The sequence below is a fragment of the Camellia sinensis genome, chromosome 13 (genome assembly GCF_055761805.1).
Source record: "Camellia sinensis isolate YWXY chromosome 13, ASM5576180v1, whole genome shotgun sequence".
In the NCBI taxonomy this organism is placed as follows: Eukaryota; Viridiplantae; Streptophyta; class Magnoliopsida; order Ericales; family Theaceae; genus Camellia; species Camellia sinensis.
In genome coordinates this window covers 20,328,090-20,384,209 of record NC_138973.1, presented here as the reverse complement: position 1 = coordinate 20,384,209, position 56,120 = coordinate 20,328,090, and the positions used below count along the sequence as shown (strand labels likewise).

General features: G+C 32.5%; 3 protein-coding genes and 1 long non-coding RNA gene across 5 annotated transcripts; 1 reads left to right on the top strand and 3 right to left on the bottom strand.

Moving 5' to 3' along the window:
• Positions 1 to 9,512: 9,512 nt before the first annotated feature.
• On the top strand, positions 9,513 to 17,087 carry EMF1 (embryonic flower 1 (EMF1)). Of its 2 annotated transcripts, none has more exons than XM_028269018.2 (6): positions 9,513 to 9,793; positions 10,834 to 11,009; positions 11,693 to 12,096; positions 12,230 to 12,340; positions 12,468 to 13,918; positions 14,962 to 17,087. In XM_028269018.2, the coding sequence occupies exons 2-6, from the start codon at positions 10,846 to 10,848 to the stop codon at positions 16,522 to 16,524; spliced, it is 3,693 nt and encodes a 1,230-aa protein (XP_028124819.2). In that variant the 5' UTR covers positions 9,513 to 9,793; positions 10,834 to 10,845; the 3' UTR covers positions 16,525 to 17,087. The 2 variants fall into 2 exon arrangements, with proteins under 2 accessions (XP_028124819.2, XP_028124818.2); XM_028269017.2 differs by having other exon boundaries at positions 11,693 to 12,123.
• Positions 17,088 to 25,990: 8,903 nt separating this feature from the next.
• Positions 25,991 to 29,436, bottom strand: GULLO3 (D-arabinono-1,4-lactone oxidase family protein). Its single transcript, XM_028269016.2, has 3 exons — positions 28,587 to 29,436; positions 27,531 to 27,786; positions 25,991 to 26,942 (listed from the first exon to the last, which is right to left on the bottom strand). Exons 1-3 carry the CDS (start codon positions 29,253 to 29,255, stop codon positions 26,128 to 26,130), a joined length of 1,740 nt encoding a protein of 579 aa, XP_028124817.2. The 5' UTR covers positions 29,256 to 29,436; the 3' UTR covers positions 25,991 to 26,127.
• Positions 29,437 to 33,472: 4,036 nt separating this feature from the next.
• LOC145806047 (uncharacterized) lies at positions 33,473 to 41,938 on the bottom strand. Its single transcript, XR_014348476.1, has 2 exons — positions 40,894 to 41,938; positions 33,473 to 33,981 (listed from the first exon to the last, which is right to left on the bottom strand). It is a non-coding gene; the product is annotated as an uncharacterized LOC145806047 (long non-coding RNA).
• A 513-nt stretch (positions 41,939 to 42,451) lies between these two features.
• Positions 42,452 to 55,205, bottom strand: LOC114321780 (TOM1-like protein 9). Its single transcript, XM_082901686.1, has 10 exons — positions 54,629 to 55,205; positions 52,292 to 52,370; positions 51,243 to 51,341; positions 51,015 to 51,128; positions 50,663 to 50,823; positions 49,814 to 49,895; positions 49,374 to 49,459; positions 45,232 to 45,420; positions 44,129 to 44,592; positions 42,452 to 43,252 (listed from the first exon to the last, which is right to left on the bottom strand). Exons 1-10 carry the CDS (start codon positions 54,727 to 54,729, stop codon positions 42,654 to 42,656), a joined length of 1,974 nt encoding a protein of 657 aa, XP_082757812.1. The 5' UTR covers positions 54,730 to 55,205; the 3' UTR covers positions 42,452 to 42,653.
• Positions 55,206 to 56,120: the final 915 nt, after the last annotated feature.

Sequence of the window (56,120 nt, the reverse complement as noted above, 5' to 3'; positions counted from 1 at the left end):
CAGAGGAAAATTTGTATTTTTACCAAATCTCGAGAGGAGTGTTTGTAATTTGCCTAAAAAAAAAATTACTCAAACATACAGTGTAAGTGTGTCTGTAATGGATTGTAATGAGTGTAATTAGAAAGTTGTGAAATATAAGTGCCGCTTTATACTTTTCACATAAAATATAAATGTATTTGTGGTGAGGTATAATTGAAAGATCATGAGATATAAGTATCATTTACATTTGTCGTGTAGGTTATTTTTTCCTCTTCTCTTACTTGTCTGTAATTTTCCATGATGAATACTATAATTTAAACCAATAATTATTAAAATTTGCTCATACAACATTGAATAATTTCTCAATATGACTTGAGTGAACATTGGAGTACGAAATTTACAATTATTTGAGTAAATAAATTTATAATTAATTGATGCTAAAAAAGTTATAAATTCTTAATTAGTTATATAGGGGTAAATTACAAACACATCCCTTAAGGTTTTATTAAAATACAAATCGCCTCCTGTGGTTTTAAAAATTATATTTTATCCCCTGAGATTTCTAATTTCATAATAAATTGTCCCTTTTATTAATAAATCATCAAGTCAATTAATAGTTTTTAATAATGTTAAAAGTATATTTCAATTAATAATTTAGGTAATTTTATTATATAGGAGAACAATTAGGAATTTTATTTTTTCAATTAATTTTGTTAAATAAAAATTCTAATAAATGGATATTTATAATTTTTCAAACTACAAGAGTCAATTTGTATTTTAAGTAAACTTCAGAGAATGTATTTGTAATTTACCCTAGATATGGGTTAATAGGATTGGAATTTTTTAAATTTAGGATTAAATTTAAATTTGATAGTCATGTACGGTTTTAAGATATTTATCACAAATCTTATTTTGATAATTTGAATAATTTATTTTATAAATGTCATTTTTGTTATAGACAAATATAACAAAATAAAAATATTATTTTTATCGAATCAATTTAATTTTTTTTCATAAATAATATACATAAAAGACTTTAGAAAAAAAAAAAAAATATATATATATATATATATATATATATATTTAGAGTATCATAATAGGACCCTGTAGTGAATTTCTTGAGTCCCAATATAATGATTAAATTTTTTAAAAAAAATTATTAGCAGAAAAGAAATAACTTTATTGATAGTAACAATCATATAAAATATAGATTACATCAATAAAATTAAGGAAAAAAACAAAGAGTATCACAGTGCTACCTTTGGGAGTTATTTCCCTCTAGATTTTGTACTTGTTAGTGGAACACAACAAATTTGTTGGACGAGATGCTTGGTGGTCACCTTTCATAGGTATTTGAGAGGTAATTATTTTCGTTGATTTTTAAATTTTTTCGTAAGAAGTCGTATAAAAAAACAAAGATAGCAGTGTGATTCGTTTAATTTAGTTTTGTAATTATGATTTGAGTGTGAATTTGTAATTCAAGTGTAAAACTATGAGTTGAGTTTTGAAATAATAAAATATTTGTTTGGTTATGAGTTTCGAATATTTTTTTTTGAATTTTGAAAAGAATTTAATTTTTGAAAAAAATTTTAAGTTGTATTTTAAAATTTGAATTTTGAGTTGTATTTTGAAATTTTTTATATTTATTTTTTTAAATATTGAAAAATGTTTTTAAAAAAATTATTTTTTATTTAATTTTTTTTATTTTATTTTGCATATATTTTAATTTTTATAATTTTAATATTTTAAACTCAAAACATAACTCCACACTCAAATCGTAACCAAACACATAACTTAAAACTCAATTCAAAAACTTTTTAACACATAAATCAAAATTCATAACCAAACATATAATTCAAAACTCCACACTACTCTAAAAACTAGTTTTGAAAATAATTTTTGAATTGGGTTTTAAATAGTTTTAAGTTGCGTGTTTAGTTATGAGTTTAGAAAACAAAATTAAAATTTTCCAATTGGAATCATAATTTCAAAAGAGAACCAAACGCAATGTTTTTATTTTTGATTATTTTAACAAAAAAATCAACACCTCAAAATGGGGCCTGAATATACATTGATTAACAACACTTTTAAAATAAGCTATAAAAAAATAAAACAATACTAGTAATAATTTCTTTGGTAAATTATATAAATAGTCCTCATAGTTTACACGATGTGTTAATTTGGTTCCCGTTATTTTAATTTGCTCAATATGGCCCCTTATTTAACGAATTATGTCAATTTAATCCAATAAATAACGGTTAATAAGTTTGGTGGTCAAAAAGTCAAACTATGTGTTAATTTGGTTATTGTAGTTTACACAATGTGTAAAATTGACACATTATGTAGACTTTCCGTCCACCAAACTTAACAATCATTATTTATTGGACTAAAATGACACAATCTGTTAAATTAAGGGACAAAATCGAGTAAATTGAAATAACAAGAATCAAATTGATATATCATGTAAACTACAGGACCATTTGCATAATTTACTCTAATTTATTTATCAAAGGACTTTCAAGAGAATTAACAACAACAACATCAAAACCCTAACAGGTGCTGCAGAAGAAGAAGAAGTACAGCTAGTTCTCTTTCTCTCTTTCACTAGTACTACAGGGTCTCCTCTCAATGCCCACAACGATGGGATTTTCTATAATCATTTGTTCAAACACAATTCTAAGATTTTTAAGAAGTATTTAGTTCATTCAAATAAAATTATTATTATGTGAGAATGTTTGCTTTCATGATTTGATTAGCTAAAAATGTGATAAAAAAAATATTTTAAATAGAATCATTTACTACAATATATAAGAGTTGAGACAAGTTTTTTTTTTTTTTTTTTATTTCTAAAAATAAAAATTTTGTTGTAAAAAACGTTTAGGGACTAAATTTAGTTGCCTCTAGGACAGCCACTAAAAATCATTCTGAAATGTAAAAAAAAGTCTTTGCGGGACAAAATTTTAAAAATATCGCTAATAAATGTACTTTTAGGGACAAAATAACTAGGTCCTTAAAAAAGTTTTTTTTTAGACAACTTTTGTTCTCAAAAGGTTAGTAATTCATCATTAAATGTTTAATTTTGTTGCTAAAAATAAAATAATAATACTTTTGGTGATAAAAATATTTTGTCCTTAAAAAATAATTTCGTCCATAAATTTTTGTCTCTAAAATCTTAATTTTTTGTAGTGATTGCTTACCATCATAAGTAAATTACATTTTATAGTAAGATTAATGTTTGGCTTTATTTTCAAAATTAATTTCTTAATTTTTAGAAAAAATAAAAATCAGTTTGATAAATAATACTAAAAAACTTATAAAATAATATAGAGATATATAATAGGGAAAATAACCGTACACTGGGATAATAATAAAAATTACAAAATCTTAAAACGCATAACATTTTAATTATTAAATTATATAAATTTTACCATTGATTTATATTTATTTTTTTTTGCCACCACTTTGCTGTAATTGCCCCCATATGATAAGATATAACCCTCTCCCAACCCATTAATCCTGCCCCTATCCAAGTCCAAATTAAAGGCTTCTAGCTTTTCTTTTTTCTGTTTTATTTATTTATTAAAAATGATAATTGGATTCTCCTTCTTTTTCTGAGTAAAGAGACATATGATATGTGGTTACCTTTTAAAAAGTTAAAATGTGTTAGAGATGTCACCTACTTATGTGCATGAAAGAGAGTGGTGGTTATTTGTAGTTTCATTGCAGCTATATATAGCTTAGAATAACTACCATTCAAGGGAAGAATCATAACAATTATAATGCCTTTGACAGTAGTAAAAAAAAAAAAAAAAATCAGAAAGTGTGTCAAAACTTTACCAAAAATATGTCAAGAATTTCAAGTTTATGGGTAGATATTCCAAGTTGATGTTATGGAATCCCACGTTAAATGAATTTGACCATGGATAATAATTTTTAATTTTTTTCTTTTTTAATTTTTTTCTTAAATCATAGTATTATTGTAAAAAAATAAATAAATAATTGATTTTAAAACAGCTTGTCCTTGTAAGTTATAATTGATAGGAGAGAAAATTGAATCTCAAAAGAAAAGGTTACAATTTTAACAATCAGTCACATATTTATATAAATATTTTAATATACTTTTTACACACACATATATATATATATATATATATATATATATAAATATTAACTACTACTCGATAAGTGGTAATTAACATTTTTGAAAATTTTATATGTAGGATCATAGTCTCCATTTTATTAAAAATATTTTATTTTTGTTTGTGTAAATTAGGTAAAATTATTATAAAATCCCCTCTCAAATCCTTATAATTCCTGTTCTTTCCGTACAATTTTGATATTTATACAAAAACTACAACATATAAAATGTTGCTGATGAAATGAGAGTGCCAATAACATTCTCTCTCTCTAACTACAGAATTTAGCCTTTTTGCAAACCAACAATGGGTTAATTTGTTCAGTCAGAACCCTTACATCTTTCCTAAAAGGTCAATTATTTGAATTCTGTTATCTACTTGTTGGTAAAAAAAAAAAAATTAGCCTCGTTATGCGTTTTGCACGTGCCTTTCTTTATTAATATAATTTATTCTCGTATCTTATATTATGTTATTTCATCAATAAAACTTCTCTTTTGCTGATAATAAAAAAAAAATAGCCTCTTCCCACACTCAATGCATGTGCTAATAATGCTAAGAATGTGAAATGTTTAGATATTATTTCTCTTTCATTAATTTTAACCAATTGTGGAGAACAATTTTGAAATTTTTTTTTACACAGTATTGTTCACACCAATCTTTGAATATCTAATATTTTTTTCAAAAAATTAAAACTATCAACACGAATATACAAGTTATATGTAAGAAATGAGTTTACATGGTTACACAACAGACAAAAGGATGCACCAAACTCTTAAGTAGAGGAGAGAAGTTTCTCTCTCTCTCTCTCTCTCTGTCTCTCTCTCTCTCTAACTTGTTCCTAGATGGTAAAAGGAGAGGAGAGAAGTGTACAATGGCATAGATTTTGAGGCTCCACAAATCTTTACTAGAAGCTGAAGCTTATACCAAACAATATTCATTACTTTTGCTTTCAGTCTGCCAAGATTTTTTACACATACAAAATAATGAAAATGCATTGTTTTACATACATATATATATATATATATATATGATTTTCTTGTTTAATCTTCTACTGGTCATGCATATATTTATTTATTGGTGATAATAAGCAACACCATTTGAGTAAATTCAATATTTTCAAAATATCACGTGACATCAGTTATTTGGTGTTTCTAATCAATAATGAATAAAAATTTTATGAGCGGAATAATGTTAATTAACTCACCTATATTAGGTAGTTTTTTTTTTTTTTTTGAAAAACCTATATTAGGTAGTTGGAAAGGAGACAGATAATTCATTAATTTGTTTTGCAATTCTTATTTGTTGGAAATACATGTAGATACTATCACATGATTGTACTAGCAAATGATTGTACTTCCTTTGCGGTGCCAATCTAGTTTTGATTATTGAGGTTAGCTATGATGCTCAATGCACTTTCCTCCTTTGTTGATGTTTAAGTCTTGCATGTATCTTACTATTTTCATCAATGAAGCTTTAAGATTTGCTAATAAAAAAAAAGTTTCTATCATTTCCACCCCTTAGCATTAAATCTATATATATCTATAATGTTAGATTGGTGTTGATACTTTTTTTGAAAATTGTATAACACGCTTTTAAAATTGTCCAATAAAAATCCTTTTTTCACTGTTTGAAATTTTTTCTGTTTGTTTTAATTGTCAGTAAAATTATAAAATACACGATTTAAATTGCTACAGTCCATGTGATACCACTTTTGATATATATAATTATGTATGTATGTATGTATGAATGGCAATATAAATGAGAGTAGGGGCCCTCTTCCATGAGATGGTGAGCTCTCCCTTTCAGCCATTATAGACATTCTTGGATTCTTGTGAGTTATCAGATTTTGATAATGTTAAAACCTAAGTTAGATATTCATCCTTAATGACCACAATCATGGAGGATGAATATGTAAGATTCTCTACTTTGTCAATTAGTGAAGAGTCCAATCTATATGTAATTCACAACCTATGTGATCCATCCTGCTGGCTGGTTTTATATTTTTTCATTCTATTATTTTTAGAAAAATATTATACAAATTAACACATTCTATAAATTTTTCCTGCTTGTTGATATGACACCTATCACATTCTTACAGGGGGTCACATTTTAGATTTTAATTTTTTTTATTGTGTGACATTTTAGTAAGTAACAAAATTTTAAAATTTATTAATTTATAAAATATTACTCTTTTAATGCATTGAAAAGGAATCAGGGCAAAAATGTTATATTATAGATACTAAAAATTCTTACAGTTTTTTTTATCAGCAAAAAAGAACCCTTTATTAATGATAATGAAAGTACAAAGTACAAGAATAAAATTATCAATAAAGAGAGGGAAATGCAAAAACATCAGGCTGAGTAAGATCATCCCAACAAAGTTGGCGCTAAAATGCACACCTTATCATTTGCTAGCACACCACACAATTATGAGGAACTAACTAAAACAGTACAAAACCAAAAAAAAAAAGAAAAAAACAAAACAAAACAAACACCCTAAGAATTCTTATATACCTGTAAATATTTGATTATAGTATTTTTTTGGTACCACACAAAAAACATTTCATAAAATCTTTCACGATAAAACCAGACTTTTAGTAAGAGGAGCCCAACTAACCTGTAATATACGTAATGTTATATGAATAAAAAAATTATAACTAATGATGTAGTAAATTTTGATTTTATTATTTTAAAACACAAGATCGATCAAATTGACTTATATTTTTAAAAATGTCATTGTTCCATTATTTTAGTCAATTTTTATATAAAAATTCTGTAAATATATGATTTTCTTTGCAATATACACGAATTTATTTGTGGTGAGAATTTTATATATTTATCATATTCATGTTAAGAATTATGGGAAGGATCAACAAAAGTAGTGCATTAATCATTCAATCTCAGTTAGATACACTAAAAGTAAAATATATTTTGATTGGACCAAGGCAATGGTGGAGTTGTATAGGCTCTAATGGGGCCAACTCATCCTCTAAAGTTTTACAAAATTGTATTGGATTGATGCACATCATGCATTCCAAAAAAACTTTTGGCCTTTTTATGTAAAATAAAATGATAATTTGCCAATTTCATAAGAAATAAATGCTGTGATTATGTATTACATGAAAGTGATGCACTCTTCTTATATATTCTTAGACTCCATTTTGTTTTTATTCATCAAATTTACAATAAAATCCTTCAATGTGCCTTTTTGTTTTTGTTGAGTTTGTGAGCCAAGGGTATTACTGCCCCTTCATTATATGAGTCAAGAGTAAACTGGTATTTTCATCATATAAAGGAAAAAGATGGAGTGCAAGAGGATTAAAATTAAGAGTGTGCCAATGTAAAATTTTGGTTTCTATAAATTTAGCTCAACTAGCCCTAAATCTTTTCATCATATAGTTTAAACATTTATTTTCAACTTTAAATGCTTTAATTTCTTGCATTGTTTTTTTTTTTATCAGCAAATTGCAACTTTATTGAATAATAAGAGAAGTACAATTTCCTGCATTGTTTACTAGAGATGTTGAGAAGAATTGAAGTCAAGAGGGTGAGTGATTATTTAATCAAAGCCACATTGTACTAAGTTTTTTCACAAGCAAAAAACACTATAGCACCCATGACATGTTTACAAATGCCCCAAGTACCAATTCTTGATTTAGCCAATAAATTCAAACCACATATGAGATCCTAGCTAAATTGCACACCTTGAATAGTCAATGTTACTCTTTCCTCACACAAGTATCAAGGGGTTACCTTACATGTCTACCAACACATTCCTCCTGCACATGATGCCATCCACTACCTAAGGCATTGTATGTCCATAGTGTTGCATCAATGTACTACTTAAGTAATGCAAAATTTTGTATGTAACCCTTAAGTGCCATTACACCAAACATAAGATACTTTACACATAAGACATGATTCAGTGCCATCTCATATAAATTTATTAGTGTGTGATGTTGCCTTCTTATCTCATACCTTCATCCACGAGATCCTATAAGTCAAGTTCAAACTAAAATCAATACATATAGATTGAAAAATATAAGGGTTTTGTTTGGGTATGGCACACGAAAGCTACACTCTTAGTAACATCTCAAGCCGAGTGAGCTATTGGGACCCTATAAAAATTAATCACTTTGCTTGTTTTTGGTTTTTTAAAAACATTTTTCAAAAAATTTTACTTTTTTTTTTTTTGTGTTTTTTTGTTTTTACTGAATTTTTTTTAATATTTTAAGCAATTTTTATTTTTATTTTTAGACACACTTAACATAAATATACATAAAAAGTATAATTTTTGTGAAAAAAAAATCTTTTAAAAATTCACTAAATACCAAAAATATAAAAAAAAAATACGAGAATTCAATATATTTTTCGTATTTATATGTATTCATTAATTTTTTAAAATATTTTTTCATAAAGTTTTTACTTTTTAAATACATCTTAGTAAAATGCATCTAAAAAAGTAAAAAAAAAATACTTGAAATTTTAAAAATATTCACTAAAAAAATAAAAAAAATAAAAAAAATTAATTTTCAAAAAATTTAGCCCAAAAAACTAGAATCAAACACAGACAATATGATTTATTTGAATCTGATTTATACTCTTTATATTCTAATCACTTTTTAATATTCAAATACATACAAAAAGAGGTGTTAAAATTATTAAAAATCTTAGAAAAGGTAGTGTAATTTTTTTAGAACCAAAGGCTCCTTTCAATGGCTAGGTGTCGTCATCGTGGAATTAGTATATTAATTTTCTCTTTTTGATGGTAATATTTTTTTGTAAACCTTTGATAGCACTTAAAAAAAAATTAAAGATTTAAAATCTTAAATTTATCTACAATGACATAATGGATCATAAATTAGAAATTAACACATCAAATATATCACTCATTAGAAATCAAATCAAATTAAGTGAAACTTTTTAGGCATAAAAAATATTATTCTATTTTTTATTTTTTATTTTTTACTTTCACTTATTACCGCAGTTACAGGGTTAGGGTTATCCACATATCCCAAGTGACCTTTTGTCTGTTTATTACCACACAAATTTAGGGTTTTCACGAATGTCACTCCCACGCTCATAAACAGAGCGTGATTACACGCACCAATCACAACCCTTGTCAGTGCAGAAAAGCACTTTCACCAAACCTGACAAGACAGCAACGACTAAGCTAATCGCCAAAACAAAGCGTGAAGACAACGCGCGAGAATAGCATTTGACTAGGGTTTCCAAGGAATATTTAAGTGTGACAGCAGGTGCTGATAAGATCCGTACTAAATGCCTCGCTGGCACTATTCCATTGGTTGAAATAACGGCATCATTACAGATGAATAGCATACGATAGATCCCAAATGACACAGATGTCTTTTTTTATTACAAAAAAAAAAAAAAAACACAATACAATACAATACAACACACCCTCTCTCTCTGTCTCTCTCTCTATCTTCAACGCAAAGCTCTTTTTCTCTCTCTCTTCTCTCTAACCTAGAGCTAGGGTTTTCGAAGATTTCGCACTCAAATTCTGCTCCAACAGCTCTGAATCTGCTCATGAGGTTCGCATCCATAGCTTCGTCTTCAGATTCTGCAACTGTTGATGCTGTTTTTAGGGTGTGCCGCGAAGTATCGGAGCGAAGCTAGTGAGTGGTCCATTTGATCGGTGTTTCGATAGAACCAAGGTACGTTTCTGGGTTTCTGATTTCTGTATGTGGGTTCGCAGATGGATTCGGGGGTGATTTTTTTGAGCTTTTTGCTGCTTTTTAATTTTATTATTATTAAAAGTTCATTCTTGCTGTCGAAATGTGAATTGTACGTTAAATTCACTGATTATTTGACCTATTCGTTTTTGGGTTTTGTAATTTATGTCTTTTTATGGTATCTTTCGCTTAATCTTGATTTTCTTGATGTTTGAAGTGGGGTAGAGAGTTTTGATGTTTTGAATTCCGTTACAAACAAACCCTAAATTTTTTTTTTTTTTGGATGGAAATGATATATGTGTGTGATTGTGTTATGCGAAATGAAGTTTTTTTCAGGTGAGCTTTGTGGAGCTGGTTTGTGGGGTGTATCTTAATTCTTGATATATTGAACTGACTTTGGTATTTGTTTTCCATATTTAGAAACTGTTTATCATTTCATAAATGAAAACCCTAATATCTGTTGACTTTTTTGGGGGGGTCAATTTGGTTGACTTGTTTGACTACATCTACTTCCTAAAAGGTTGATTGTGTTGTTTGTAGATGATGAAAGTAGAGTGACTGGAAACAACTTCATCTTTGTTTTCATTGAGAGCTAGGGTTTCTAACAGCTTTTCAGTAAAGTCTTATGTACTTGTGGTTAGGTTGATTGTTATTTTATGATGCAAAATCAAGGTGTTTTTAGTTTGTGCTTCATCTGGCGTGAAATATTGCTTATTTATGACCCGCACTTTCTTAAAGAATGTATAATCCTTTCAAGTATGTTAACAGCACTCGTTAACAAAAGTCATACTATTTTTTTGAGTCCTAGTGACTGAGCCCTAACATTTCTGTTTGTTCTTCAGGCATGAACTTATGATGTGCTTTTGAAGTTTGAGGCCTATAGACTGTCATCATGTTTATTTGATATCCTGAGCAATTGTTCTAGTATATGACTGATTTATTTTTATAAATTAATGTTGTGGATTATTGTGTGTACATTGTGCAATCGAGATTTAATATACTAATGCTGTGATTTTAATTAGTTATTTTGTGACATGGAGAGGAGCATTGTGGTGGCTGAAAATCAACAGAGAAGTGATTCTACTCCCTTGTCCAAGTCATCTGGATCACTAATCAGGATCGACACTATATCTATAAACCTTGCTGGTGCTATGGATAACCATCACGAGGCAAGGAATTGTGAGCATTTTTCTATACGGTGAGCCTTCTATCAGCTATTTTATCATTCTTGTTTGACTATTTTTCTATGTGTTTATCTTTGTTTCCAGTTTATAGGACTTTGGTTAAGTACCAAGCCTCTTGTTATTGAATTTTTTTTTTTTTTGGGGTGTGTGTGTTGGGGGGTTGGTGGGGGTGATCTTCACATTTTTGAAGTTATGTGATTGACATGGGCACTTGACTAGCAGACTAACTTCATTGTTCTTGGAGAATTATTCTGAACCTTTTTGTTTTTCATTTCTTTTTTTTTTTTTTTGCGGTTTTGTTTTCCCCCATAGTTTGTTGTTTCTTCATAATGTGATTCTATTACTGGTTTATTTATATTTGCAAACATTTTCTGGTGCTTGTATGATTGTATTTGTATTCTTTTTCTTTGTCGTAGTTGATAGCAACTTGAACTGAGTAACATTTGGATATAAAACTAGAAAAATGAGCTCTATTACTCTTTATCGGGTAACATAGATAAGGACTTTCTTCAAAGACTCAACTGTCGCCTACTAAGTTTTGTAATCCTATAAAGCATATACTGAAAAGAATGCAAGTTATACAACAAGGGTAGTTTTTGTAGTATATCATATCCATGACTCCATGCTACCAATTTAATTTTGGCTTCTGGATTCTTTGTGGGAGTTTCTAATAAATTTTCTTTTATTGTGGATGCAGTGGATATGCTGCCGAAATGCGAAAAAAAGACATAACTATTTGTTTGCCATTTGATTTTGATGGTAACCAGAATAAGTCAGAGGAGCAAACAAGCATGCTTCCTCCTTTACATGTTGCCAAATTCAGGTGGTGGCGTTGCCAAAATTGTCGAAGGGAGATTGGTGCTACAAGTGCTGCAGAAGAAATTGGATTGGTTCCTGATTGTTGCCAAAGTGGACTTTTGTCCATCAACACCTGTCCTCACATGCAATCCCCTGGTGATGCAGCAACGGTACTGTCAGATTCACAGCAAGGTCCAAGGCTTGACAATTTTGTGGGAAAGACAACTGATGTCAACACTTCTACCAATGTAAATAGAGATGTAATTCGGCTTTCCTCATGTGGTTATATCGAAGAAAAAAAAGGTGAAGCTGGACATACATCTGTAATTGGTATATTTCTATCTATTGGGTATTTAATTATGATATTCTATTGAACAAAGTAATAACATTGAGCTCTTTTATTTATTTATGTATTTAGTTTTTTAATTGTTCCCAGGTCCTGAGAATGGTCCAGGAAATCATGTAAATCAGAAAATTAGCCATCCAACTTGTGATGTAACAGAACTTAATCCATGCTTGATTCGAGAAAGCCATGCAGACGGCCTAGGTAATTGACTCTATGCCAATGATGTTGGCATCCAAGCAACAGTCGCGAGCATTGCCTTGTGAAACTGCTTTGTTATGGATCCATCTGCATGTAACTTTAGTACTAATGCCTCTGATTTTTGAAACAGATGCTCTTAGATCAAAAAGCAGTGGCTTGGTGGAATTTTGTGAGCCAAGCAGAACTCATGCAGCTGCGGATACTAAAAACCTCAACTACATGGGTAACAGTTCTGCTGAAATTTGTCAAATGGGAACACTGACTTCTGCTCGTGGTGACCAGAGAATTGTATCAATGGCTTGTGAAATCCCCAAGGTAGCTGGTAGAACTGATGATGGTATAAATATTGTCAAGGGGAAGACAACCACAATTCCTTTTGTTGAACCGGAAGAGCATGATAATCTGTCATCTGAAAGTGATGACATCTTGGCTGAAAGCAGTCATCGTGATCAGCACCTTGATAATACAAGTGGTTTAATCCGTCAAAAAACTCAAAAAGTGCGCCTTCTGACTGAGTTGTTGGGTTCAAAAAGGAATGCAGAAACTGATCATGTCAGGACAGATAGTGCTCATTCCAGTGCATCTGCTGGGTCAGATTCAGTTTCTGCTCTCCGAGGTCATGTAGCTGTCCAAGGAAGTGTTATGAAGAATGTTGGTGGTCCTAAAGGAAAAAGAAAGATGTCTCAAGACAAAGATTGGAAACCTCTGGAGTTGATCTGTCCAAGCAAACAGATTAAAAAAGCCAAGTCATTCAAGGGAGATGCAAAAATGAGTAACTTAAGCATTGAAATTGCTGATTCTGAATCAGAAGATGCATCAGCTGGAGATACTTTGCAAGCTGGTGTGAGGAGTCAATGGAATCAATATAGAATTGACAGTAATTCTCCATCGAGTAAAAAGAAAAATAAGCAAACTCGCTTTGACGGTGGATATTCTCCCTTATTGTTTCAACAAGAGGTTGTGCCCAAAACAAATCAAATCAAAATTGTAGATGCAGAGAAACATTGTACTGATGCCGAAGGTGGTTTTTCACAATCAACCCATGATACATTCATTAACAGAGGAATGGAACCATATTTTGGAAGTTCTCTGTCTCCACAACAAGCTGAGAGAAAATCTAGTTTGTTTAAGAAAAAGAGTAAACCAGTTGGGGCAATGCAGGCTTGTTTAATGCCTCAAGGGAACAGTGTGCTTGGAAGACCTTCAATCATAAGAAAAGATTTACATAACATGGAGACTGAGCCTGGAACTTCTACACAAAGTCTGGATCTCTCTCTTAACAGCTATGTGGTTGCACAAAGAAATGAAAAAAGACAAATTGCTCAGACTGGACATGGGATTGATTCACTGTTGGCCCAGAGGAAGGGCATTTCAAGAGAAGATCATCATCTGATAAAAGATATTATGTATGTTGGAGAGTCGAGTGTTTCTCAAAAATCTGCCCCAGAACAACTGTTCGGAAAAGGATTACTGTGTGATCTCAATGAGAAAATCACCAATCACAGAACGTCTCCTCTGCGTGAGATGCAGAATCTTGTTTCTCGGGTTGAAGACCGGAGTTTTTCTCAGCATCAACTATTGGTATGTGCTTTTTTCTCTTGAAAGATGCTATTAAGATCTTTGCTTTTTGAAGAACTTCGGCAAGATAATTTGTGGTGTGATTTATGTTTGTTTTCTTCTTGTTTGATTGTGATTATTATCTAATCAAGTTGGTGCCAATTTGTTTGGGATTTTGGTATCTGAAAGTTGTTATTGAGCAGCTTTTGCACTTTTTTCACTAGGCGCTAAAACTCATCATAATTGGTCTTCTCAAAGTTTGATTTATTAATATTAATAAGATTAGTAACTCTTATGGTTGTATTGTCAAATTGCATTTCCATACCATTGTGTTGCAATCACACACGATGATGATGGTACAAGTTATTGCTATTAATTTTTGGAAGAGGGACATGTAAAGGAACAAATGCATTCATTGGCAAAGGTAGATGTCCACTACATCCATTTTTAACGAACCTTCACACAAATCATAATTGAAGCACCACTATCTTTCTGGAATACTATATATATATTTTGGTAAACCAGAAAAGAAATTGGAACAGCTGCTGACCATTTTCTCATTTGTGAAACTGGAATTACAGTTGGATAACAAGTCTCTTTGTGGAATACTAAATTGGTGTAAACCAGACAGAAAAATTGGAACAGCTGGTGACTATTTTCTCATTTGTAAACTGACACTAGTGATCAATCCATAGAGAATTCCAGTTTACATGCTTGTATAATGGATTGGATTACAGTCTTTCTCATATCTGAGCTAGAGTTAGATAGACTTTTCAATCTCACATGATAAGTATTGCTTGTATAGTTGTGATGTCTCGTAAATTCACGCATTTTTTTAGGCCAAACATGCAAAGTGCTCGTTGTTCATTGTACTGCAATGTGTATGCACGTAGTGCATTGCAGGCTTGCATAAATAAATATATATCTGTAAATAAGAATCTCTGCCTTTTACCTTTCTGCATTTTTGTTTCATGTATTTTCTTTTGTACATCTCCTTAATGGAACTTCTATGCTTCAATATTCAAGAATACACTGAATTTGATGAAATGTAAATATTATTTTCCCAGGCTTTTGCTGGTACTCGCAAGAGTGAAAATACAAGTGATGTTCAAGAACAAGGAAATGACGACATCCCGATGGAAATTGTTGAACTCATGGCGAAAAATCAGTATGAAAGACGTCATTATGAGGCGGACAGAAATCATTTTTTCTCAGAACAGACCAATGACAAAAGAAATGCTGAGTTAATGGGTTTTCCTAGAGTTCATGGGAATGGGGTGTTTAGACCGTTACATGAAGACAGCAACTGCATGAGAAAACCTCCAGCTGGCATAGGTATGTTTACAACAAGGGAGAATATGGGACCCACCAAACAAAATCCCATTAACTGTTTTTCTGATATCCGTGGAGATCATTTCAATATAGGTCAATTGGAGGGAAATTCTGCCTTTTCAGGGTTTAGTGCATTTTCACAGTGCCAAGAGATGCGCTCAGGTAGAATCCAAAGATCTGATTCTAGTCCCATCAGAAATGTTACCCCTCAAAATTGCAAATGGAAAAATGAGAAGGTGCCAGGCAGATTCTCTTCTACCAAAAAGCCAGTCTTAGAAGTCTATAACTCATACCAGCATGGTTCACAACAGAGTGAAGAAGCAGAGCATGCTAGGTCCCTTTTGATGCCAACCGTTTCGAGAACTAATCACATGCCTTTTGGACTTAGCATTCCTCAAAAGAATGAAACTCAGTCAAGTAACCGTGAAAAATATTCACAATTCCCAGACACACCGCGTGATGGGAGAAGGATTGGGAATCTTGATCTGAACTTTATGAATCTGAATGCTAACAATCTTGAAAATCAGAATGGGAATTTTGGTTCAGAATCTTTCAGAAGGACATCTACCGAATATCCATTTGCTTTCAAGCGTGGGGGATTTGATCTCAACACAAAGGTATCAGGATCACTCGATCTACATTCTAATGAAACCATACCTGCTATGCAATTGCTCAGCCTCATGGATCCAGGGATGCAGTCTTGTTCATCTTTCAACTTGAATGGAAAACATAAGTTTTTCACCAAACCTTTTGTTCCCTGTGATCATCACCCAAAGGTTAGTCTGGATGGGACATCTAAGGTCCTTGAGAAACCTCTGATTCTCTGTGATCACCATTCGAAGTTCTCTGGGCGAGGGACTGGTGTGGTATATGGTGATAGCTCAAGACAAACACCATCTTCTTTTTATGGTAAAAATCACCCTTCAGAGAAATCTTGTGCTGTTGTTGATGTTGGTTCATTTGCTTCTCCGTATAAAAATGATGGTGAGTTTAAAAGAGGTGCTGATTTTACTGGTCAAGTTCCATTGAAGTCTGAAAAGCAAGGGAAAGCAATTGCACAAAGCCAAAGCCGTAGAAAATACCTTTGTAAGAGAGACAGGTGCACTGTCAACAGAAACCCGGCTGAGTTTAATGTTCAAGAAAGAGAAAAATACATGATTAGCGGTAAAAAGCTGAAATTCGGAAGGAAGATTCCTTCCAAAGGCAGATCCGGATTGATTAATGTCAATGGGAAGAAGCATCAGAGAGTCACAAAGCTCACAGCTATGAAAGAGCATCAACAACATTATACATCATGAATGTGCTCAAATGCCAAAACTGTGCTTCGAAACCTCTTTCATTAAAATTATGGTTGTTGGACAACTTTTCTGCAAGGGCATCACCGAAGACTGTATCTTGAATTTCCATCTCTCTCTCTTTTTTCTTTTTTTTTCTTTTTTTTTTTCAGCAGATGAAGTTTTGAGGCTCTATTTAGCAATAATAGAAAATCTTACAAACTATATGGATGTTCAGACAGTAAAATTCTGGGGGCTATGAGACCATTTCCTCTGGATATCAACAGTTTCTTCCTTTTCCAAGTTGTGGGATGACAGCCATTGCTGGGGGCTAGGTACAGCCTGCATATGATCAATTGTGGATCGAGCTTTCATAATAGACTTCACATGTATTTTGGAATATGATCTATGTCATGCCTTAAGTTTTTTGTTTTTTGGTTTATTTAAGAAAAAAACTCTCAGATGATTGTTTAGTATTTTGATTGGTACTGATTTATGGTTTGCTGAATATTATGCTCTATCTATGACTGGAAAGGTTTGTGAAAAAGATCTGGAAATAAGCTAATTGAGGATATGATGTTTGTAAATGGAGATCCCTGGGGAGAGTTGATTATCTAATAGTTGATTCCTTGTTGCTTTTTAGTGTATGCTCATGTGGTAATTAATTTAGTGCCAGAGCTAGCTGCTCCGGAAACAGGTATTGCTGAAGTGTGGTAATTAATTTAGTTCAAAACCGCGTGTTTGGTTGTTTTTTTTTGCAGTTTGGATATGATTTATATTCTATGGGTGTGCACCTCTGTGGATTGGAATTTGATCTTCATATTGTTGTTCTTGTTACTCAGATCCCTTTGAATGTTGATATGGGATTTTGGGGTTGAGAGAGTATTAGTCATATCTGTCTTTTAACATTCCCCAGTTTATTGAATATTTGCTGTACCACTAGTGTTGTCTGTCTTTATTTTTTATAGTTTTGAAAAGGATTTTGTGTAGCATGTAGAGAGCGTGGTGTACCGGTCGCTCTCATAATCAATTTCTTACGCTTTAAGTGAAATTGTAATCTTATTTTTTTGTCCATATGTGATGTTAATAAAGGTGACAAAACTTATTATGTGAGACATACACAAATTTTCTCCCTTCATTAATACCTCGAAATTTTTATTAAAATTTTACTTTAATTTTTATATTTTTATTAAAATCTCACTTTAAATATAACGGGTTGATTGTCAAAGTAAAGGAACTAAAAGCATAGAGGAACCATGTGAGATCTAAAGATTTTATGTGTAATTAACCCACCTATCTATCTATATATATATTATATAAGAAAAATAGGATTTCTAACCCACAAGCCTTCTAGGAGTTCGAACATCTCAATCTTAATTTTCTAATTTTTTTATTTAAAATAAAAAAAAATGCCTCAGCATTTATTGACTTCTCCCAACCCATAAGCCTTGTTAACTTCTCTCATACATGCTGCTACACCCTTTTCTGATGAGATTGTTAAGTTATTTTTATAAAAAATCTTAAAAAAATAATTTGTATGTTAAGAAAATATATAAAACAAATATAAATTCTTATTAAATCTATCTATATATTATATAAGTAAAAAAGGGTTTCTAACCATAACTCTTGTGGGAGTTTCAATATCTCAAACTAAAATTTCTAATTTTTTGATTTTAAATAATTAAAAAAAATCCTCTATAGCTCTCATTCAAGCAAAATAAATAAATAAATAATATCTCTTGATTTATGACTTTTAAATGGAAAGTATATTAAATATATAAAATAAAAAATAAAAAGTATACTAACCCATTTCAAAATTTAAATTTGAGGGGCATTAAATGTGGAAAGCATTTCATTAATTTAAATTTAAAATTATAATGATTTATCCCATAATATATAAGCTTGAAATAATGATATATTCCATAATTTATATATATATATACAATATTAATTGTAAAATATTGTCATTTCATTAAGGTTGAAAGTGGTAATTCTTTTTTCTCATTTTTTTTTTTATTTTGTGTAATTTTTTGTTAATACATGTTACAATATGATTGGTCTATAAATTAATTTTATATTCTTAAAATAAAATTTCAAATTTGGATTCTTATTTAAATTTTGTTACTATAATTGAATGAGATCAATGTTCATTCCCTAAATTTTGCCATCCTTTATTAAATTATAAAATAAAATTTCAAATTTAAATTCTTCTTCAAATTATATTATTACAATTAAAATGAGATCAATATCCACATACGTCATAATATTATTAATTTGTTTTCAATACATGTGTTCAAATTATTTATCGCTACTTTTTTTTCTTTTTTTTTTAAATTTTATAAAAAAAAATTATATCCTTCTAAACTATAAGGACTTGGACAATAATTTTTTTAATATAATTTTTTTTTTAACAAAAGAACAAAACATTACCTTTTTAGTACTTACATGGTGGATTTTGTTAGAATTTTTTTTTTATCTCAATTGTCAATTAAAAAAATTAAAATAAAGAATAAAGATATCTTTGGTTCAAATTGTTAAAAAGTTACTTTTGCTAAAATAAATTAGAAAGAAAATTTATTTTTTTTATTTTTAAAATGATAGTTCGTTAAAAAAAATTTATTTAAAAAAAAAGGGGTTATAAGTGATAATTTCTTATTCATCCACAATTATTTTCAAATTAAATGAAAATATCATATTAAATTTTCTTCTTACCATTTTTTATTCAAATACTATTATTTTGTCAGAAATTTTTTTTATTCTATTTAATATTTTATTATAATTTTTAAATTAAAAATAATTTCTAAAAAATCATATTTAAATTCTTTATGCCATTCTAAAAAGTAAATTTTTTTAATACTTATCAACTTAGTGGTATTTTGAGAAGTGCTAAATACTTTTTATTTTTTACTAAAATATGTACTAGAGATTTGATGTGACCTAAAAAAGATAATTAAATATACTTTTTACTTTTTATAAAAAGATGTGTAGAAAAGTAAAGATGTGATGTGACCTAAAAAAGATAAAAAAGCGAGCTAATATAACACTTTCCAAACAACCCTTTATTCAAAGATCCCTTTCTAAAAGGTGTATTTTTTAAAAATATTTTCAAGAAAAATTCTATTGAAAATCTTAAGTATATTACTTTTTCTTTTGTTCATTAATATTAAACTTTTAATTAATTTTATTTATTATTAAAAAAAATAAATTAGCAAATGATTTATATATTTATATATATAATTTTGTTTTGGTTGCTCAGGTTATTTGGTGTTTCTGTCTAAGTCTACTCAAAAACTATGTTGTTCAATATTTAAATAAATTTAAGCTTGACTCAATTTACTTGGGTTGAGTTCACCAAAATTTGCAATTCTAGTAAGGGGGGTTGAAGGTTACATTATTTAATTTATGACAAATTAAAAAATAATAAATAAATTGTGTTAAACTTGTGAGACTTAAATTATAAATTTCAATCTTCTTTGTTTTCATATTTTACATACAAAATTTAACTATTTATATTATTTGATATAAAAATATATTATTAATTTTTTTAGCTGCCGTGGATAGTACGGTTACCACTAGTTCTCTAATGAACCATAAGATATATTTATTGGAGAAAATTTAATTTATGATGGAGCAATTGGGACATCTATATCTTCCCAAAGGAAAAATCAAAATGAGACCAAAATTTCTAAAAGAAACCATTTTAATACCAAAATTTTGTCTATCAAAAATGACTTTGAAGATTCCCATGATTGATTGGGAACCATGCTGAGTTTTCCTAATCACGTGCTTTTAGATAACTAATCCTCAACGACAAACGCAAACAGTATAAAATTGTTGCAATTGACTATGCTTAGTGAACAATAATATTACAAATTCAGAAAAATTATTTAAAAAATTATTCGGAAAAAGAAAAAATTTAATGGTCTACAATCATTGTGGACACCCACATTCCATTAATTTTAAATCTACACCATACACTTATTTTAGGATAAGGCCAAATTTGGCATGCACAAAATAATCCATCTTTTCATCTTTTTTCCATCACATCATCTTTTTACTTTTCTGCACATCTTTTCGTAAAAAGATAAAAAGTGCACTTATTTAGGTCATCCCAAACAAATTTAAGACTACAATTTTATGATGGATAGCAATTTTGATGTAATAATTCGATGAGACTTAAATTAAACCATCATGTAGGGCAAAACTGTCCGTCAAGTAAACTTGAAATTTTGTAAGTTCTATTTTAGTTTGTTTTCTTTGGGTTGGATGAAAATGAGATATCGACCTTCACAAAAAGGTGACAAATTACCTGCAAATGTATGTAAAACTCAAATTCTATTAAAATTTGTGTAAGAAACAAATGATCAGCAAACGAAATAACGGATTCCATCGCTTAAATCCAATCTTTTTTTATGATAATTAAGTGTTTGGATCAATTTATACATATCTGAACTAATTTTAGAAAATCAATTTCACTGTCCACTTAAAGCCAGAGCATGACACTCAATATTCGATATATATGACAAATAATGTATCAGTCACAATCCAATATCTCCCTATAAATTGGGATAATAGACTATCCATAGTTAAATCCCAAGATAAAGTTATTCAAATTCAAATTAATTGATCTCTAAATAAGTTTTGAGTCATGCTACCATGGATATCCAAACTCGAGTCAGAAACCCGATCCAGTATTCCAACAATTTGCTTGATCTCACTCTTTGCATTTTTATTTCTTTGTTCATTTTCCGATAGTTAAGCAATGCAGTGTTTAGTTGGCTTCTCTCTCTCTAAAAATTATCATATGGGTCTCCAAACCTAGCCTCAGCTCCTTTGATTCTCTCCATTTTATAAAATAAATCTTCATTTCATTTGATAAGTTTGATACACATTTATCACAATTCCAAATCAACCGTCTATAACTACTATCTTATTATAAAAAAACAAACTTAGTTAAATTATTTTACATTCATTTAAAATACAGATTTATTACTATAAAACTTTCATAATTATTAATAATGAAATGGATTCATTGATAAAATGGAAAATTTCCACTCACGTGGGAAAGTAACTAGGGATGTATCTAGCATATGTACAACCTAAACACGGTTAACATATGTGATGGTTTATTTTTCCTACGAAGGAAAATAACATAAATACGAGCGTACCAGTAAGGATTGAAAAATCCTTATAGATTAAATTCAAACCAATTATCAAGTAATTGTATTGACGGTTCTTTTGCCTCAATGAAGAGGATTTCAAAATTGCCAAGTGTAAAGAAAAGAAAAATTAAAAGAAGAATGAGGGAGACAAAAAAAGATAATTGAGTGAACAATCAAAGTAATAATTACTTACCTCTACTCCTATGCGTTGAAAAGGAAGTACATAAGATGCTTCGAAAAGGAAGTGCTGAAAATAAATACTTCAAAATATAAGTCTATGTTAAACTACTCTTAAGATAAGAAAAATGACAAGAAATATTGAAATCAATTATCTTTGATTTGAATTATGGATCCATTACAATAAAGCCATGAATGATTATTTATAGGTAAACACTTGTAGGAAAAAAACTACCTAAAACTACCAACTCTTCCACCTCCTCCATTTCATACTCCATGTTGTTTCATAACTTCTTTCAACCTCCACTTCATGCTCCATGTTTTTCACTTTGTTCTCCATCATCTTTCCATATTTCATAACTTCTCATAACCTCCAAATGAGTAGGAAGATGCCACACGTCCTGCAACCGTATAAATAATAAATAATAACAAAATTACATATTTATGGTGCTAACATTATGCAAATTTGTTAGTGTACATTGTATGTAGTTTTAAATAAGGATGTTTGTGAATATTAGTATCAAAAGTTTAAAATTTTAATACATATAGATTAATATTATATAATTTATTTAAGCAAAATTTATCAATTCCAAATGATGGCTAAGCGACTCATTTGCGGGTATTAGCTTGAGTGGAATCCCAAGGGTTAGCTTAGTGGTCAAGATTTGGGAGACCTTAAGGTGTATTTAAATTCAAAAAATTTGAAGTGTAAATAATTTTTGGAGTCAATTCATATGATGTTCTGCCTCTGCTTTAATGGAGCCCCTCTAGTGGATGGTGAGATTGATTGGTCTCCCGAACTAGTCAGTCCCATAAATTGAATACCAAGTTGTCAAAAAAAAATTTTGAATAGTAAGTCACCCAAATTCTATTTTGAAAATCTTTAATTCGAGTCTTGATGTCATATTTGGCTCAATATATGAGACTAAGTATCTAGCCACACATATTTAGAATTTCCACTTATGTGACAATCTACAGAGTCCTATCAAAAAAAATAATTGATCCACCAAATTTGAGCACGCTCGAATTGTTCAAATTATGTAAGTTGGACAATAGGCGTCATCCTTGTCAACCGCAATTGTTACCCTTGTCAATCGATATCCGTCTGGATGACCGGCCAGAGGAGTTGGAGTCACTGTTATGAGGTTTGCACAGTAGTGACTATTGTGCGGCTCGTGGAAATTATTTCAGATTTTATTTTAATAATCCGGACTATTCAATTTTTAAATAACATTGAGTAGAACATACATGTAAAAAATTAAATTAATCAGATATCAATAAACATATCAACTCACATTTGTATTCATTTTAATACTCATATTTATTTTTTTATATGTACAAATGTAAGTTGATGAAGGGTCTATCTAATCAACTTGTTTTTTTTTAACAGATACGTTCTACTTGATATTCTTTAAAAAATAAATGGCTCGGATTATCAAAAAAAATCCAAAATAATTTCCATGAACTGTCCAATGCTTCCTGATTGGACGACCAATATGCACAAATTGAAACAATTCGAACGAACCCAAATTCAATAAATGTAATATTACTTGTGGTATCAATTCTCCGATATCATATATATATATATATATATATATATATATAATGTTCGCCCTGTGGGAGCGGCAAAGGGTTTTTCTTTGTAGTGGCAAGGATATAAATTTTTTTAAAGTTTGGTTCTTTATCAAATTGACAATTTGATTTGATTTTTTTAATTTTATTTTGTTAATAAATTAAATAGTGGGTCCTTGTGGTCCAAGAAACCATCAACCATAGCGTGCCCCGTCAAGCAAATGATAAATAAGTCATTCATTGTCGTGCCCTAAAATTTACTCTGGGTTCTACTTTTGCAGCAGGTTCCTTTTGTCTTTTTTTTGACCTTTCGGATGATAGCTATTATTTTTCCCCTTCTTGATTAATAAGCTGTTTTAAAGAAAGTTTTTTATTTGCTTTTTTTTTTTCCACATCAATTTTATGCATTATAATTTTATATTTTATAAAAAAAAATATTTAGAAGAAATTACAATAAAAAAGAAAGAAAAAAAAAACTTAGAATTTGATCCTGATGACAAATCAAACATTAACTTTTTAATTGTTTCATCTTAAAAACTTTTAAAATAGTATTCATTTTTAACTATTCGTTAGTTATAACTAATGAAACAAGGACATTTTAAACAATTTAATTTTCGTTTGTTGGTGGTGCTAGACGATACCAGTAACTTATAGACTGGGGAAGAAAGAAGAGGGGCGGAGTAGAGTGGATAAAAAACAAAAAGAGATGAAGAGATGACAATGGATTGGGTAAAAGGAGGGACGGTGATGGATAACAATAAGGGTGGGAGGTGAGTAATGAAGGAAAAAAAATGGTTAAATTGTCAGTTTTCCATTGTGCTATGCATGGATTGTATTTATAATTATCTATATATGTGAATTGTGATTTTTAAATGTCTTTTTTTATTTTTTTCTTTTTTTATATTATATTAAAGTTTAATATTTTGATAATAATCATATGTGTTAGACTTTTCAATGAATTAAATGTCTTTTTTTTATTATATTATATTAAAGTTTAATATTTTAATAATAATCATATGTATTGGACTTTTCAAAAAAAAAATTTATACTTGTTTTTAATGCATTAAATTGCTATTATGAGGGATAATAATCATATATGTTGGGACTTTTCAAGGAATTCATGTGTTGGATTTCAAATAATTTTTTTTATGCTTATTCTTAATGTATTAAAGTGTTATTATGAGGGTAAGACTTGAGGGTTGGGAGATGTTAATAAATGCTAAGTTTTTTTTTTTTTTTTAAATCAAAAAATCAGAAAATTTAGATTGGGAGCTCTCACAAGGCTTGGGGTTAAAAACTTCATTTTGCTTAATATATAGTATAGATTCAAAGAATTAAATGTATTTTTTATTATTATTATATTATATTAAAGTTTAATATTTTGATAATAATCATATGTGTTGGACTTTTCAAGAAATTTTTTTTATATTTGTTTTTAATACATTAAAGTGCTATTATGATGGATAATAATCATATGTGTTGGGACTTTTCAAGGAATTCATGTGTTGGATTTCGAATAATTTTTTTTATGCTTATTCTTAATACATTAAAGTGTTATTATGAGGGTAAGACTTGGGGGTTGAGAGATGTTAATAAATGCTAAGTTTTTTTTTTTTTAAATCAAAAAATCAAGAAATTTAGATTGGGAGATTGGAGCTCTCCAAGGCTTGGGGTTAAAAACCCCCCTTTACTTAATATACAGTATAGGTATGTGTTAGACTTTTTAAGGAATTAAATGTCTTTTTTTTTATAATATTATATTAAAGTTTAATATTTTAATAATAATCATATGTATTGGACTTTTCAAGAAATTTTTTTTATACTTGTTTTTAATGCATTAAAGTACTATTATGAGGGATAATAATCATATGTGTTAGGACTTTTCAAGGAATTCATATGTGTTGGATTTCAAAGAATTTTTTTTTTTTTTTTTTATGCTTGTTCTTAATGCATTAAAAGTATTATTATGAGGGTAAGACTTGGGAGTTGAGAGAAGTTAATAAATGCTAAGATTTTTTTTTTTTAAATCAAAAAATCAGGAAATTTAGATTAGGAGATTGGAGCTCTCACAAGATTTGAGATTTGAAACCCCCTTTTACTTAATATATAGTATAGATAGATTAACCGATACAGACAAAGTATTATAATTAATATAATTTTAGAAGTTCAAGATTTATTAAAATAATTAAAAAGTTAAAGTTTAATTTGTTATTTAAATCAAACCTTAGGAATTTTTTTTTTTTTTGTAATTTCCCCAAATACTTATACGCATAAGTGTGATAAAAAAATTTGATAAATATATTTAGAATGTTTTACCTGCATAATCTTCCATTTGTTAACTTAATGGGTGGTGTATCAAAAGAGGAGGACGAGGAGGTTGCTGATGATGAGAACGATGATAAAAAAAAAATATGTTATATTATTAGCATGCGTTGGAAATAATTTATAATTTTAATAGGTTAAAAAATTAAGGTAAATTGCACTACAATGAATTGAATTGACTCTCCTCGTACCCCTATAATTAATACTGCAAGACACACACACACACATATATATATATATCACAGCAATACTACAAATTTAAAAAAAAAATAAAATCAAAAATTTATTTAAAATTTGAATTGTGTGGACCAAATACATTGCTCATATGCCCTACAATACATCAAGTTTAATCGCCACCAACGCACCTCTATTTTTTGAGTTTGTATATGTCAGCTCATGTAATAGTACTTTGAGAGTACCTGCAGACTCTTGCTTCTTCATAAACAAGCCCATGTTGACAAAAATACCCTTTCTGAGGGCTGCAATGCCTATCTTCTGAACATACACACTGCCCTTCCAAAGCACACCCTTCATCCCTTGTCCCTCCCTTCCCAAACAGCACCTCATCAGACCACTCACTAGAGAACATGTTCAATGGGTCCAATTTCTTTTTTGCTGCGATAAACTTGTTGAAATTTGGGTATTTTTTAGACACATCAAGGAATGCTAAGTTCCTATTCTTAGCCCAGTGTGGCCTAGCCCCATACTTGAAGAATGCCATTTGCTCCACCTCTTCCCACACATCTTGGCTTAGCCTTGGGCTCGAAGACTCATCAGCGCGATAGTAATTGAAGTCTACAACAACTGAGTCCTCAGACTGTCCTAGATATGCATTGGAAGATTTAATGAATCGGATTAAAAACCCGTTATAGATGTCCACTCCACAGAAATTTTCTGGTTTTAGGTCTCTTAGTCTCTTCACATCAAGTATGAAATTTTTGAAATTTTGAGCTGAGAAAATTGCTGTCGATTCGTAGAAGAATAGGCCTTTGATTCTTGGATCCCAAGCACATGAGGTGTCGATTCTTGTAGTTGGAGAGTATAAGCAGGAGCCAGAAGTCTGCATTTTGCCTTGGTGACCAATGACCGGGTAGCCGGTGAAGATCAGACTGTTCCTTAATCCATTGGCAATCAGCTTCTTGTAACCGATAAATGTTGAAGCCATTGTGCATTTTCCATTTACATTTCTGGCATTTTCCAATGCTGTCTCTGCTCATTTAAATAGTAGAAATGTGAATTCTTTCTTTCGATGTAACCAAAAAAAAATAAAAAAAAATTGTGAATTCTTGAGAAATGTTTCAAAAAAAAAAAAATAGTATTGATAAACACACACATAAGCACGGATAAGGGAGACATCAATTTTTTAAAAATTAGAATACTAAACACAGAAAAAATACCGAAAAATGATAGGTGTTGATTTGAATGTGGGTTTTTTTTTTTTTTGTTTATTTTATCACTTTGTTCCTCTTTGTTTGTGTATGTTTTACTTTGATCTCAAATCATCATTCTAAAATTATTATTAAAAAAAATTACAAATATCTTGAGATATGTCTAACATAAAACACAGGTTCAAAAAGTACCCAGAACTTACCCTACAAAATAACTAATAATTTAAAAAATTGTCATGTCAGTATCAAACACTTATTGACCACGAATATGATACTTCGATTAAAATCACCTTTTTAAAATTATTATTAAAAAAGAAAAGAAAAAATCACAAATGTTTGTTATTCATAACACGTCCAACAAAATAAACAATAATTAAACCGTGTTTGATATATGATATCATCTATATACCTGCAGCTCTGGTTGATTTGGAGACAAGTATGAAGTTAGACTGAAAGCCCAGGAAGTCATTGACTCCATCACCAGTTGAGTTTGATGGAACTCTATCATCATACCTATACACAGCTTTATGTTTTGATGGATACCATGTTATGTCTCCAAATTCATGTTTCTTGGCATGCTCTCCAAATTGATCCTCAATGTCACTGTCATCCGTGAAATTATAGGTTATGCTTCTTTTGAATCCTCTCTCCAGTGATAATGTCACCTACAATTCATTCATATTTCACGTATTCTTTATTGGAAATATTCCCTTTTAAGTGAGAATTAAGTCGTGAACCACATCCACATTGCTTATTAGACTTGTACACATTCATGTCACATTGCCACTTTTTTTTTTTTTTTTAAAGAAGAAGAAACATAATTAAAAAGTTTCAGCCCTATTTATGAATCTATATATAGAGGTTTTAAAATTTCATTACTATTTTTAAATCAATAATACTACAAACTCAAACTTAACTATTCAAAAATTACTTAGAATTACCATCTTGTAATTCAAATTTATTCTATATATTGATCTCATACTACACAAATTCAATCCTAACCACAGGTTCAATCAGGTAAATTCAGAGTAGTTAAGTGGGGTTTATAGAATTAGGGGTACTTATGTGTAGATTCTAATAAGTGGCTTTATTGTCTAATAAGTCTTATGGAAAAAAATTTATCATAAAAAGTCACTAATTATCAATTTTTAGTGACGTATGTAAAAAATTGTCACAAAAAATTTATTTTTATCGATAATTTTATCAAAACTTATTTTCAATAAGTCCAACTATTATAATTTATTAATAGTTTTCCTACAGGTTTAATAGAATTTTATTGTTTTCAAATTTAGCGAGTTTAATTATCTTAATTGAAGGCAATTTTAGCTAGCTTTCGATTTGTCCTATCTATCAAAAGGGAAGTGGAATTTGACATCATGAAGAATATGATTCAATCAATTTTTTTTTTCTTTTTTTAAAAAATAAGAGAGAGAGAGAGAGAGAGAGAGAGAGAGAGAGAACTGACCTTGGAGATGACACCCAACATACCCAAAGAAACTTGAGCTGCATTAAAAAGTGGATCATGAGGAACCAATCTAATAATTTTAGCATACCCTTGAGATTGATTTGCTGGAACAATAAGGGTCAGTCCTATAACATGGTCATGAACAGCCCCACCCTTGCCCCACCAAGAGCTCCCATGTGCCCCGGTGCTAATTAGCCCACCCACACTAACACCTTCCCAATATGGTGCAGCCACCAAACTCAGCCCCATTGCCTCCACTCCATTGATCAGATCCCGGAGGCCGACCCCGGAATCCGCCGTCACCGCCAGATTTGCCACGTCAACATCGATTTGAGACGTGTACTTCTCAGTACTTATGAGTATAGCCCCGCCAGACTGCGTGGCGGGGCTTGGGCAGGCAAGTTTTGGGATGGTGTGTGAAAATTGTGTGACTACTTTGACCTTGAGGTTATTTCGGGTTGCATTGGCCACCGTGAGGCGGAGCTCCTCCTCGGTTGTTGGGTAGATGACGGTGGGGGCATGGCAGTCTTTTCGGTCTCCCCACACGCCGTAGGAATTGTAGAGGGTACAACCGGTTTGGTTGCACTGGACCGGTGGTGGTGGCGACATGGCATTGGTGGTCACAAAGGCCAAGAGGAGGGTATGAAGGAACCACCAAAGGCAAGCCATCGAGAACTTTTGTCTATGGCTATATGAGAGCTTGTGTTTGGGGCCAAATATGAAAGGCAGTTCATTTAGAGGAAAATGAGAGAAACCATAAAAGTGGTGCGATGAATTTGACAAGACAATGATATTTGCTTCTCTTTTTTGTTTTGTTGTCAATAAATCATGTTTTGGTTAATAAAAAAACACACAAAAATATATATGGAACATAGTTTGTAGTACGCAAAGTGCGTCGCTTGTCTTGGGGGATACCGTTAATTGTCGTGGACGACTCTTCTTTTGGCTTCTAAAGATCAACTCTTAACAGTGCAGTTTATTACAACAGTAATGTCAGGGGTATGCGAGGTATTTAGAAAAGCAAAATTGGATTCTCTTTTGTTTATGTGAAAAACAAAATCGATAAGAAAGTATGATAGTAAGACTAAATTTAATTATTTAGTTATTATGGTTATGGATATGATATGACAATATAAATTATAAATTTAATAAGATTATAATTTTATATTTTGAACCACAAGTTATTATTTGATTGATCAATAGATGGAATAATTTCTAAATCTCCTACTTCAATGGCCAAGTGAAGTTATAATTCTCTCTATCTATAAAAGTATATTTTGATCACCCGTGAGTTATTCTAAATATAACGTATTCTATAGAAAGTCAAGAGAGAAAAATGTTTTCCATTAATATTAATATTAAGTTTATGTTCATTTCGCATAACAAATCCGAGTACGTTATTTATTTTTCGCATTATGTTATTGTTCGTAAAAATCATGATAGTTCTAGATCTTGGTTTATGAAGGTTTGGTTTACATGTGGTATCAGAGCCAAGTTAAAGAATTATCATGATTTTTCATTAAATAAAATTAATGATTTCAATTTATGTCCGTCATTGATAGTTTGTATATTGTTATGAAAAGGATTATGGTTACAAAATTTTGCTCAACTTTAATTATGATTTTATTATATATATATATATATATATATATATATATATATATTTCACGAAATAATATTTATGACTCTACAATGCATACTTTATGAATACACTCATTATTTTGATAAAGTTATGTTCTCCATCGGTTTGTGGAACCCTTTGATTGATGACCCATCCTTATCATTTATATTTGTGGCAAAGATTATATTGAATTGTTATTTTCAAATAGACTGAATAAATTAATATCTAAATAATTGAATATTTTGCATGATTTAATTGTCTTTATTATGAGAAAAGATTTGATCTGTGATGATCACTCTATTGTTTGATTTAGTAATGCTTAAAAATATTCGTATTGCATAATGAATTATTATTATTCATGTTCTGCTGAATTATATATTATCAAATTTTACTGTGGCAAAACACATTGAAATTTTATTGTAACTTTTATAGCATCAAGCATATTATTATTTATGGATCTAATTGTTACCTCTAAATATTATTTTAATATGATGTTATTACCACTATTATGTATAAGTTTGATTTTTATGAGTGGTTTGATGAGATACAAAACTATGTATTTTTATGTGACATGAAATTTGAATGGTGTTAATATTTGTTATGTCTTAATATTATTCTTATGATTTAATAATATGCATTATGATTATGAGGATGAATTACTTGTGAATAAATTATTATTTATTCAATAATGTCTACACAAAGTTATTATTTTTTTTAATGTAAGACTAAATTTAATCATTTAATTATTATAGTGACCTACATGATATGGCAATATGAATTATAGATTTAATAATATTATACAAGTTATTATCTGATTGGTCAATAGATACAGTAGTTTCCAAGTCTTCTGCATTGATGAAAAAATGGAGTTATAATTGTATTAGGAAACTGATCATCTCTCTACATATAAAAATATATTTTAACCACTCATCAATTATTCTGAATATAACATATTCTATAGAGGGTCAAGAGAGAAAATGTTTTCCGGTAATATCAATATTAAGTTTATGTTTAATCAATTTTGAATCACTCAAAGGTTTCGCATAATAAATCCAGGTACATTATTTATTTTCCGCATTATATTATTGTTTGTGAAGAACAGGATAGTTCTAGATCTTGGATTATGAAGGTTGTGATATGCATAATAGCATAAATTTATTTACATGTGGTGTAAGAGCCAAGTTAAAGAATTATCATATTTTTCATTAAATAAAAATAATGATTTCAATTTATGTCCGTCATTGATAGTTTATATATTTTGTATATTGTTATGACACTGATTATGGTTACAAAATTGTGCTCAACTTTGATTATGAGTTTCATATATATATTTATATATGGTTCATGAATAATATTTATGACTCTACAATACACACTTTATGAATACATCCATTATTTTGATAAAGTTATGTTTTCCTTGGGTTTGTGGAACCCTTTGATTAATAACCCATCCTTATCATTTATATTTGTGATAAAGATTACGTTGAATTGTTATTTTCGTATAGAGTGAATAAATTAGTATTTGAATGATCAAATACTTTGCATGAATGTCTTTATCATGAGAAAAGATTTGGTCGGTGATGATCAATGTATTATTTGATTTAGTAATATCTAAAATATTCATTTTATATAATGAATCATTATTATTCCTGTTTTACTGAATTATATATTATCAAATTTTACTATGACAAAACACATTAAAATTTTATTTTGATCATTATAGCACCAAGCATATTGCTATTTACGGATCTGATTGTAACCTCTAAATATTATTTTAGTATGATATTATTACTATTATTATGTATAAGTTTGATTTTTATCGGTGGTTTGATGAGATACAAAAGTATGTATTTTTATGTGACATTATTTATTCAATAATGTCTATGCAAAGTTATTATTTTGTTTTTCAATAATGTAAGACTAAATTTAATTATTTAATTATTATGGTGACTCACATGATATGGTAATATGAATTATAAATTTAATAATATTATAGTTTCATATCTTGAACCACAAGTTATTATTTGGTCAATAGATGAAATTATTTCCAAGTCTCCTACTTTGATGGGCAAATAGAGTTATAATTGTATTAGGAAACTGGTTCTCTCTCTACCTATAAAAGTATATTTTGATTACCCATTAATTATTCTGAATATAACATATTCAAGAGAGAAATGTTTTTCACTAATATTGTATTAGTTTATGTTCAATTAACTTTGAATCACTCAAAGATTTCGCATAACTGATCCAGGTATGTTATTTTTTTTTTCTCATTATGCTACTGTTTGTGAAGATCATGATAGTTCTAAATCTTGGGTTATGAATGTTGTTATGCACATAACACATAAATTTATTTACAATAACTATTTGATCAGATTATATTTATCATTAACAATGAATAATAAGTAAGTTTTTTAGAATAATTTTTTTTAAAGATAGTATGATTTGATTATGTGACTATAATTGTTTAATCAATCTGAATTTTTGCATAGATAATCTTCTCGAAGAGCCTAACAATATGAACAATTTAGATCATTAAGATGCATGTCGCATCCTCCAATTGGAGGAATTCCAATCCTCAGAAAAATAAATAAATAAATAAATTTATAAAAGTATCTAAATTTTAAGAATAAATTACATTAACTTCTCATGTGATTTGGAAAAAATACAAAAGTCTAATAGTTTTCACATAATTACACCGACTTCACTTTCAGCAAGAATAAAAGAACTAGAATTAATGCATATAACAGTAAGATACAATAAATAAATAAATAATATAAAATATATATTTCAATATAAATTTTTATCCCCAAATTCACTTACCATAAAATTAATAATACTGTAAACCCAAACTTTAACTATTCAGAAATTACTTAAAATTATTATTTTGTAATTCAAATTTATTCTATACATAGATGTCAAAATACACATATTCAATTTTCACCATACAATCTCATTTAAAATAAATTCAGATAATTTAGGGTTCACAGAATTATTGCCATAACATTATAATAGGAAAAGTAAATAAATCAAGAACCATTTATATGTAGTCAAGACAATTTTTGATTGGTCTCTTGACCATAGTGGACATAAAAACTTCTTTGGAATAAAAAAAACTTTATACAACTCAGCTTTTTTTATGTTTTTAAATTTTTTTGTTTTTTTTCCTAAACCTTAAATTCATGATTCAAAAATGGAAACTTGAAGGCAAAGCAACTACGGCTTATGTATATATAGATAGATAGATAGATAGATAGATAGTCCCAACCCGAGTGTAATTCTTCTACAACTATCTTTGCCCTCTCAGAAATTGAAGCTATGAAGATGATGCTCAATGAAGACCCTCCATTCGACGATGAATTTCACAAGTTTCTCAATTTTGGAAAAAAATTAGGGTTGAGTTTCGCATTCGTACCTGCAAATAACACTGCTCCTCATGATCATCATGATGTTGTTTCTATTCAACAACCTTGTAATAATCAACAAGACAAAGATGAGATGATCGAAAAGTTCAAACATGGATCGCTTCATCTTCTCGTATCAACCAATCTTCGCGATCAAATTCAACCTAATTTAATCGACTCTACGGATTGCGCATTGGTATCAGAGTATGAAAGGATACAAAGGTGCAATGACTTGGCATTCAATGAAACAAACCAGTTTTGGGATTCCGATAACGAGACTTTTCTCAAGTTTATAATCGCCAAAAAGATTCAACAAATTGTATTTTTCAAACAGTCCATCAAAGCAAAAGCCGATGAATTGATCTATATTCTCAACTGTTAGTAATGGGCGCCCATGTGGCATGACCATTAAAATTTGATTTTGAATCCTTATCCAAATAGGTTTTGATTTTGAAATCAAACCTATTTAGGATAACCACTCTTGAAACAGACGTTATCAGTTTGAACTGATATAGATAGATATAATATATTAGATATTATCTGTATCTTAACTGATATGGATAGATATTATAATATATTAAATATTTGTTATATGGTTATGGGTAATCCAAGAGAAACAACGTTGAGTCTGTTTCAACCCATATTCTGACTCTCTCCCAAGAAACAACGATCAAAGTCATTTTGCACTGTGGTTTGTGTGGGTGATATTCACCATTGTAATATCACCCCACTGCTGGGATTGATTGATCTGATTCTGGAAGCACGTGATTTATCCACGAGGTTCAATCATCAAAAGGTATGATCTGATGATTTTATTCCGCTGCATGTTTTGTGTTTTGATTTACATTGGTATCAGAGCCATTGATGGATATTTTCGTGCTTTCTTTTATCATATGTATATTTATAAAAGATAGTGAGATCCAAAATATTTCATTTTTATGATCATTAATGTCATTTTTTAGAGCATAAATGATTTTATTTTGAAAAAAGGAGTCCGGCAGTACAAAAATCGGAACTGTCAGTACCCTGGAAGGCGGCGCGTGGCATTCACGCGCCACCACGCCGAAGCCACGCGCGCCCACGCGCGACCACGCGCCTACACGCGCCGGATGCCATGCTGACGCGCCTGCACGCGCCATCACGCGCGCGTCGGCGGTGCTGTCCACGCACGCGCGCCGTCCGCGCCCGCACGCGCGCCGCGTGCTGGAGCCGCGCGCCGAGCCGAGGCTGAGCCGCGCGCCGAGCCGAGGCTGAGCCGCGCGCCGAGCCGATCCTTGAGCCGACTTGCGCTGAGCGGCGCCGAGCCGAGCCGAGCCGTTTTTCCGCGCTGGCTTGGCTCTAAGGCTCTGTTTGTTTGTTTTTTAATTCTGAATTGCGTTAATTGGCCATAATTTATTCGTTATAGCTTTGTTTTAAGCATGGTTGGTACCCTTAGACTCAGAATTAATTTTTCTACATTCTGTAAAATTTTGAAAATTTTACGAAAATAAAAAATATTTATTCTGTGTTAATAATTCATTTTTTATGCTTTAAAATGATGCTGGTATTGCATAAATAATTTTACGGGGTTGAAATTTTTATTGTGGACTTCTGAAATGTTTTAATATCTACTGGTAATATTTTCTCATTTTATCAGTTTCTGGATTTTTTATTTCTAATTTTATGTGTATTTATTAGTCATTTAAAATTCCAGAATATTTCAGAAAAATTTCAGAATATTTCAGAACAATGTACACTTTAATTATGGCATAATTTAAATATTGAATACAGCATATTTTTTTGGGTTTGTAATATGTTGTAATTAGAAGAGCATGATTATTTATTTATTTATTAGAATTCCATTATTAAATAAATATAGCATGAGTTATTTGTAGATTTACATTAAAATGCTATTGTATGGAATTTATCATGCTTTGTATATGCCATAGTCAGTGGGAGGTTATTCGGTTGAGAGAAATCTTTGTAGATTAACTCCCGAAAACCAATATTTTGCGCATAAATTAAACTAAATTTTGGATAATTGTCACTTGTGGCGCAAGAGATGATTACGAGCATAGCGGATTTTCGATCTTGCGACTTGTGTAATATTGTCACTATTTAATTTAGATTTTTGCGGCAAAATTATATTATGCTAATCAAATTAATCCCAATGCGAATTTCTCTCTAAATTGATTTAGCTTATGGAAGTTAATTTGGTTGACCTAGACTTAGTAGAGATGTTCAAATGTGAACAAACTAATCCCATTCTTTAGATGAGAAAAAGTCTTGGAGACTTTAGGTCAAACCTTAATTGAGCCAAAGTAAGGAAACATGACTCAAAGTCGCCGTGTTTTTGTTGCCTTGTTTGGCACAATAAAAACTAATGTGTGCGCTATAGTTAGCGGCACGCTACATAGTTTTGGTTGGCGAGTTTTGGAGTTATGAAATTAGTAAGCCCTCAATAGATCTGTATATGATCTTGACTAATGAGTTGCGCGGATTGACTTTGTAATTTGACTTGTAAATAATGTTACATCATTGGATGAAGTAACATTCAAGAGTCACGTCATCCAAGAAATGCGAGCTTAAATAAATTAGTCATTAAGTGTAAGACGAGTAGCCAGTACGAGCAGTGTTTTGCTCTCTACCCAATTATTGGGAGTGGATTGAGCGAAATTTCATGCACTATAATAGTGTGCGTTGAAATATCACGTGAAGTTAAAAGATTAGCGCTTAGAAGCTGCAAAATCTATTAACACTGAGTGAAAAGATTAGCGCTTAGTGGCTGCAAAATCTATTAGCATTGCCAACTTGTCTAAGTGTGGACACTTACTGTTTCCACACTTGAGTGTGAAACATGGATGAGGTGCTTCTTTGTGTGATTCCTTTACAAGGCTAACGTTTTGAATAACATTTACCACTAAGCGCAAACGTTGCAGCATAGTAATGAAAAGGTTAAGGCTGACAAGGTTGTTATGACTCTAAGAATTTAACGCATCGCTTGTAAGAGCATTGTGTTGAATTAGACTCTTTAGCCTAATTCGCGCTTAAGTTACTTCAGGAGCTATCATAGTTGATAGCTTATTCTCTCCTTCTTGTGGATAGTAGAATTAATTGCAAGTAACTATGAAGCGAGAAATAGAGATGGCAACAGGAGTATCGTCATCTTTCAACTAGATGTATTAAAGTGTATGGAGAATAAAATTGACTTGAAGGTGCAGGGGATTAGCACTTACTAGTTAAATTTGCGACTTAGGCGCAGTTGATATCTCCATGACATCCTTTTTATGATCTAGTGAATATGACTTAGTCGTGAGTCATTACCTAGTTGGGCCTAAACCTTTAAAACTTGTCTTCGAGAACTCACACATTAAGATGATTGGAATTAGTTTATGACATTGGTCATGAACCAGTGGCTTATTATACTTAATCACATTAATGAGATGATGACACGATGGTTTGAGTAGGCCTTCTCGGGCCCACTCGCTTATGACATCCTGCTCTCATGTGAATGTGTAACTTTGTTCGCAATGGGTGCGCACAAGTAAGTAGGAAAGCCGCAGAAGGTCATTTGTTTTGGCGCATTTAGTCCACTATGATATTTTGTGACTAGATATGTGTGAGGGTACAATAGCTAAGCCTCAATCTCAACACATTTATAGATTACGATACGCATCTGAGTCAAGACTATTTGATCTCCCATAAGTCAAAAGTTTTGAGATGATTTTTGACATTGCACATATGAGGTCGAGATCAATTAGATAAGAGTTTTTTGTGCTTTTAGTTTTGACCAAGGTGGCGAGTATCTATTTGAGTTATTTTTTCAGAAAAACTCTGTGAAGAGAGATGGATGCTTAGAACATTGATTATTCCTAGTACTCAACAACACACTGGTGTAGTAGAGATAAGGAATTAAATATTGTTAATGTTAGGTAGATAATGGCGCAAAATGTTTCCCAATTGGGAATTGCACTAGTTTGTTGCCTATATCCCTAACTAAGTGCCCTCCATATCAGTTTTTACACTCCATTTTGAGTAATGGGTTAGCAGAGAGCCATCTATGGGCGATCTGTAACCATTAAGCAGCTTATCTTTATTCTACTTCTCATAAGATTGCGAAGTTAAGACCTAGGGTTCTATAGCGCATTATTGTATGTTGTCTTGTAAACACAAAGGGTCGTGTGGCGCATTATTGTATGCGGTCATGCAAACCCTCCGGGTCATGTGCATATAGGTAAGCAGCTTTGTGGTAGTGTAACTAAGTCACATAAAGTTTTATTAGTAAAGGTGACGTGAATAGAGTTTTCGGAACTCTATAAGATGGAGAATTCCAAGCATAGCGCTCTATGTAGCCTAGTTGAGAATGGAAAGAAATTTCCAATATCCTAGGGACAGTGGGAGCGATGTGTCTACTAATGGATTACTCCATTAGAACAGAATACTCTACATTCTTAGTTGCGTGGTAGCAAATGTGAAAATTTTCCACGTCATCACTGGGTGATTGAGAGGGAAACATTCATGATTGCTCCGCAAGATGATAAAGAGCCTAGGATAATGCCAAAGGCTCTAGTCTCCTGTTTTTAGAAAGTGGATCAATGTTGCGCAGTTTAAGACAAAGTCTTTGAGGATTAACCATTTTTATAATTTGGTTGACTTTCCATTATGACGCAAAACTGTTATAAAGTTATGCGTAATTTGGATAGTCATTGTTGAGGCATAAGGCTCGCTAGATACCGAATGGTCGCACCATTGAGGAAAGTGTAGACCATGAGAAGACTTCCTCCTGGGGAGTGAGGTTATTTTGACTTAGGCTATAATTGACATAAGTTCGGAACATTGATTTGTGGACACTGTGACCCGATTTCTCATTAGAGAATTGGATAAGTAGATCCGTAGGGATTTACCTTCTGCTTTTATGGTGAAAAGTTAGGAGCGCAAAAAGGTTGCTAGTTCCAATAAATCTTTTACAAGCAGTTATCCAAACAGTGGTTCTTAGATTTCGTCAAGCCATGATAGGGCAACGATGATCGATGAAGACCACTGAGGCATGATCAATGGTCCAAAAGAAGTTTTTCCTTACTTAGTCATTATGAGCCAGGAATTTATAAGGTTGTCGCCACCTAGGGTGGGCAGTCCTCCATTTTAGATATGATGGACATGGGTGATGTAATTCATATGCTCGGATGTACGATCCTTAGGGACTGTTTTAGGAAAATTCTCGGTTTGTCTTCAATGACTTACATAAGGAATATCCTAGAACGATTCTAGATGCAAAATTGCAAACCCATTGACTTACCTATCGGTAAAAGCCAGAGCCTTAGCTATTGAGTGAATCCTCAGATTGTCTTTAGGAGAAACAGATGACCTATATTCCTTGATTTTTTCTTTGTTGTGGGAGCCTAAAGTACGCTATGTGGGCGTATTCGGCATGATAAGTTTTATCTTTGATAAATGGTTAACTGAGTTGTTTAGACATTGACCTTGCTCATTAGACTGTGGATAAAATGCTTTATTAGAAGCATATTAATTTGCTCCTTGTAAAATTCAATGCGCTAGTTGGGCGCATCTGCGCTAGTTGGGCGCATTAAGAATGAACGCAAATTGGTCACCAAAAATATCTTTAGAGAGGTTATTGCGCAAGAGGTAGTGATCTTAAATCATTTCATGTGAGGCGCACATGGTGGATTCCGTTGTATATACTTATCGCAAGAGGTGCTGATAAGGCTTATGTTTGGAATCTATAATTGCGCAAGCTGTGGTCAATTTTTTTTAAAATCGATCACTTATTTTGAGATGATGGGATGTTGACACTATTACGGTTTGTGTCATAATGATTAGCAAATGATGATGTCAGCAGGCAAGATTGGCTCACTCACACGAGCAATCGCCCTTGACGCTTGGGAGCGAGCAAGGATGAGACTGGTGGTTTATTTTATTCGGAGCCAAGAGAGGCTTAAATCATCCACTATGTATGTCGCCTTGGTTATAACCAAGATGAGGTCGTGTTAAGGACCAAACATGGATGTTAGTACCCACTTTCCATGTTGTGCCTGTTATGATTAGCCAGATTCGAGATCTCATTTGACGCCTAGAAGGCGAGCAAATAGAGAATTCGGGTTAGGCGCTAGAAAGCGACTAGACTAATATCTGTACGGTGTATCGAGTATGACGTCACTCTTTATGGAAGAGTTACTCCACCGTAACATATATTCATACTATATGTGCTTAGCGACCGAGTAATGAGGTGAGAGAATGGATCCCTGCTTCCTCACCGTGTGAGTCTTACGAGTCATTATTGATATGACTTTCATTTATGTACCCTTTTGTGACTTTTGACTATGTCATAAGGTAAGGGGTTGATGTTCTGCTACTTTGGTATGTTGCCTGCGGTCATGCATGATTCGGCCTTAAGGGACATCACTGGGAAAGCGGTCAATCCTAAACTAAATGGCATGAGTGCAAAGGGAAGATCATCTAGTATTACACCACTGTTGTATATTCACTGCCGGCAACTCACATCGCTCTGTATGAGAGGCGAATTGAGTGTGAATATATTGCAAGAATTGAGAGGGTCAAACATGCTCTTTTTGAGGGATTAGAGATGTTTTTTGGACCGGTGTAATTAGATGGGTCTGGGGTATATGAGACACTATTTCTTTTCTTTTTGGGTTGATGTCTCTATGCTGGCTCATTTTGAGTTTCTAGTATAGAGCTCCCACATGCAGGTGTTCTCAGCAGTCGCACGGTGCAGTGGCTAGTATGAGATTGTTCGTTTTTGGGGAGATTGAGATAGAGATGTGGCAGTGTCATGCCAACTCATGTGCGAGTGGGAGATGTTAGTAATGGGCGCCCATGTGGCATGACCATTAAAATTTGATTTTGAATCCTTATCCAAATAGGTTTTGATTTTGAAATCAAACCTATTTAGGATAACCACTCTTGAAACAGACGTTATCAGTTTGAACTGATATAGATAGATATAATATATTAGATATTATCTGTATCTTAACTGATATGGATAGATATTATAATATATTAAATATTTGTTATATGGTTATGGGTAATCCAAGAGAAACAACGTTGAGTCTGTTTCAACCCATATTCTGACTCTCTCCCAAGAAACAACGATCAAAGTCATTTTGCACTGTGGTTTGTGTGGGTGATATTCACCATTGTAATATCACCCCACTGCTGGGATTGATTGATCTGATTCTGGAAGCACGTGATTTATCCACGAGGTTCAATCATCAAAAGGTATGATCTGATGATTTTATTCCGCTGCATGTTTTGTGTTTTGATTTACATCAACAAATCTCTGCGTCCCAGATCCATCATTAACTTGCTATTCGCGAAGCAAATTCTGGCTTTCTGCGAAAAGAGGTTGAGCTTCTACGACGGGTTTGCTCCAATATATGCCCAGGTCATTGTTCTTGTGACTTCAAAACTCCCTCACTCAATGGACTTCTTTATAGCTGAGTTAAACAGGCTCTGCATCTACACAGTCCCAAAACACAGAAACTACTTAGAGTTTGCATTCGAGTCGAAAGAGGCATTTTATCGAACAGTTGGGTACAGAGAACAAGATGGGAAGATTGAAAGCGATGTCAGTTACTTAGAACGGTTGGCAAATTATATGAGACTATACGGGGCGCTGGTCCAGACAGAGGTCGAGGGGGCGGAGAATTGGCATGGGATAATGCACGGGTGGGCGTGGCTGGTGAGGTTCTTGATGGGGCTTCCTGCCAATGTGTATACTGCTGTGGCGCTCGAGGCGTTTCTGAGCATGGCAGGTTATAAGCTTCACAACAAGTACAAAATTCACTTCATAAGGATGATGAGTATTGTGTCTGAGCAGTTTTTGGAGGAGCTGAAAAGAGAGGGGGATCAGAAGGCGGTGGCAGTGCTCGCGAGGATTCAGAAATATATTGAAGGTAGGGAGTTTTTGCAAGAACCAGAAGGGTGCAGGGCAACTTATTATGGCTGAATTTCTTGGGATTTGAGGAAGTTTTAACAATTCATCAGAAGTTCAGAACTAGTTTTTGTTGGATTGCAAAAATATTAGTATTTATTACAATTAGATTTATGCTGCCTTGTATTGTTCATATGATCAGTTATTTGTTTCTTATACAGGCACAAGAGTGTTAACTACCTCCTATAGTTGATGATGTTGTTTTGTTCTGTTGCCTTTTATGTTACAAAAAAGAAGCTGTGTTCTCTGCTTTTTATTTCAAAAATGATTTACATACGAAAAATTTACACAACTATAAGCTTGATCGCAAGTGTTTTGATTAGAACTGTAGAGATTACAACAAACCACATCATTGTACAATTCTCTACACAAATTATGTTTGTATTTCTTGTTGGGTTGGGGGTGTCTGAAATCAAAAGGTGAACTCAAGAGTAACGGGAAAGGATAAAACAGGCCAAACCAATCTATCATGAATTGTCTTTTTGAATCGTCATGATAAAATCACCAGAATCAAAGGAATTTAAAAAATAAAAAAATCCACTATATTTGTAACTCATAAACTACATCTATCATAAATTTCTTACAAGCCATACCAACAAAATGCTCCGTGGTTCTTCAAACTCTCAATACAACTTTTTTAAAACCCTACAGTTCAAACACCAGAAGAGTTCACCTATCTTCAGATATGAAGCACAGTCCAGTCTCCTAAACCACATATATATCATAATAAATAAATATAAATAAAAATAAAAACAAATGATACAGTGTTTGGATCTTAAATTTATAGAGAGAGAAATGAAAACAACGGGAGAAGAAAAAAAAATTAGATCTTACGTAATTTATCTTTTCCCTCCACAAATCCAAGTTCCAAACACAGCTTAAGGCTTCCAACTGGAAGGAAGGAATCCAAATTCTATAGATTCTAGAATTCTACAAGTAATGTACACAAGTACAATGAAAACAAGCAACACAATTATGGGGCAGAGGTGAAGAATATGTATAATGAAAACCTCAAAAAACAAAAAAATGTAAAAGTAACAAAACCAGTTAGCAAACCAAAAAAAGGGGAAATATGCAAATCCATTAATATTATTTCACATGCTCCCAGCTCTGCCAGGAGTAGTTTTTGTCGGCTTAAATTTTGCAATGTCAACAAGGTCTCCAAACAGCTTATCCTCTGGCTTTGAGGGCTTTCCAGGCGGCACATAGGATGGAGTAGACTGCTGCTGGTAAGGATTCCTCAATGCACCATCATCCCTAACCGAGAGCCCATACATTCTCTGGTCGAGAAACTGCGCATTTTGTTGCTGACCGTAACCATATCCATATCCGGCCATTTGGTTGCTATACATCTGTTGAGGATTCATATAAGCCATCTGCCCAGACTGCATTTGCTGGGGATACATACCCATTTGCCCTCCCGGGATTTGCTGAGGATGAATCCCTGCCATCTGATTGCTCTGAATACCTTGATTATTGAATGATGAGAGATGACCAGCTGTCATTGGCTGAATATACATACCACCTGGTTGAGATCCTTGATGCATGCCACTTGGCATTGGCTGGGCATGTGTGACAGCCACCTGAGTAACCTGCTGCATTGGCTGAGGATATTGACTGACTTCTAGTTGGCTATTGTCTGCTGACTGAGCTTCCCAGGGTGGTGGTGGCAGCGAACTGTTGCTCTGAGCACCTAAGAAAATTGTGCGAGCTCAAGGTCAGTTTTAAATGCAAAATGATAAATATATAAATCCCTCCCTGTTCAAGACATATCAAAACCTGGATTATCTTTCTTTTAAAGAGTAAACCAATAATTAAATGTTTCATTCCTCACTCCCTCTCAAAGCTACCCCTAGAGCTTTGGCCCTGTAATTAGCTCATATATGTGGATGTGGTACTACATGTACTTAGAAATTAGACGGGCCAAGCCCAGACACCCTCGTGAGCAAAATCTGGAGCATCTAATAAATGGGTCATGAGGACTCCAAACTCAATCTCATTAAATTCACATCAAACCCAACCAAGCCATCTAGATTCTAGCCCATTTCTTTTGAAATTTTGAAAGAGACTTTAAATTTGTGAAACTAAATATTTATTGCAATATATCATATATTGGTGTAATAATTAATTATAACATTTTAAAATAATTCACAAAATTATTAATTAATGAAGGCTGTAGATGTTATGGACTTTTATAAAAGGCATTTGAAGAATAATATGCAGGGTTCAGCAAAACCTGAACTTTGCAGGAGGCTAATTATCAGCAGTAAGATGAATGACAAGGAAAAATAAATAAATAAAAGCTCGAAAGAGGCTAAGCTGAACCAATTTCATATTTTAAATGGGTCCAAAACGCTGACATTAGCCCTTAAAATTAGTAGGCATTGGGCGGGTTGGCATGTCAGCTGGAAAATTGCCACTCCTAACTAGTTGTCTATTGATTGGGCATACTGTGAGTGCAGAACTGGAACTGTAGGAGTGCAGAACTGGAACTGTAGAAGTGCACATATAGATATTTGAAATTTTTTTTAAAAAAAAAAAATGCATATAGAGTGAACTAGAAACGCACCATAGACAGGAGAAGGTGGCTGCTGCTGGGGGGCTATCTGTCCATTCCAGGCAGGATTGGCACCTTGTGTGTATATTGGCTGCTCATATTGAGGTACCATCATGTTTGGGCCAATTCCATTTGAGTAAACTGAGGTCTGTGGAGGTTGAAAATTCTGCTGCTGCTGAAATTGTGGCGTTGAAGGTGGATATGCTTGTCCAACTGGATAAACAGGCTGATTATTGTTATTTTGAGAAAACATGTCTACAAGAGCAAGGGCATTCTGCTGATTAGCTACAGGACTGTTCGACTGGGGTTCAGCAGGAACAATAGCTAGCGTATTCACTGATGAAGGTGAGTTGAAGTCATCTCCACTCAAGAGGTCCATTTTAGGATTAACCTTTATTGGAGTTGTTGTAGGACCATTAGCAGCAGGAGCAGCAGGAACTAACAGCTGTATACCTGCACCAGCGCTGGAGGTGGATCTGTAGAAAAATCAAGGTATTTTTACTGCTTAGAATAATAACCAGCAACTGCATTAAAAAGATGTAAAATTCCATTAAAATTTTCATGTTAGGTTTGATGGTCAAGCCATATCAAAATTTGAACATCTCAAATGGTGAAGAGGAGGGGAATGGGGAAGGAAAAACACAAAAACAAATCAATGGTTCAAGAAGAAAAAATAAACTTTCAATATAATAGCATCCATCAAGACAGAAAGCCAAAATACTTGTTCTATAATGAGAATAAAACACTCTACTCTAGACATCCGCTGGATAAATCTTCCAAAGTTCAATGATTCAATCAAGCATTTAAAAGGTTTGTAAAATCTAATTTCACAAAATATATCCATTGCCTTATTGCTAAAGATAACATATCCCTAAAAACAGAGCAAAACATATCCACCATAAGTAATCAAACTGACTAAACAGAAATAAATCTCAATAAGATGTCAAAACATGTTTTCAAATAGAAGTTTTGGTCTCTACAAAGACCCGATCTAGATTGAATAGATGTTTTGAGATAATAAGTTTGTAAAAAAAAAAATCAGGTAATAACCAATGTGCCAGGGTGCTAGCCAGCATAAATACTACAAGGAAAACAATTCAAGTAAAGTTGATTACCCCCCATCAGACTGTTTTCTGTCTCCTGTATCGATTAGAGGAGCATCCACAACAACCAGTGCTCGAACAGTTTCAGGATTCTGTTTCTCTGTTTGAACAGTTGTTCCTGAAGAAATAGCTTCATGCTTGGCTAGGAGACGTTGCAAGTCATCATTCAATGCAAGCCCTTGACATAGCAGTGATTCATCTCTGCAAGAGTCAAAAGAAAATACACGGTGACAACTGTATTTAATGTAAAAGAAATGCAGAGTTAGCTCCCTATATAACTCTGTTCATTTGAAAAATCAGAAACAAATATACAAGAAAATGCACACGAGAGAGATGCTAAAACGGTTTCAAGCATAGTTGTCAAATCAAGATTCGAAATCGTGAATTGAAATGGCCTCATACCGAATCACGAATCGAATCGTGAATCGTAAAGATTTGGTCACTTTTTCTAAATTACTTAGAAAATATATGTACACCCTTGGATGTTAAATATATTTTATGAATATGAAATATTTAGACTTAAATAAATGAAAATATTGTTTGAATGAAGGTCATCATGATTTAATAGGTAAAAAGTTAACAAAGGTTCCTATGTAAGATTATCATCTTACATTTCCCTTTTTTTAGATATTTCTTATTAATCATTCTTAATAAAGATAGTAAGTAAAGACAAACTTTCAATTTCCAAAGTAACAATAATTTAACAACAATATTAATATTTAGACAATAAGCATACATATTTTTCCAAGTAACAATGACCAAATAATAAAATTATTTAGGATATTTTATTTTAAAGCCTAAAATATTTGAACAAGTATAACTGACCTCACTTATGTAATATTCAACTATATTTAATTTAATAAAATAGCAATAGATAATTCATGGTGTAAGCTACTTTAATCTTAAAGAATATATATTATGATTTTTTAAGGAAAAAAATAAGAAGGTTAAAAACATGTTGAGTTTGACTGAATCTGATTGGATCCTATTAAAAACTCCATCATCACTAAATAACAAATCATGAATACGTATTTGTTATTTTGGTACTAAACGCTATTAGAAATTGTATTACGTCATTTTTACTAAAAAGATGAGAAAAAAAAATAGTCAAAAATATGTCAGACACGATAATTTTAAGAATTGTATGAATCGTAAAAAGTGGATCGAATCGTGAATCATGTGATTCACTATAGATTCACTTCCAAAAGAGATTCACCCATAGATTCATATTGATTTTGTAAAAATTGTGAATCGAATAGCGAATCATCAATCAGAGAGATACAAGGAAACACATGTAAACTTGACAGTTAAAAGCAAGCAACTCTCTACCTGGGAAAGACTAGTATAGAATGTCTAACCAATCGGATTTATACCTTGTATTTATGTTTACACACCACGAACCCATTTGTTATGGAAGGGCAAGTGAAACTTTAACTTTGTTTTTTTTTTGAAAAGCCAAGAAACTTTAACTTTGTTATCGAAGTGCGAGTGAAGCTCCACCCATCAAACCTCCAACCTTGGTTAATTTTTTCGAAATTTAAGGTGAAATTTCAGGAAAATAACCAATAACTATAACTACAAGGGGAGTTACCCCAGGTTCAAAACAAAGTTGGAAATAAGGCTATCAACCTCTCGGGGGCTGTAAAGCAATCCTCCATCCTATACTCCCAATGATCTCCAACTCAAGCAGTTTTCTACATTCTAGCTGACTCCTCTTTTCCCAGGGTTTGAGTCCTTCAGTTTCAAGCAAAGAAGAGTGATACCAAAAATTGAAGCCAAATCACACCAACTAATTCCAAATGGCGTAGCAAGTTCAGCCATCTGAAATGACTTTACTGTGCCAAAATGAGGCATTAAAGGATTGTTTGAGGTGTTCTAAATAAATGCACTTTTTGACTTTTTGGACTAAAAAGTTGAGGAAAAAAGATGGTTGTTTGAAATAACTTTTTGACTTTTTACGAAAAAATGTGTATTAAAAAATTGTATAAATTAGTGTATAGGAGAAGCTTGGGCAGAATAAGCAGTACGGTGGGCTGAGTAGTGTATAGGAGAAACTCACCTCATTTCGGGCATTGAATTGAACGGTGTTGTTCGGCCAGTGAGGGCCCACCACGGGCCCCCGTTTTGCTAATCGGAACCGTTTAATGTGTAGAACTCGTTGAGTACTATATGCTTGCAAAAAATCACGGTAATCGGATATCGATAGTTATCTGATCGGATTAGTTTTTTGTCAACCATTAACTACAACACCATCCATTTTTTATACAAAACTGATTTGATCATGTAGTTAACAATATTCGATCAACGTGATTTTTTACAGACATATATTACTTGACGAGTTCTACACATTGAACGGTTCAGATTATCAAAACGGGACCCGTGATGGGCCCCCACGAGCTGAACAACACCGTCTTGTTTGCTTCTCCGCCTACTCCCCTTGCACAAACGGTGGGCAGCTAAAATACAACTCACGTGACATGTGAGTTGTACTTTTTTTTTGTAAAATTAATTTTTTTATTTTTTATTTTTTTGGTGAATAATGATACTTTTTTAACTTTTTTAGTAACTTTTTGATTTTTTGACTTTTTTAAAGTATGCCAAACCAGCCCTAAATAAGTGAAGGATTGCTCTGCGAGGTTGGTCTTGATATTACTGCATCTAAAACTTCTGGAAATTGAAAAGAAGTGCAACGATGGTCCAAACAGTTCAATGGGTCCAGTACAGATTTGACAGAAAATATAATGAAAACCAATGTTATGTAGAGTAGCAAACAAAAAAATATGTTTGCATTGCGAATATATCAACCAAAATGGAAACTTCTAGGTTTAAATAATTTTTCTTCCGAATCTCTTTTTGGGAAAACACATTTTACCCCTTTAGGGTCTGGGCCATTTGGCACTTTGCGCTTTCCCTCCCTACCATTATTAATTCTGTCTAGATTGATGGACACTGTGCCACAAGCGCCTATTTTGAGAGTTGGCATAAAAAAGTGTCAAATTACCATGCAAAAAGACAATTATGCCCTTGTCTTATCATCTTCCCTAATCAATCTGAAAACCCTAACCCTTGTCTTCATCTTCTTCCCCTCCCTGCACTGCCGCCACCCCTGCTCTCCTCCACGGCAACCCCCTTCCTCCTCCTCCCGTGACACTCCAACAATGCATCACCCAAGTAGGGATTCTACACATTCCTTCCAAGTATCCTTACATAATCTGCTATCAGGCTGCCTCCTCAACCGTAATCTCAAACAGATTCGAAAAATTCAATGCCAAGGGTCATCCCATACTGGCATTTAAACCCAAAATCTCAACCTCTACCGAGTCTCAAAATCCCAACCATTTCTGATGCTCTTCTAAAGCTCCATCTCATGGGAAATACAAACTTCATTCAATAGCTATTACACTTCCCACTCCTGCATTTCCTTTCCACCACTTCAAATATTATATATATATATATATATACACACGAAGTTAGAAAATTAATTTAATATGTGGGTTAAAACTAGTTTTAATTGGGTTAATATTTATTAAGTTGGAAATTGGATTAAAAAATTGAAGGAACTTGGGTTAGAATGTGGTTTAACAATGTCAATATGCGGTTAAGAAAGGTGAGAGGAATAAAGAAGGTAAAAGAAGAAGACATAGAGGGTATTAAGGTTATTTTATATCTGTCATTAACAGAATTAGCATTGCACTTTAGTGCCAAATCACACTAGGGTAAAATGGTTATTTTTTAATGTGGGGGGTGAAGTGCTCCAGGGCCAAACCGATATAAACAAAAGGGGTTTAAGACCCAAAGGGAGTATTGCAGATAAAAAGACCCATCTTCTGGACAGGCCATATTGGATCTGAAAGGAGTATTGATAGCGATAGAGGCCAGGCCACCTTTACACTACTTCCTTGATTGGGTTAATTTATATTCTGGTAGTTCACAGATTTTACTTAATTCTGAAGCTGTTTTCCCCCAAAGGACACCTTAGCCTACTTCAGCTTGTTGCTCCTCTATCACTATCAATAAAATTCGCCTTTTTATTTCACCATTAGAAGAAGATGAAAGAAAGAAAGGGATAAAAGGGGGAAAAAAGTCAGAATTCAACACGAAAAGGCGTCATACAAATCAGCATAAGTAAAGGGATAAGTGATTCAAGGCCTTACGAAGTCGAGTTAACAAGGTGTACCACTCTTTGCTTGTATGCGCGGCACTGTTCAACCAAGTCAACAATAACCTCCTCCCTAAGCCCCTGCAAAGTGGAAATATGATTAACCCAATGCAAAGATAAACTACTAAATTTGCCAAAAAGGAATAAACGGTGCAAGAAATATATGAATTTTTAAAACTTCCGACATATATGATTTTTAGTGGTCAATATCAATAAAAAAAGACTCGTTAAATAGAGCATTATTTTAGTCCTTGATCAAACCCAGGCTACAACAAGTCCAATGGTTCTAACATCCCACTATCAGTTCAGCATGTTGGATGTTTTACATTGTACTACTACTGCTACATCATTAATATAACTCACTACACCAAAGTATTATCTCAGAGTGAAAACAGATCTACTTCTCATTTACAACTTATAGAGTGTAAAATATACCTCTTTGTTCCCTGGATCTAATGCATTCAACATTTCTGCAAGGACGTCCATAATACCTCGTGCATTCTGAATTTCTGTCAAGCTAGCAAAGAAATATCGATTAAAACAATATTTAACTTGGAAGATGTAAAAGAGTTTTAATGGAACCAAGAGTTGCACATTTAGTTTATGCGGATCCAAATCCCCTTTCTTACAATCAATGAAGAAGAGAAATTAGTTTGTCAGGAAAAAAACATTTACAGCATAAAATAGGAACAACAAAGTGACTCAACACTACAGATTAGGGCTGCGAATGAACCGAGTTCATGGCAAGCTTGAGCTCAATCTGGCTATGGGCCTGTTCAAGTTCGTTTATCTATAAATAAACAGAGCATGTGCCTAGTTCAAGACTTGTTTGGTTTAACAGCCTGGCCAGGACTTTTGTGCTACCTTTATATAATAGAACATATTATATCTTACTCCGTAAAAAAATAAAGAAATCAGGTCAGACATTAAAGGATGATGCATACACCATCACTACACCACCTAATCACTCAATGCATATAAGCATAAAGTTCAAAAGGTACTATTTTCTGGTGTCTTCTTTAATCATATGTTCTATTATATAAAGCTAGCACAAAAGTTAAAGGATACACACCATCAATCACTACACCACCTGATCACTCAGCAAGCAAATAGGCATAAGTTCACAGGGTCTTCAGAAAATGTACATGAGGGGTTAGAATTGGTTTCACACTTTCAATTTGATCTCAGAAGTTGTATGACATCAATGTCACTGCTAAATTGGCTGTTAATTAAAATAAAATATAAAAAATTCTTTCAAACAGAAAAAAAGGACCTAATATATACCTCAATGTTGGAAACTCAGTGTCTGCAGAAGACTCAGCTGCTTCTTGCCCAAATTCTGGTGCCCGAATATTTTGTGGATATGATGTTAGAGGCTGTGTTTGCGGGGGTGTAAATACAGGGGCAGACCTTTCAGTTCTCTGGGGGAATACTGCCCCAATACGCTGAAATGAATAAAATATTTGCCTCAGAGAATTTAAAAAACAAAATATGATGGTTAAATAGCCCCTATTTATAAACAACAAAATGAAAAGTCACACCCAGCAAATAATACATAAATATATGGAAGTATGGAATTTCTTACTGAAATATATACTTCTCAATCTGAGAAATACTTTAAAAATACACGACTTACCAATAACTCCTGGTATGCGGCAAAGAATTGCGGATATCTTGCCCTTGGTCCCCCAAAAGCTTCTTGCCAAGTGTCAAGTAGAATCAATATCTTCTCTTTGACATGAATGTCAGGCTAAAAAAATAAACAGAATAACAAATAAGGAATGTTTTTAAAACAAAAACTTTATTTCAAAAAATAACCATGCATATATAGAGGAGCAACCAATGGTAGAATTAAAATTCTAACCTTCTTCTTCACTATTTTCACCATATCATGAAGCACATCTTTCTCTGCAACATGCATATGGATAAGGTCCCCACAATTCTTTACAATCGTCTCCAATAGCTAGAATATGGTAAACAGACTAAGTGAGCCAATTGACAAATCTTCTGTGAGACAATGTTGTGAGAATGACAGGAGAATGTTGCAATTCATTCAATAAAACGGCTTTATCTCAAGTTTGCAAACAAGTTTCCAACAGATGACCAACTTATTTGTACAGAGTATCTCAATTACTGAAATTTTCAATCAACTGAAAAGAAAGAAAAAAAAAAAAAAAAAAAAAGGCTAGTGTTGGAAGTAAATCAGGATTTACAGCCCTCTTGGCAAGCCTTATTCAAAGCACATCTACAAGTCAAATATCATGTGATACACATTGAATCGTGATACAGTGCGAAGAGCCAATGCAACACAGCTAGATGAACAAGATGCTATCATCACAAGACATTTTCAACTTCGTAAAAGAAAGACTCCAAAGCCAGATAACAAAAGCTTTTGCACTTCAAACATTGGAAGTAAATCAGGATTTACAGCCCTCTTGGCAAGCCTCATTCAAAGCACATCTACAAGTCAAATATCATGTGATGCACATTGAATAGTGATACAGTGCGAAAAGCCAATGCAACACAGCTAGATAAACAAGATGCTATCACAAGACAGTTTTGACTTCGTAAAAGAAAGACCCCAAAGCCAGATAACAAAAGCTTAGTTCCTATTAATTATATTGGCCATGAAATAATGCTACCATCACCAGACAGTAATACCATTTGACCAAATCAATGGCAGAACTTTTCAACAACAAATTGTTAGCATGCGCAATACACAAACACCTAAAAGTAGGTGTAAAAGCTTTCTAGAGACAAAAGTAGAATTCAAAAGTAATTAAAATTTGACTGTTAAAAGAAACCTTTCAGAAATGTGCATAACACCACAAGAGGGAAAGCAGAGTGAAAAAAAGCCAATCTAAAAAAATATTTATATAAATGAAACGAAAACATAGTCAGTTTGGAACTTACTGTCAGGGCAAGAAGTTGAACTTTTGGATTCTTGCTTCCAATGCGCTTTTTTATGCCTTTTACAACATCCTTTGATTGCCTAGTGAACCAGAACCAAAACCAAATTAATGATGACCACCACGTAAGAATCAACCCAAAAAAATCAGCTTTAATTATCAACACCATGAATGAAACTTCCCATACAAAAAAAATGTAGTAAGGAAGAGCAAGTAACAACGCTCCATATGCATAAAAGTGGAAGAAAGAAGTGTGCCCATTAAATAGGATGAAAGATGAAAAATTCCTCTCATATGTCTTAAATTTACAGTCATCACCAACACAATGATTTCAACCTAGTGCCTTGATTCAAGAATCAAAATTTTGTTTAGGTGTATTGTTTCACTCATGTGAAAAGGAAGTGTATTGGACATGCTTAAAAAATATAAGGGAAATGAAAAGAATTTGGAAACAGAATAAAATGTATGGAAACAAAAACTAAAACCTACAAAAATGTTTATACATTCTCAATAACTTATATAATTGAACATGTCAAAATCTACACATCTCTTTACATAAAAGAGCACAAATAATATATCAAAATATAAATATATATATATATATGGCCCCACACCTGGCAGGGACACCATGGACATATCATAGCTCTAATGTGTATCAGTGTAACTCAGCTGTGCAAGGCTGTTCAAACTGACACATCAAAATTTTGGGTAATGTTTGAGCTTGGCTAAATAATAACCAACATTGCGCGAGATTGGTTATAGCTTGGCTTAGCACAATGGGACAATAAGTTGGTATATTGGACTTGGTTTTTCAACCAAAGGTAAGGCTATAGATTTTGACATATCATGTCATGTTAATTTATCAAAAAACAAAATATCATGTCGCGTTAGATATTGGTTGCATTTTCAAGAATCAGAGACCTATGTTACATGGACTTTTCTATTTCCCCCACACTACCCGTGTCCACCGGTAATGACATGGGTAAAGGCATGGGATATGTGTCTGACACTCGTATCCAATTTAGACACTCGGATCCTTTAATTTGTTATAATATATGAGAAGAAGAAACTCACATTTGCTAGTAAAGTAATATTTTTAGCCTCTCACATGAATAAAATATAGAGATTTTATATTTTTCCTGAATCTTATTCAATTTCAATCATATTTCTTTATAATTTACAATATTTCATCCAAGAATATTATTTAATATGCAATATATATGTGTATATGACGCTTCTTCGCACCCATATCCAATTTTAGATACATATTCCAAGATCTTAAGATTTAAATTTATAAAGGTTTGACACTTGGATACATACCCGCACCCAATACTCGGTACGAGTCCATGTAACATAGTCAAAGACATAGTTTCTACAATGACTCACTTGTGATATATTATACATACATAAATGTCATCATTCTTTCCATGGTTGGACTTATCTACTTATAGAACTAAAGGAAAGGCCCAAGCTAGCCTCATTTTATCCACTAAATGAGCCTGAATAGGCTGTAAATGAACAAAATAAATGGAAGGACTGGCAGCACAAGCCTCATTATCTAATTATGGAGGCTCTCTAGTATCTTTGAGCAATAGGTACGTAACCCATATCTACATATTTAAAGAATCATCACTGCAACTCACTACCCCCACCTCCACATAAACCCTAAGCCCCCACTCTCGATTCAAACTGTGTCTATACTATTGCTCAGCCCTTATAGACTCCTTTGTACAGTCTCCCATTGGTTCTATTGTATAACCTTTCCCAGCATCCTTCATGGCTGTTTAGTAGCTAGTAATAATCGAATCCCAGATTACTAGTGACATACACTTAAGTTGTGTTTGGTTAAGGAATTTGAAAAGGGATTTAAAAAGGGAAATAGAAAAAACAGGTGAAATGAGAATAAAATATGTCTATACTTCACCTAATTCCACATACTTTTTTCATTTCCATTTCCAAATTGCTCCCCAAATCCCTCAACCAAACGCAGCATTAACCACAATAAGAGACCAGTGAACTTAAGCATTCGATAACAGTAATATTCACCATTTCCTTTTCAATTCACCTATTGGCAATGGCATAGAACGATGAACGTTTACCCTAACCGCGCTAACAACAAGCGTTGACACACATGATTGATATTGCTCGGGCCACTATAAATTTATGAAGGAAAAAACAAAACTTTTGGATGGAGGAATGCAAAATAACCAACTTCAACACAAAGGATTCCACATAAATACCAAATTGACCTCCAAAATCGATGATTTAAACCCAAAATCCTACACTATTCAATGAAATTAACAAGAGCAATAAATCATTACAGACGAGCGAGAAAACGTACGAAGGATCGCGATTCAACATGTCGCAGATCTCGATGTTCATGGCCCAATCTGGACCGATGAGCATATCGCTGGTGGCTCGTTCGACCATAGAATTCACCATCTTTGCTTCGAATTTTCAAACCCCGCGAATGCCGGAGACGATCGGAATCTGAGAATCTGATCAACGGTGCACTTTTCCGGCGAGATCACAACGAATCCGGAGAGGCACCGATTCGATTCGAGTAGATCAAGCCCAAAATCCGAAATCAAACTAAAACAATATTGCTATACAAACTCAAGAAATCAAAATCAGATCGAAGAGTCCTCAAACCACATGACTCTCTCTCTCTCTCTCCTCTTTCTTTAATAATCTATATTCTCTCTCTCTCTCCCCTGTTCTCTCTCTCTCTCTCTCTCTCTGAAAGATTTCTTCTTCTCTCTGTTAAGAATGCCGATTTTTGTTTTTTTATTTGGAAAATTTTTTAAAATAAAACAAATAAATAAATAAAAAAGAGGAAAATAAGATTGAAAAAAATAAATAAATAAATAAGAGGAAAATAAGATTGAAATGAAACTGGCCAATATATTCTGACACGTGTGGAGTTGATAGGGTCACGAGTGTTTTTTACTGAGGTGTACCTATCTGGATACCGTTGGTTTGGCCGACCATTTTGATCAACGGTTAGTACCGTTCTATCTTACGTGTAGTGCTCCATAATAAATAAATGGAAAATGTTTGAGGGCCCGAAATACCTGGCTCGAATGCCCCCGAATGCCCAAAACGACGTCGTTTTGGGCATTCCGTTTTTTTTTTTCTTTTTTTTCTTTTTTTTCCGCCATTTTCGACCTCTGCATTTGCAGAGGAAGAAAGAGAAAGAGAGGGAGAGGGAGAGGGAGAGAAAGAGAGAGAGAGGTCGCGTCGCCTGCGTCGCCTCCGGCCGCCGATCGCGTTGCCTTCTCCGATCGCGTCGCCTCCAGCCGCCGATCGCGTTGCCTTCTCCGATCGCGTCGGCCACCGCCGATCGCGTCCTCGCCTCAGTCCCTCCTCCTCCATTTTTTAGGCCCCCTCCAGTCCTTCCCCCCCCCTCCCCCTCCCCCTCCCCCTCCCCCTCCCCCTCCTTCCCTTCTTCTTCTTCCTCCTTCTTCTCAAATTCGAGCCAAATTGGCTCGAAAGGGTTTCGGGCTCTGTAGCAGAGCCGTAAATAAATAAATAAAAATCTTCATTTTTTCTTTTTTTATAAAATAAAAATTAGCCAATGTGTTAGCTGGAAAATTAGTATTGGATTCTTTGACAAGTAAAAATTAGAACACACTAAAAATCAAATATTTTTTATTTCAAAAAGGTGAGTCATTACTTTTGTTGGAAATTGGGTGAGGTATTAAACCCTGATACGAGGGTTTATGTAACATGATCCGCGACACATTTAGATTATCCATATTAAATTTGAATTTAAATTTAATAGCTATTCTATGTGGATAGCCCACTATCAATATCCATATCAATCATATCTT

What these genes read in the sequence shown, in the direction of transcription:
- GULLO3 (XM_028269016.2), bottom strand. Translation starts at nt 29,255, where the DNA reads ATGGCTTGCCTTTGGTGGTTCCTTCATACCCTCCTCTTGGCCTTTGTG. An exon ending in TGTTGGGTGTCATCTCCAAG is followed by an intron (nt 27,787 to 28,586) that starts GTCAGTTCTCTC and finishes AATGAATTGTAG; the next exon opens with GTGACATTATCACTGGAGAG. An exon ending in CAAATCAACCAGAGCTGCAG is followed by an intron (nt 26,943 to 27,530) that starts GTATATAGATGA and finishes TTAAATGAGCAG; the next exon opens with AGACAGCATTGGAAAATGCC.
- LOC114321780 (XM_082901686.1), bottom strand. Translation starts at nt 54,729, where the DNA reads ATGGTGAATTCTATGGTCGAACGAGCCACCAGCGATATGCTCATCGGT. An exon ending in CACCTTGTTAACTCGACTTC is followed by an intron (nt 45,421 to 49,373) that starts GTAAGGCCTTGA and finishes TGACTCTTGCAG; the next exon opens with AGATGAATCACTGCTATGTC. An exon ending in GCCACCTTCTCCTGTCTATG is followed by an intron (nt 43,253 to 44,128) that starts GTGCGTTTCTAG and finishes CAATTTTCTTAG; the next exon opens with GTGCTCAGAGCAACAGTTCG.
- EMF1 (XM_028269017.2), top strand. Translation starts at nt 10,846, where the DNA reads ATGGAGAGGAGCATTGTGGTGGCTGAAAATCAACAGAGAAGTGATTCT. An exon ending in TGTGAGCATTTTTCTATACG is followed by an intron (nt 11,010 to 11,692) that starts GTGAGCCTTCTA and finishes TTGTGGATGCAG; the next exon opens with TGGATATGCTGCCGAAATGC. An exon ending in AAGCCATGCAGACGGCCTAG is followed by an intron (nt 12,341 to 12,467) that starts GTAATTGACTCT and finishes TTTTTGAAACAG; the next exon opens with ATGCTCTTAGATCAAAAAGC.